The sequence below is a fragment of the Chanos chanos genome, chromosome 6 (assembly GCF_902362185.1).
Source record: "Chanos chanos chromosome 6, fChaCha1.1, whole genome shotgun sequence".
NCBI classification, from domain to species: Eukaryota; Metazoa; Chordata; class Actinopteri; order Gonorynchiformes; family Chanidae; genus Chanos; species Chanos chanos.
The window spans coordinates 47,518,507-47,579,454 of record NC_044500.1 but is presented as its reverse complement, the minus strand read 5'-3'; the positions used below and the strand labels follow the sequence as shown (position 1 = coordinate 47,579,454).

Sequence of the window (60,948 nt, the reverse complement as noted above, 5' to 3'; positions counted from 1 at the left end):
ACTTCCAGTGAAAATGGAAAGAAGAGACAGGAAGCCCATGGAATGCAAATGCTACTACTGAGAGTTTGTTCAAAATGATGGTCAAAAAGAGTATGCCATCTCAAGTCCAGCAGAAACTGGAGGATGTGTTAGGGTTGATGAAGATGAGATGGCCAGTGTTTTCAGAACACATAATTCATCATGTGGAACAATACAGGAAGGAGCAGAGGAAACAAGAAGAAGAAGCCAGGCAGCTGACTAACAAACTGACACAGCTGCAGGTAGGAGAGCTTGTAAAGAATGTAAAAAATAAAAAGAAAGAAGAAAAGATTCAAGCTCCAGTGGTGACACAGGTGACATCTGCTCCGCAACCGCCAGTGCCGCCACCACAAATACAACCACCACCACAAATACAACAGCCGTCACTGCCACAAGTCCATCAACCGACGGTCCCATTGACAACCATACCTGCTGCTCCGGTGCAGGTATTTGTGTCAGGTTATGGACAAAGGCCTAATGGAGGTCGGGGAAGACGACGAATGCCTCCACAGAGGACGGCAGCGGCAGGAGGCAGACCCTCACAGGCGCCAGGCGGTGTTGCCTCACAAAATAATGGATATTATCAGCAAAATCCACAACAAGGGCCACAACAAGCTCAGACCTGGCAGACACAACAAGGGCCACCACAAGTAGCTCAATGGCAACCAACAGGAACAGGCCAGCAAGCTAGTGAAGTCTGCTGGGGATGTAATCAAGTAGGACACAGACGTAGGGAATGTCCAACCAACCCATGGACAGGCCCTGCTGCAGAGTGGTCATATTAGGGGGGCCCAGAGAAGCCTGGGGGGGAGTCGATACTACCAGCCATTTCAAAGCATCCTACGGAACAACCCACCATACCAGTAAACACTGGTCAACAGGAGCACGTATTTATGGTGGATACAGGTGCAACACATTCATGTATTGGAAAAGAAGGCTCATATCTCCCCCTCTCTAAGACATCTGTAAAAACAGTCGGCTTCTCTGGGAAACCACAAGTTATACCATTAACTGAGCCCGTTCCAATGATGATTAACGGAAAAGTAATCATTGCACCATTACTTTATTCAGCCAGCACACCCGCCAACCTTTTGGGAAGGGACATCTTGTGCTCATTGAAGGCTAAAATATTGTGCAAACAAGATGGAGTTCATGTAGATTTTCCAGAGGAAATCGTAAGCTCCATGATGTCCATGTCTAATATAGGAGAACAACGGATGGATCACCCAGTAGCATATTGGTTACGAATAATACCTCAAGATTCAGCATTACGTCAACAATGGAAGCTGTGGAGACCTTGGGTGCAAGCCCAATTAGAAAAGGCAAATGATCCAAGAGTACCGCTTCATTGTATAATGAAGTTTGACGGGGAACAAACAGATAGAGAATATGAAGAGCGCTGGAATGAGGATGTCAATGGACTACGACCTTACATTACAGGTGAGGACATTCATGTAGGACCTCAAGGAGCAGCAGCAGCTGTGACACTGCCAGCACAGTTCCAGCAATGGTTTCAGGTTCAGGGTTCAGTACCCCACGTAACACTAATGATTGCTGAGGGACACGAGTCACATGAACTGGGACCAATGATTAAAAAAGCATTACAAGTGCAGGAGTGGGCTTCTGACTGATAATCCACTAATTCACATCTCACCAGACAAGCAGTACATTAGAATATCAAGTAAGACACATGACCAGAGTATAGCTGAAAGGCTGTTGCTAGAAAAGAGAATAATAACACAGATGTCACTCACAGCAGAGCAGGAGACATTGCTACAGCAGGTACCAGATGGCCTATGGACAAAGCACAAGACTGACGTAGGCCTGGTTAAGTCTGCAAAGCCAGTAGAAATAAAGCTAAAACCAGGGATAAACTTACCATATAAAAGGCAATATCCACTTACATCACAGGCTATAGAAGGCATTAGGCCTACCATTGAGGGCCTGGTACAGGCAGGAGTCCTGGTCAAAACTAACAGTATATGTAACACACCAATTTTTCCTATTAAGAAACCGCACTCGAATGATTATAGATTAGTACATGATCTAAGGGCAATTAATGCCATTGTGGACGCAGAGACCCCCATTGTACCAGACCCTCACACATTATTGTCAAACATTCCACCAGGTACTCAGTGGTACACAGCGATTGATTTATGTTCGGCATTTTTTAGCATACCACTGCATCCAGAGTCACAATATCTTTTTGCATTTACTTATCAGAGTCAGCAGTATACTTATACTAGGATGCCACAGGGTTTTTGTGATAGTCCAACTGTTTTTAACAGAGTGCTTTCTGAGGATTTGCAGCATGTAAGCATTGACAGTACTCTAATTCAATATGTGGATGACTTGTTAATTTGTAGTTTCACCAAAGAGCAATGTGAAAAAGACACAGTAGCAGTGTTGCAGGCATTAGCTAAGGGGGGTCACAAGGTAAGTAAGGATAAGCTGCAACTATGTAAACAAGAAGTGGAATATTTGGGGAGAAAGTTATGTGGGGATAAGAGGTGTATTGCACCCTCACAGATAGAGGCTATTACCAAAGCACCCCAACCGCAGACGGTGGGGCAAATGCTCTCCTTTCTGGGCATGGTTGGATACAGCAGGCAGTGGATTTGTGATTATGCCTTTAAGGTGGCTCCATTACGGGCCTTAATTAAAGCAGCGGGCCAAGTAAATAGCGCTGCCCCATTACAGTGGACAGCTGAGGCCGGAGCTGCCTTTCTACTCCTAACTGCAAACAGCTCCAGCCCTAGGTTCCCCTGATTATAGCAAACCATTTCATTTGTATGTGGCTGAGAAAGGGGATATGCCAGTCCTGTATTAATGCAGACCACACCCACAGGCATCACTTGTTTACACACTAATTCATGATGCGCATGGTCAAGACCATTGCGCAAGGGGGGAAGTTATTAGACGCATCCAAAAGGTTTGGTGGTCGCCTTACTTAACAGAAATGGTGGATCGTGTTTTACATGATTGCGAAGTGTGTGCACAGTATAATAACAGAAAAGCATTTTCAGCCCCGAAAGGGCACATTCCGCCACCAGATGGCCCATTTAGACATCTCATGATTGATTATATAGACATGATAGAGAGGATTCAGGGCAAAAGGTATGTGTTAGTTGTGATAGACAGGTTTAGTAGATGGACTGAAGCAACACCCACTAAAGGTCCAGATGCTAGTTCAGTAGCAAAATTTTTGTGTAAAGAGGTGTTTCCAAGGTTTGGGATTCCAGATAAGATTAGTTCAGATAATGGGCCGCATTTGGTGGCTGAAATGATGACAAAGGTTACTAAGGCTTTGGGGATACGGCAGAAATTTGGGTGTGTTTACCACCCCCGATCGCAGGGCATGGTGGAAAAAGCAAATGGCAGTTTGAAAGCGAAAATAGCTAAAATATGTGCAGATGGTAAAATGAATTGGGTAGAAGCACTACCTTTGGCATTAATGAGCAACGAGAATGCAAACTAACCAAACGCATCTAACACCGCATGAAATGCTTACAGGTCGACCCATGCTTGTGCTTTACCTCAGAGGGCCCTATCAAGGTCTGCCGCTTGAGCAACTGGAAAGAGAATTGACCAGCTATACGAGACATTTAACTGTCATACACAAAGTTATGTTTTGATAGGTAAAAGGTGCCACAGGAGGAAGGTGGAGAGATATTCCAGAAGATCTGCAGAGAATTCAGCCTGGTGAATGGGCGTACATAAAGGTGTTCAAAAAGAAAGCAGAATGAACCCAGATGTGGAGGACCAGATATGGTGGTATTGGCAATACCCACAGCCGTCAAGGAAGAAGACATGGAGTAATGGTCATGCCATATCTTGGCTGAAGTGATCTCATTCGGTCAAGTCCCAGACAGAATGAGATTCCCCTATCCCATTCAGAAAACAATAACAACGAGGAAAATGAGTCATCGAGGGAGAAGATCCACATCACTGTGCGTCGTAAGTGCTAGTAACCTCTCCACAGTGATGACCCTCTACGATACGCAAAGTATCTGGGTTGAAGAGAACCAAAACATCACATATGATGTCTGTTTGTTAACTGTTTAATTGACATTTGAGCCGGGTCCCTGTAATCGTTGTTAAACATTTTAATTGACTAATCATAGTTTGTATACGCTCAGAGAGCCAGAATTGTCACCGAGAATCTGGCCGTTGCCGAAAAGGGTCTCTGTTTACAATGTAAATAGTTAACTCATATGCTAGGGATAGAAACACAGAGTGGCTTTTACCCACTCCCAGATAAAAGGGAGGGGATGTTTTCCACTTCGTGTTATTTCTGCTGATTGTAATCCTCCAAGTGATAGTCACCGCTTAGGTGATCACTTAAGTTCCCTGGACAGCGTCTTGCTGCCGGAGCGGGACGATTATGGTCAACAGAAAGAAGGGACAGAGCTGCATTATATAACAATTCATTTTACTTTTTGTGTAACGAACTATAATGGACTATGTATGCGTTGTATGACAAATATCACAGGTAAGATGTGACTTAAAAGTCACAAAGGGGGGAATGTTGGAAAAATGAGAAGGCCTCTAAGATGAGAGAAGGCCTCTAAGATGGGAGAAGGCCTCTGTAAGTTGAAAGTTAACAGAAGAAGGCCTCGGCGTACAAAAAAGGGAAAATGCAAGGGTAGCAAAACATGAAGGCAAAGTAAAAAGGGTAAAATCTAAGATAGTGATAAGAAAACATAAGCAATGGTTGGGATGCAGCTGCTTCAGCATCCGGTTCGCATGAGCTAGCCCAACGCCTGATAATTAACACCTGCATTAAGGGTAAAGTGTCTGGGGTGAAATTGGGGAAACGGATGGGTACTCGAGGTAAACTGAGGACACGGTTGAATATTATTTTTTATTTAACCAAATAAGGACACTCCGGAAATAATGGCGTATGGAATAACGAATTTTGGGAAAATCTGGGGAAATTTCTGGAAGCAAATGGGTTGGACAATGCAAAATACCGATGATGTAAGGGGTGTTACCATACAACCGTATTATGCGTTTATTGGTTACTTAGATTTAGCATGCAGGTAAAAATTCCAGATATAAGTGCATGAGTTTCTGTATTATATTTAGTCACTCCCTGGGACCTGACTCAGTTTGTTGTATTTTGATTCACTGTTGAATGCAATAAACTTACACTGCATCAGACTCCTGAAGACTTTGACTGCTTTTTGAAACTTAGACTTTATTTTTTAAAAGAGAAGAACTTAGTATAGGGAGTAGAGCACTGAGTGTGGAGAAGGGACTCGGTCTTATCTGGCCCAGACCTGGGAGTCTCTCCCACAATTCCCCCAACACAGTCCACATAGCCACCAGGCCCCTTGCACCTCAAGGCATGCTTATTCACTTCCACACTTAGCCAACTTTTAGCTTCTTGGTTCCAATACTGATTATTGATAAACATCATTATCTTAAAACGTAGGTGGTCAAAGCCATGCAATTTACCATTTAGTTTTTTTTTTTTTCTGAGCTGGGAATTTCTCCAGTTCTTCATTACCTCCCATACCTTTCAATTTACATGTTTTTCTAGATCCTTACACAGCCACTCTTAGTACTAATTATAAATTTCGGTTCTTCTTGTTCCTAACCTAATATTAAACGTGCTGTGAAAATGCTTACAGTCACTGACCCAGTAGAGTTCCCACCATACTCATCTGTCTCTTACACTTTGTCACTGACCAGCCTCTGGTGGTTAGTATTTCTGCCTGTGTGTGAAAAATTAAGCATGGATCTCGTTTGTACATTCATCTGTGTGTGTGTGTGTGTGTGTGTGTGTGTGTGTGTTTTAGAGAGCGAGAGAGAGAGAAAGAGAGAGTCTGTGTATCTGCTATGATTCTACAAATGTGTTTGTTTATGAAAGAGAGTGAGAGACAGGGGTGCGGAGGTTACAGTTGTTTGTGTGTGTGTGTGTGTGTGTGTGAAAGAGAGAGACAGAGAGAGAGAGAGCAAATCTAGTTTTGATAACATACACACACTGTCATATTGGTAGTTGTGATGTTTTATTGAATTTTCTTTCAATAAGAAAATGTTCTCCAGCAGAACTAAACCACAAATAAAGTATGATGATTTTACTGGTCAGTACAAAACCCCCTGTCTCTGATTCAAATGTAAACTCTCATTAATGGGTTCACATTAAGATTCACAAAGTGATTTACTCAGGACAAAATCAACACAGTCTGTAAGAGAAACCTCCCAGCCAGCACTTCAGAGATCTCACCAGAAAACATGTAGAGAAGAATCAGAGGATGATCATTAGACTAATCTCAGCTACAATAACAGCACTCCTTCACTACCACCTCCATCCATAATGAACTACATCATGTTTGTCATCTGAAAATACTAAACAGTTATTTGATATTATGATCATATCTGTATTCTAGTTTCTGTTTTTATTCATTTTGGATGGTGACATAACCTGACATTTGATCCTCCCCAGACGCTAAACCCAGGATAGAGGTGCTGAGTGAATGTGGTGTGGACTCTGTGGAGGAGGGTCATTGTGTCAGACACCTCGTAGAAGGACAGAATTCCTGCCCTGTGGTCCACATACACTCCTATTCTGGAGGAACTGGGAAGTGTAGGAAGTTTAGTCACTTTACTATTGTGTATGAATGAGTAGCTTGAGACAGAGCGGACCAAGGTCCAGGACTGATCATTATATCCAAACCTACATTCATTACTCCCTCCCTTCCTACCCAAGCCTTTATATGATACTGCCACATATAACCCATCCTCTTCATCCTTCCAGTTTCGACTCCACTCAACCTCCCAGTAAGAGCGTGTAGACACACTCTCTCTACACAGCACCGCCACATAATAATCAAATCTGTCCGGGTGATGATCGTATGACCGGGCTTTTTTACTGTGTGTCACCATTCTGTTCCCCTCAGACAGACAAAGGTACTTATTTACTGTGTTGGGATCCAGTGTGAGATCACAGGAATCTGGTGGAGTTGAGGAATAAAAAAAAAAAAAAAGAGCTGAATGTATTAAAGTCAGTTACTTTTAATTTAAATATAGATTCTCATTCATTTTTCATTCATCACATACAAAACCTTATTTTCACACAAAGATTTAGTCTAGTGATGGATTACCATTGGATTACTGCCTAACCTCCCTTCCTTACATAAAAAAAACAAACAAACAAAAAAAAAACCTTGTCTTGTATCTATGTTTGTCAAAGTATTCCAGCAGAGCAATTCGAAGGGGTAAACTGACGCTCAGTCTTATTGTGATCTCTGCTTATGAGGTATTAGGAATCCGACTGATGCACTGATTGTAAGTCGCTTTGGCTAAAAGCGCCTGCCAAATACCAAATTGTTAACTGTAAATTGTAAATAATCAGGACGTTAAAATGTTAATTAAAGTCTGAAATCAAGCATTACAGTGACATTAATAGAACAGCACCAATGAAATGCAATATTCAGCTTACTTTAAAACTCTCTCTGTCTCTCTTTCTCTTTCTTTCTGCGTCTTTGAAAGCTAATCGCCGGTCATATATCCTTAAAAGACGTCATTCAGTACTAAACGTGATGTCACTGATGTTGACTTTCATACTCACTTCTTTCTTTCTTTCTTTCTTTCTTTCTTTCTTTCTTTCTTTCTTTCTTTCTTTCTTTCTTTCTTTCTTTCTTTCTTTCTTTCCAGCCCTGATTTTGTTTCTGAGTCCCTCTGAGCTCTGTCTTACTCTATCTGCCTGTCTCTCTACTTCTTTCTGAGTCTGTATGTGTGTGTGAGACACATGATAGAACTCACATTGTAAAAAGTCTTCCCTTGTCTTGGATTCAGGCGGAGGAATGACCTTGATGCTTGTTACTGTGAAAACAAAAGGACTTATAAGTAATCCATTCACAATGGAATGATATGAAATAAAATGTTCTTTACAATGTTTCAGTAACACTTTCAGAAATTCCCCAACCTTTGGTGGAAAGTCTTCCAAACTCCTCCTTACAGAAACTTTCCAGCCGCTCTTTCAGCTGAGAGATAGATCTTCCGACATCCTCGAATGAGAGGTGTGGACTAACAGTGATGCAGGGAAAGTCCTCAGATCCAGGAGAGGCACAGACAGAAGAAAATGTCTGCACACACACACACACACACACACACACACCAACACAAACACACATCCAGGTGGATATTCATGTATAAATATGGATAGATGTTGAGTTAAGAGCTGTAGTGTCATATGATAAATATGTTTTGTCCTGATACAGAGAGATAAAGCTTTACACAGCTACCACTCATTTTACTGAGCTGAAACCAAACAGTGTTGTTTTGGAGAACACTTTGTCCTCCACTGTTACCTTGAGGAAATGGATGTGATCCTCTGTGTGTGAAAGCTGCTCCAGCTCAGTGTCTCTCCTCCTCAGATCAACAATCTCTTGCTCCAGTCGCTCCAGGACTCCTTCAGCCCGACTCAATTCACTCTTCTCCTGATCTCTGATCAGCTCTGTCATCTCACGACGCCTTTTCTCAATGGAGCGGATCAGCTCGGTGAAGATCCTCTCACTGTCCTCCACTGCTGCCTGTGCAGAGCGCTGTTAGATCACACACACACACACACACACACACACATACAGAGGGGAGGGGTCGATTACAATCATACATTTCACTCAGCTCTCACTTAGGCCTCTCCTTTGCTCCACACTCACCCTGACGGAGGCCACCGCCTGTCTCAGCTCCTGTAGCTTTTTCTCTCTCTCTTTGATTCTCTGTTGGGATTTCCTCCGAGTTTCCCCCACATGTCTCTGTGTGTGAATGTAATGCAATATGAAATTATTTAACTCTGTTGTCTAATTTTAAGACTGGGTGAACACAGACAGTGAACATGCTGATGTGAGGAGAAATGTCTGATCAGATGTTGTAGCACAGGGTTGGCCACAGTGTGGCACCCTAGAGTCATTTTTTGGGTAAAGTGGCCTGTTAGCATGGATCTGAATGAGTTAGAGTCACCTCTCTTCACTAAAAGACTCAACCAATAATCTAATTAAGCATCAACCAATAATCTAATTAAGCATCACAGTATTAAACCACTACAGAGAGCGAGAGACTCACGTACATCAGTCAGGTAAACTAATTTCTACAGAAAACTGTCCTGAGATCCCTTGGTTCCACCTCAGTGTGACAAGTTCAGCCCTTTTCACCAAAAGAAAAAAGTCATCAGCTGTTGAAATGATTCAGCCACTTTTTGCACATACCTGTCTCTCGGCCCTCTCTGCTGCGACTGATACTATTTTATGGCCATTGTGTTCGTCCACCATACATATATAACACAAGAATTTCTGGTCAGTTTGACACCAAAGCTCTATCGCTTTGTTGTGAGTGGAGCAAATCTGGTCCTTCAGTGGTGTAGTGGCTTTGACGAGCGTATGTTTCTGGAAGGCCAGGGATTCAAAGTGAGGCTGGACATGAGTCTCACAGTACGATGCCAGGCATGTCAGACAGGTCTTGAGAGCTTTCTCTTTCTTTCCGATACAGGAATCACAAACCACATCCTCGGGTTCTACTGAACGCACAACAGGAGTAGCTTGCCCTCCTGTCCTGTTCAGTTTTGCCACTAATTCAGCCAGCATAGTGTTTTTACGTAGAGCAGGTCTTGGTCTGAAGATCTCTCTGCACTGGGGGCAGCTGTAGACTCCCTTCTGATCATCCTGATCCCAGCAGCCCTTAATACAGTCCATACAGTAACTGTGTCCACAGGGGATAGCCACGGGATCCTTAAGGAGATCCAGACAGACTGGACACATGAACTGGTCCTCACACACAGGAATACTGGTCTCTGCCATTTTGTTAAAAACAAGCACACAGATACATACTCCTACAGTGAACACACGACTCCAAATGCACAAAGGAGAGGCTCTGATCAATCTCTCTACTTTATTCCCGACAGTAGGAGGGGATTTCTCTGTAATCAGAGTGTGTAAAACAAGTTTGTCGCAAAAACATTGGTCAGAAATACTTTCACATCTGATGTAATAATGGAAGAGAATCAGATAAGAAGAGTGAGTATGAGAGAGAGAGAGAGCGAAAATGAAAGAGTTTTAAACCCATGCATGGGACCATAAAAGGTGAGAGTGTGGCAAAAATGCTTATTGAACATTTTGAAAGTATTGGAGTTGATGTTCAGGAAAATGTTTCCTATCACCTTTGATGTTGCCCCTTGCGATGGTAAGAAAGCAGAAAGGATTTGTCAAAGTATTTGAAGACCAAACTGGCCACCCCCTTCTAAAATTTCACTGCATCATACATCAGGCAGGGATTTTAATCCTGGATCCGTATTCTCTAATGTAAGCAGTGGTGAAAATTGTTAAATTTCTATGAGCTTGCCCTGCCTTGACACATGGGCACGTCCAAACACTGCTTGAGAAGATGGAAAGTGCAAACAAAGACATCCCAATTCCCAGCAATGTTAGATGGCTGAGTTCTGAGAAAGTGTTTGAGAGTGAACTGCCATCGATGGAGTCAGAACCTGCCGTGTCGTGATGGACCAGCATCAACACATCCCGAAGGTGGAGGCCATGGGGTGGCTTGAGAAATTGATGTTTTTGAAAAGATATCGTAGCACACCTGAATGAGCTCAAGGTCTGCATGCCTGGAGCTGGACAAACCCGTCAATCAGTCAGCATGTTTATCACTGCTATGTATGTTAGGGTGTTAGAGGCTTCTGGGAGGACTAGTGTTTTCTTTTCTCATATATCCAGACAGATTTAAAGTGAAGGACATGGACTTGTCAGGTTTAGAATGGATAGGCATTCCTGGGGACTTTCAGAGCTGTTCACTGTGGATGTCCAAAGCTTTGAGAGCTGTGAACATTACCTACAGATACGATACTTGCATGTTTCACAGTGTTCCCAGAGAAATTTGACTGAAGAAACTTGCATTGGCAATGCTATCAGCCTCTCCATATCTACCTCCATATTGATATGTATGAGCAGGTCTTCCCACACATGAAATCTTTGTTACTGAAGAATCAGACTAGATAGATACTGTCTACACGGAGGCTTGTGTTCAGCTCAAAGCCACCCCGTAAGTTCCTTAGATCACATCAGCAGCTCAGGAGACATGAATTTATTTACCTACGCTGTGTAGTCTACTGTGTCTAGCAATTTCCATGCTATGTGGCATAAGGCTATTATTTGCAAATATGGCATGGCACTAGACCTAGTCATGTTTGGTAAAAAACTCGAAGCTGGCATGCAGCACAAAAAAGGTTGTCAACACCTGCTGTAACATAACACGGACAGCTGAGATCAGCTCAGTTCACCTGGAATAACTAAGTCACTGTATCATCATAAGAATGTGGTTGAACCTCTTTATTTCCCGTAGTTCCAGTTTTGTACAGCTGTAACTCTAAACCTCTCTGTCACATGAAAATCTGTGAGGCTGTTCAGAGCAGTATGAAATTGACATCATAGACATTATGCTCTCTGATCACTACACCATCTTGAGTTGGTTGTTGTTCTTCTGGATGTTGGAGTTCCTACTGGTCCTCTTGGAGATCCAGGATCTAGTGTAGGATGTGCCCACATCCAAGTAGTGTTGCTTTGACAAGGGCTCATGAAACCAAGGTCTGCGTTCTGTGAGCTTTCCTTTCAGGTGATGTTTCCACACACTTTTGCAACATACACATGCATGATGCGCTGCTCATTGTGCCTCACAATCAATATGAATATCACTGAAGGAAGCATTTGTAGATAATAAGCCTGTTAAGGGCTTGTTAGTCTGTCATGAAAAGTTTCCATTACTGCCTTATGGCAAGCAGATAACGCTGAGGCTTACACTCTTGATATATTCAACAAAGTAAGCCTGAAAACAAACTAAGATGCCACAGTACTTATTTATTTAACCTTCTTAGGTGTGTACATTTACAGAAAAGCTGTTTTCGTCCTTCCTTCCCTGAGGATGGCGCTCCCATCCTGCTGCTTGGGGACTTCAGATTTCCGCTGAATTCTATTCAGTCTGCAGGCCTCCTCCCCCTCCTCTAGTCCCTTGGCTTCACCCTAGCGGAGTCTCCTGCAACACACAAGGCTAGCAACCAGCTGGACCTCGTCTTCACAGGAGGTTGTCCTGCTCCTGATCTCACAGTCACACCTCTCCACACTTCTGAGTACTTCTTCCTATCCTTCTGCCTCCTGTTCCTGTCCTACCTTAAATCCTCTGCTCCTACCCTGTCAGTGTTGGCTCGATGTAACCTTTGCTCCCTCTCCTCTAGTGCCTTCTCTTCTGCTGTCTGTTCTTCTGCTGAATCCTTCTCACTTATCTATGTTGAGGAGAAATCCTCAAGGTCCTTTCTGCGCTGTCCTCCTCCCTGGACACCCTATGCCCCCCCGTTACCAAATCAGCTTGTCTGTCTTCTCCCAGCCCCTGCCTTCTTCCACTCCAGGATCCACTCTGCCTCCTCTAACCCTCACAAATTGTTCTCTACATTCTCTCGCCTCCTCTCCACTCCTCTTCCCTCATCCCTTTCTGGTGATGACTTTGTCTCCTTCTTTGAGAAGAAGGGTAAAGACATCTGTGACTCCTTCTCCTCCCATTTTGGACCCCATACCTGCTGTCCCTCCCACTACCTTCTCCTCCTTCTCCCCCCTAACTAACTCTGAAGTCCTACCACTGTTAAAATCCCACCGTCCCACTACCTGTCCTCTTGATCCCATCCCTTCTCTTTCAGTCCATCTCTGAGGATATTCTTCCTTTCATTTTTTCCTTAATCAACAGCTCCCTGTCTCCTGGTATAGTCCCCTTTGCTCTGAAGAAGGCACAGGTCATGCCATTCCTTACTTGGCCCACTCCTTTTCTATCCTTACACTAGATCACTTGGACAAATTATCTGTGCCAATGCTACGCTGATGACACACAGCTGTTCTCCTCTTTCTCCCCCTCCGACTCTCAGGTCCAGTTGTGCATTGCAGCCTGCTTAGCTGACATTGCCTCCTGGATGTCCCCTAAGCATCTCAAGCTCAATCTGGAGAAGACCGAGCTTCTCTTTTTCCCATCAAAGGGCTCCCCAATGATTGACACTCACCATTGATCACCATTGAGGGTTCTGTGGTATCAGCTAAAAACCTTGCTGTGACCCTGGACGACCAGCTGAACTTCTCAAGCCACATCACAGCGGTCACCTGATCTTGCAGATTCTTCCTGTACAACATCAGAAGGATCTGCCCTTCTCTTACGCAACAAGCAACCCAGCTCTTAGTTCAAGCACTCGTCATCTCTCGCCTCGACTCCTGCAATGCCTTACTGGCTGGCTTATCGGCCTACCCTATCAGGCCACTTCAGCTAGTCCAGAATGCCACTGCACACCTGGTATTCAACTTCCCAAAACACTCTCATGTCACTCCACTATTCACTACACTTCACTGGCTTCCGGTAGTAGCCCGCATTCAGTTCAAGACTCTGGTGATGGCTTATCAGGCCACAAGAGGCTCTGCCCCGTCCTACCTTCAGTCTCTGGTCACTCCCTACACCCCAGCCATATCTCTCTGCTCAACCTCCTCTGATCAACTGGTGGCTCCCTCTCTTCAGCAGCCTGGCAGCCGTTCCTCTCAGCCACGTCTTCCCTTGTTCCGTGGTGGTGGAACAACCTTCCTCAGTCAATAAGAACTGCAGAATCTCTTCCACAGGAGATTGAAAACCCACCTTTCTTTGTACTAACCTTGTCTCTATGTTGCAGGTCTTTCTATTGTTTCTCTGTTCTGTCGTCGCAGAATATACAGGAGTGTGGTACTGAGAGTAGGTTAATTTGCATTCATACCATGATCTTTTGCTCATGAGGTAGTTAAACCTGATTGACGCACTTGTTGTAACCTAAGTCGCTTTGGTTTAAAAGCGTCTGCAAAATTGTTAATTGTAATTATAACACTAAGTAGGCTAATCTTCAGAAGGCTACAGAGTTTACGGTGCTATGGACACAGTTCCAACTGCAGAATCTAACAGACTTTTTTTTTTTTTGCGGAAGCAATAAAATCATTTTTAAATCAATGTTTCATGTTAAATCATTGATTTCTTCAGTAAGTAGCCGTGTAATAACCAGAATAATGTACAGTGAGCCAGTCATTATTGTGAAATAAACCCCTTCAGGTTGATTCAAGACCCCTCCGCTTCATGTCAGGGTTCTGCATCACCCTGTCAGGGTTTATTTCGCAATAATGACCGTCTGGTTGTACATTGTTCCCTACATATCTGCATTTTCCTGGGAGAAACAATTTAATTAACTTGATATTGTGATCAATTTTTCAGCTTCACATTGCGTATCGTCATATTTTTGAATTGCGAAATATCGTGTCCACGGTGCATTGTTACAACCCTAATCATGAGTGTTTCTCAAATCATTCCCTGTCTCATAAACCTATAAATTTGTTATTTTTTGCAAACAACATTAAAATTAATCTCACTGATTAATTCGTTCACTAGTTTGTAACTATTTACAGCTGGTCTGCTTGTTTATAACAAGGTAATTAATTTATAAACGACTTCTACTATTTTTCTGAATGACTGATGAAAGTGATGTAAGGACACATACATGCATTGCTATTTCACCAAAAGTTTTAATATTTGAATGTACTCAGCTACATGTTATGGAAGTTCATTACAAATAGTGTACTTTTTATCTCAAAGATCACAGGTCAAATTCCAAGAATTTTCCAATGGAATTTTAAAAATCAGCACAAAATCTTCTCTGATTCAAACATAACCTTAGATTGAAAGAATTTACCAAGTAATTTAATCAGAACAAAATCATCACAGTCATTAAGAGAAACCTCCCAGCCAGCACTTCAGAGATCTCACCAGAAAACATGTAGAGAAGAATCAGAGGATGATCATTAGAGTAATCTCAGCTACAATCACAGCACTCCTTCACTACAACCTCCATCCGTAATTAACAAAATCATATTTGCCATCTGATATTACATTTTTTATTCATTTTGTATGATGACATAATCTGACACTTGACCCTCCCCAGACACTAAACCCAGGATAGAGGGGCTGAGTGAATGTGGTTTGGACTCTGTGGAGGAGGGTCATTGTGTCAGAGACGCTGTAGAAGGACAGAGTTCCTGCCCTGTGGTCCACATACACTCCTATTCTGGTGGAACTAGGGACTGTTGGAAGTGTAGTTTCTTTACTATTGTGTATGAATGAGTAGCTTGTGACAGAGCGGACCAAGGTCCAGGACTGATCATTATATCCAAACCTACATTCATTACTCCCTCCCTTCCTACCCAAGCCTTTATATGATGCTGCCACATATAACCCATCCTCTCCACCCCTCCAGTTTCGACTCCACTCAACCTCCCAGTAAGAGCGTGTAGACACACTCTCTCTACACAGCACTGCCACATAATAATCAAATCTGTCTGGGTGATGAGGATATGACAGGGCTCTGTTACTGTGTGTCACCATTCTGTTCCCCTCAGACAGACAAAGGTATTTGTTTACTGTGTTGGGATCCAGTGTGAGATCACAGGAATCTGGTGGAGTTGAGGGAAAAAAAAGAATTAATTCAAGTCAGTTACTTTTAATTCAGTATAGATTCTCATTCATTGTTCATTCCTCACACACAAATTTGATTTTCACACAAAGATTTAGTCTAGTACTGGATTACCATTCAATAATCAGGACATTAAAATGTTTAATTAAAGACTGAAATCAAGCATCACAGTGACATTAATGGAACAACACCAATAAAATGCAGTATTCAGCTTACTTTAAAACTCTCTCTTTCGCTCTCTCTCTCTTTCTCTTTCTCGCTGTCTGCTCCTTTTTATGAATTCACCTGTCATATCCTTAAAAGATTTCACTTAGTACCAAATGTGATGTCACTGCTGTTGACCTTTATACCCACTTCTTTCTTTCTTTCTTTCTTTCTTTCTTTCTTTCTTTCTTTCTTTCTTTCTTTCTTTCTTTCTTTCTTTCTTTCCATCCCTGATTTTGTTTCTGAGTCCCTCTGAGCTCTGTCTTACTCTATCTGCCTGTCTCTCTACTTCTTTCTGAGTCTGTATGTGTGTGTGTGAGACACATGATAGAACTCACATTGTAAAAAGTCTTCCCTTGTCTTGGGTTCAGGAGGAGGAATGACCTTGACGCTTGTTACTGTGAAAACAAAAGGACTTATAGATAATCCATTCACAATGGAACCGATATGAAATAAAATATACTTTACAGTGTTTCCATAACACTTTCAGAAATTCCCCAACCTTTGGTGGAAAGTCTTCCAAACTCCTCCTTACAGAAACTTTCCAGCCGCTCTTTCAGCTGAGAGACAGATCTTCCGACATCCTCGAATGAGAGGTGTGGACTAACAGTGATGCAGGGAAAGTCCTCAGATCCAGGAGAGGCACAGACAGAAGAAAATGTCTGCACACACACACACACACACACACACACACATCACACATCACATATCCAGGTGAATATTCATGTATAAATATGGATAGATGTTGAGTTAAGAGCTGATACAGAGAGATAAAGCTTTACACAGCTACCACTCATTTTACTGAGCTGAAACCAAACAGTGTTGTTTTGGAGAACACTTTGTCCTCCACTGTTACCTTGAGGAAACGGATGTGATCCTCTGTGTGTGAAAGCTGCTCCAGCTCAGTGTCTCTCCTCCTCAGATCAGCAATCTCCTGCTCCAGTTGCTCCAGGACTCCTTCAATTCGGCTCAATTCACTCTTCTCCTGATCTCTGATCAGCTCTGTCACCTGATGGCGTCTTCTCTCAATGGAACGGATCAGTTCAGTAAAGATCCTCTCACTGTCCTCCACTGCTGCCTGTGCAGAGCGCTGTTAGGAGACACACACACACATTACAATCACACATTCACTCAGCTGTTCCTCAGCCAGTCTGTCTCCTACACTGTGACTCAGTGGGATTGGACAGTAGCCCAACACTGGACTCCTCACTGGCTGACTGGAGGAGAACCCTGACTGAGCCCTCAAATGACTCCTCCAGCAGCCAGCTCTTGTCCTCTCCTCTGCTCAACACTCACGCTCAGAGACTCCACAGCCTGTCTCAGCTTCTGCACCTCCTTCTCTCTCTCCTGGATTCTCTGCTGGCTTCTCCTCCGAGTTTCCCTCAGCTGTTTCTGTGTGTGAATTTAAGAAGATACACCATCATTCTCAGAGGCTGGTTCTACATAACCACTGAACATGCTGATGTGAGATGAAATGTCTGATCAGAGTTCGCCACAGTGTTGCTCTGGAGTCATTTTTGGGGTTAAATGCTGTTCTGAGATGTTTAACCCATCGCCTGTTGGCGTCGACAGTTCCATTAGCACTGATCTGAGAGAGTTAGATTCACCTCCTTTCACCAAAAGACAAAACCAGCAGTCACTCAAATGATGTAGCTCTCTAATCAGGCTCTCTAATTAGTCATCTCAGAACCAAGCTGTTTCACAGAGAGACTCATGTAATCCTGTTTTGCTTTTGATTGATTTCTGCAGAAAAGCAGCCCCAAACCCTTCAGTTTCGTCTCAGTGTGAGAGCCGTAGAGACTCTCTGTCATTTGGTATCTTTACATCATATGTCTTTATGGTCAGTTTTGGCTCTTTAATTTTTCAAAGGATGTCAAAACATTAAAATATCTAAGGTTTGATTAATCTAAAAGAAAAGAAAACTAAAACTTTCATTTTTGCCAAATACATATGAAGGGTTTTCTTTTTCAGCGATCAGCTCATTCTTACACATTTTCACCAAAGGAGTCATTGTACGCACCTGTCTATCAGTCCTCTCATCTGCAACAGATATTATTTTATGACCTTTGTGTTCATTCACCGTACATAAGTAACACATCGATCGCTGGTCGGTTTGACACCAAAGCTCTGTCACTTTGTTGTGACGAGGACACAGATTGTCTTTTAGTTTTGTGGAGGCTTTGACCAGCGTGTGTTCCTGGAGTGCCAGGGATTCAAAGTGAGGCTGGACATGAGTCTCACAGTATGAAGCCAGACATGTCAGACAGGTTTTGATGGCTTTTTCTTTCTTTCCGATACAGGAATCACAAACCACATCCTCAGATACAGTGGAACAAGAAGCAGGACTCTGTGTAGCTTGCTGTTCTGTTGTCTTCAGTTTTTCCACAACCTCAGCCAGCATAGTGTTTTTGTGAAGAGCTGGTCTTGGAGTGAAGGTCTCTCTGCACTGGGGGCAGCTGTAGACTCCATTCTGATCATCCTGATCCCAGTAGCCCTTAATACAACCTATACAGTAACTGTGTCCACAGGGAATAGTCACAGGATCCTTAAGGAGATCCAGACAGACTGGACACATGAACTGGTCCTCACACACAGAAATGCTGGTCTCTGCCATTCTGTTAAAAACAAGCACACAGATACATACTCCTACAGTGAACACACGACTCCAAATGTACAAAGGAGAGGCTCTGATCAATCTCTCTACTTTATTCCCGACAGTAGGAGGGGATTTGGGTTAGTTACGACAGTGTGTAAAACAGGTCTGTCTTGAAAAGACGAGTCATGCATATTTAATGGAAAATGTTTTTGTTCCAGTATGAAAATGAAAGAGATGTAGTAGAGCGGTAGAAATAAATAGTAAAAAGGTAGATGGGCAGATAGGGGGTGGGTGTGATCTGTCTGCTTTAGGTTGTTAAATATCTTTTATTTTACATTTTTTTTTATCTATCTTCATTCAGAGTTCAGAGACACAGATGATAAAACTTTACCACAACTGACATCATAAAAAAAATGACCTGAACTCAGTTCATTAAGAAAAAAGCAAAAATGTGAGCATTTGTAGTTTGGGGCTACATCATGAAACTCTGTCATCTGTACTTTCAGCAGACAAGAGTGAATAGCCAGTTTAGCCAGGCGGCTCTAACAGAAGGAATCTAAAGAACTAGAACATTCCACTTGTCTTCCTGTGGTTTGTAACGCTATGAATTATGGGGGTGACATTGCTTTAGAAGCAGGAGAAATGACACATCAGTTGAAAGGTGGCTGATTTGATTAAAAAAAGATAAAAAAAAATAAAGAAGCATTTCCTTTATTGAATGTTTGTTTAGATAGTTATTCATTTCAAACAATCTTAGTCGTAACAATCTTATTTTCACCTTCATTTTAAACAGCTGTGCAGATGGGTCTCTGAATATGTATCCACAAAAGACATTTGATAGGAATGTGTTCACGGTGTGTTCATTGTGGATGATGACAATTTTTAATATTGTGCTGTGATTATATGAATCGCCTGGCCAGATGGTTTTCCACAGTGACCATTCTCAAGTATAAATTTCCAACATAATACCCATGTAGCAGATACATGTTTTATTGCCTGACTGAAACATGTTTTTCATACGCACAGGTCTTTTGTATGTGATAGTCTGGCTGATTGCGAAAACAATATTGATGGTTTTCATGATAAAATAGACCAGTGCATTACCATAGATAATGTGATCTGTGATGAAAGTTTCACAAAGTAATATTTTGTTTCTGTCTGCTGAAGGGTTTTGTGACACAAAGAACCAGTCAAGCAACAGAGACAGACCTTCCCACACACACACATGCACACACACAAACACACGCACACATACACACACACACACACGTGCACACACACACACACACACTCTTTTCAACATTTTTTGGTTTTTGAAAATCATTTTGTCTCTCTGAACGGACAGACATGCAGGTGCCTGCAGGTGCCAGGTATTGTCAGCAGGGTGTTGTGATGCATCTAGTGCAGTCCGCTAAGTGAGCCATGGCATGTAGGGATGCCTGCTTTCTCCCCCCTGGCTGCCCCAGCTGGGGACCAGGAAGCAATGTGTAAATCTTCTGTGGTCAGCCTCACCAAGACTCCTACTACGCCTCCTCGTGGGAGCCCACGGTAACTGGGGTTTCGTAACTCCAGGCTGAATGAATGGGGGATCTCGGAGCTGCGGTGGTCGCTAGAGGTGTTCCATCCACTGCTGTCACATGGTAAACCTTTGGGAGGTACGATGGCTGGGGGAGTAAATCCTGAGCTCAACTCTGCAGCTGGGGATAGGCACAGGTGGAGTCCAGCAGACTGGACCACCAGCAGTACCCTGATGCTCCAGCTCCAGATGAAGGTCGTCTTGAGCTTCTCATGCCACTGGAGGTCTGTCTGGCGGAGTGAAGATGGTAGGATTGGTAAGATTGCGCACCCACATCCTCACCTTAAACCTTTCCCTGCGCAAAACCCCTAGCTCCACCCCTCACCCCAAAAGCCCTGTGGTGATGTGGAGGGGCAGCAGGTAAGGTCAAGGATGTGGCTGGGAGTGCCTAGCCAAACCATGCACACAGGCGGCAATGGAGCGACGGTCGTTGAGATTGCAGGATAAAGCAGTGTGTCTCCTTGGCAGTGTCAACTGTGTCTGAGCAGCCCCACGCTGCTCGCCCCTGGTGGGGAAGGACCTGGAAAAGGTAGTTGCATCAATAAACGGCCTCAAAACAAAGCCTCGTCAGCCTTTGGGCAACTCCGCAGAAGGGTTTTTGAAAACAAAAACTTGAAGGTCAGGTTGCTGTATACAATGCGGTATGTGTCTCCACTCTGCTCTGTGGGGCAGAAATGTGGACCCCATACAGACAGCATATCACAAACTTGGAGGCCTTCCACATCCGATGCCTTCAAAAAACCCTCAGCCTGTCTGGCAAGGTCGAATCCCCAATACTGAGATCCTTTCCATGACCATCTCCATCTGCATGGAAGCAGCAGTGGCTAAAAAAACAGCTTTGCTGCATAGGGCATACTACCTGCATGCCTGACCACCGCCTACGCCACCAAGCCCTCTACGGGCAACTGTGATGCAAACAGGTTGCTGGCAGACAAAAGAGGTGATATAAGGACTGTACCAAAGACCTCTTGAAGTGCTGCAACGTAAACCTGACCCATCTTGAACCTCTGGCACCTCTGGATAGATCGGTCTGGCAGGTCCCAGGTGCCAGGGTGACTGAACAAATACATCACACCTTTCGACAGAGGAGGACCAAAGGACATGCCCAACGACACCAGAGGGCAGCTGGCATTACCCCAAAATCCGTGCCCCCCCCCATCCCCCGGAGCAGGTGTCATCATCAGACATGATGGACAGCTAAGAAATGTGTGTGCGCGTGCGTGTGTGTGCCTAAGAGAGAGCATTTTAAATGTGTGTGTGAGCGTTTGTGAGTGAATGAAGTGTTAAACAATTTGTATAAATTACCCGTCACCTAAATTACCATACACATGACCAAGCTGTACCCTTGTCTATACAGAATACACACAGTCACACATATTCAGCCAACAATGCATCCACACACTGTAAAAATACAGGTATAATAATGGTGTCAGCATCAACATGGCAAAGTGAGGTTTCAATCTTGGTGTTTTTACTTTGAGTATTTTAGCTGTACTCATGACAGGATCAGATCTTCAGCTCAGGGCTGTACTCAGTGTGAGTGTGTGTATCACCTGGAATCATTCAGTGGTCCTCATGCCATGTTTTAATCACACACATATTTCCACACATAATGAGTCACTGCATAAACAACTACAGATCAAATATATCACACATGTCTTGTGGTGGAGACAGGAGCAGACAAACAGCATACCTCATATAAATATGTCTTTTATTTTCATATATATTCCTCTAAAATCATCAAAACAGTCAACAAGTTGGCTTTATATTTTCAGGATAACTAATGCCTAAAAAAGTCATGAAGGTAAAAGAAAAGTAAAGGAAAAAAATCAGTCAGTAGTTGGCGACCCAGTTTGTTGAGCATGATCTGTGAGGTGACAAATGAAAGACAGTCTTCTGTGGGTGTGTCTGACTGGGGTGAGATGATCAGGAGACCACAGCTTTGTCTCCATCTGCTGGTCACATCACATCACATCACATCACATCCAGTACCAACATTCCACACATCTAATTATTACTTATGACTGTGAGAACCACAGACACTAACACAGTTATGAACATAAAAACCTGTCATAACAGAGTTATAATAACTGTGTCATATTAGACCAACTGAATGTTACTGACAGGTTTCATTTTACATCTCCTTCACCTTTTCCTCAGAAATTTTCAGTCTGCTCTAGGGCTGAACGATTAATCGATTTCAAATCGAAATAGCGATTTGAACAAATGGAATTAGTAAATCGCAAAGGCTGCCATTTAGAATATACGTTATGGAGCACATCTGACCTACGGTTCCTCAGAATGCTGCAGAAAATCCCATAGAATTGAAAGGGTCATCCCAGTGCTTGGAGGCCCTGATAATGACAGCTGAAAAAAATTGATAACTGCTGCCATTGGCAACGGGTTCTGTGTTTCTGATTCACATTATATTATTCCGCAAGTAGTCCGTTCACTCATCGTAACAGAAATAAACTGCCTATCTGCAACAAGTTTATGAGTCTACAGGTAGCCTAACACGTTGCTATGCAACACTTGCAACATAAGAATTCTGTGTGCTAGAGGGACTATTTTTCTCAGCGGAAGCCACGAAATGGCAATAAAATCATTACGATGAAACACTGTGTGAAGTTTCTTTTATCATTTTGGAAAGTAACCCAATAATAAGTGGGGTCCTGTTTGTCATATCGGAATTTATTTTTTGATAATGACTGGCAGATTGTACACTATCCCTTGCCTGTTCAATTGTTCTATGTTCTGTGGCAATGTAAAAATTTAATAAATACATGTTGGAAGCAATTCCATATCTTTAAGTTATCATCTTTACATTAGAATATAGGGAAGCTAATATTTTGATGGTATCTCATGTGGTAATGCTCCATCACATGTTTTAAATCCATTACACAGTGAATATTGAACTGAAGCTTGACTTTAAAAAATTAGATCACAAATCAAATCGAAATTGCAAAATCTGTCTGGAAAAATCGCAATTAGATATTGTCCCAAAATCGTTCAGCCCTAGACTCTGGTCTTTAGGTTAAGAACTACAGCACAGATCTCTCAGGACAAGATTAAAATATTACAACACACTCAAGAGTCTCCTCTCACTTCAACAGTGTTTGTAATCATTCCCTATTTTGCTTTAAACAAACAAATGAACCAAAAAACAACAACAAAACAAACAAACAAATAAAACTAAACAACATAAAAATTATCCTAATTTTAATCAGTTTCTTACCTTAAAAGCAGAAGTTACCACAGTCATAAAGATTCGTGACATTAAGAAACATATACTGTACACTGATGATATTTTACAAGTCTGCAGTCTGACATATGCATGACTTATATATGTATATGACATAAGTATGAATAAAAAAAACTACTCAGTAAACATAAATTGATCCACATTTGATAAACATTCAGGACATCAGGACAGTAAAATGCTGGACAATTTTATTCTCTAAATACAGTAAAGATTGAGCTTCACAAAGTGATTTATTCAGGACAAAATCATCGCAGTCATTAAGAGAAACCTCCCAGCCAGCACTTCAGAGATCTCACCAGAAAACATGTAGAGAAGAATCAGAGGATGATCATTAGAGTAATCTCAGCTACAATCACAGCACTCCTTCACTACAACCTCCATCCATAATTAACTACATCATGTTTGTCATCTGATAATACAAATGTATCATTTAACATCATGATCAGAACTGGACCATTCTGATTTTACTTAGTTTGGATATTGACATAACCTCACTGTTGATCTCCTATAGACCCCAAACCCAGGACAGAGGGGCTGAGTGAATGTGGTGTGGACTCTGTGGAGGAGGGTCATTGTGTCAGAGACGCTGTAGAAGGACAGAGTTCCTGCTCTGTGGTCCACATACACTCCTATTCTGGAGGAACTGGGAACTGTGGGGAGTTTAGTCTCCTCATTATTGTGTTTGAATGAGTAAATGGAGGGAGAACAGAACAAACTCCAGGACTGATCATTATTTCCAAACCTACACTCAGAACCACCTCCTTTCCTCCTGATGTCTTTATATGACACTGATATATCAACCCCATGACGCCCACTCCACTCAGTCTCCCAGTAACAGCGTGCAGACACACTCTCTCTACACAACACCTGACAACACCCATCAAATCTTTCTGGATGATCAGGATATGACTGGACTCTGTCACTCTGTGTCACCACTCTGTTCCCCTCAGACAGACAGAGGTGTTTACTGACTGTGTTGAGATCCAGTGTGAGATCACAGGAATCTGGTGAAGTTGAGGAATAAAAATGACAGATGAACATGAAGGTATGGTAAAAATGAAAACCGAAATGACTTGAATCAATGAAAAACATTAACAGAGACATTAATGAAGTGTAACATTCACTATATGATATCCTGGCATTTCATTATATTAGATGCAAATGCAAATTTTGAAATCACATACTGTTTTTCTAATCACCTCACCTTTTTGTCACTTACAGATCTCATAGTCCTTCTCATTATCTCTGTTTAATGTACATTTAATTCCCTCTCTTTACAGGATCATGATAAACACCAAACAGTTTTTCCTCTCCTCTCTTTTTCTCTCTTTATTCACTAGTGTTTACATGTAATAAAATAACAGGCGAATGCATGTATTTGTGTGTCCATATTTTTGTGTGTGTGTGTGTGTCTGTGTGTATCAGTGTCTCTTGCTCTCTCTCCCTCACAAAAACACACACACATAGACACACACATATGTAATTTCCATTTCAAACAAACAAGGTTTTTTTCTGTGTGTGTATGAGTGCGGTGCATGACTGTGTTACTCACAGAGGAAGAACTCTCCTCTCATCATGGGTTGAAGAAGAATGGTTTTGGCCACTATAGGAGACGGGGACTGATTATTCACCTCATCACCATTAAACTGATTTTGAAAATAAAGAATTGTTATAAGATTTCAGTAACAATATCTAAATTCCCAAACCTTGTTTAGAAAGTCTTCCAATCTCCTCCTTACAGAAATCTTCCAGTTGCTCTCCCAGCTGAGAGACAGATTTTCCAACATCCTCAAAAGAGAGGTGTGGACTGATAGTGATGCTGGGTAAGTCTGTAGATCCAGGTGGAACACAGAGAGACAGGATACTCTACACACACACACACACACACAAACACAAACACACACACACACACACACACATGCAGAAATACACAAGTACAACATTTTGTACTTAGTACAGAAACTTTACACAGTTTATAAACATTTATAATTGAGAAGTAAAGCAGTTCTACATGCAGGGGGAGAGAGCAAACACAGAGATTTCTACACACACACACACACAAGTGAATTCAAGCACTGTAATTTAATAGAACACTTTGTCCTCCACTGTTACCTGGAGGAAATGCTCCAGTTGCTCCAGTTGCTCCAGGACTCCTTCAGCCCAACTCAATTCACTCTTCTCCTGATCTCTGATCAGCTCTGTCACCCCACAACACCTTCTCTCAATGGAGCGGATCAGCTCAAGAAAGATACTCTCACTGTCCTTCACTACTGCCTGTGCAGAGCGCTGTTCGGAAACACACACACACACACACACACAGAGGAGGGGGGTCCATTACAATCACACACTTCACTCAGCCAGTCTGTTCCCTACATTGTGACTCAGTGGGATTGGTCAGTAGCCCAACACTGGACTCCTCACTGGCTGACTGGAGGAGAGCCCTGACTGAGCCCTCAAATGACTCCTCCAGCAGCCAGCTCTTGTCTTCTCCTCTGCTCAACACTCACCCTCAGAGACTCCACAGCCTGTCTCAGCTCCTGCACCTCCTTCTCTCTCTCCTGGATTCTCTGCTGGGTTTTCCTCTGAGTTTCTCCCAACTGTTTCTGTGTGTGAATATAAGATGATACAACGTCATTGTCAGAGACTGTATCAACACATGGTTGTAACTTGTAGTTTACCACAGTATGGCCCCCTGAAGTCATTCTTTGGGTTAAGAGCTGTATTCAGCGATGTAAGAGTATCAATCTGACTGTGACGTTTCACCAGTCACCTGTTGGTGTTCAATTAATTGTTTAATTAATAAGAAATAATAAATGATACATTGTTTCCCCATGATAACGAATTAATAGGTTAGTGAGGTGGCCTTTCAAGTGCAGGATGGCATTCAGAGTAACAGTGTTTGAGGAGTAGAAGTAGGCTACATTGATCAGTCACATTTCTCTTCAATCAAGGCTTGACGGCTGCTGAAATAGCTTTATGCCTGGCTGGGGAAGATATGTAATTGGCTACATGTTGTTATCTCGACAAAACAAAGTTTAGTAATTTGGTAATAATGGCATAAATAAATCGAGATCTCGAGTAAAGAAAGAAAAATAACATGTTATTGCGAGAAAACAGAATCTAAATGCGATGTAAATTCATGACATCTTGGGGTTTCTATAGGAGGCTAAAGACTTTTTAGATCTCTGTCCCCGACAAAAAAAATCTTTCTCAAAGGCTCTGCTTTGGGCAGATAGACCACTATGGTCCAGAGCAAAATGAGATGAGGCGAAATTTGGCCAAATTTTATATTTGGTTCAAGCTAATGCCCTTTTGAAAAGGAGGATTGTAATCTATTCAAATGTTACTAGGCATATATCCCTATTTTTCTAAAGAAGAACTGTTTATTTTATCAGTCATTATATGTTTGTTTTACAAGTTATATCCTTTTAAGAAAAGGAGCATTGTAATTCATTTTGACATGTTGAAATGTTATTAGGCAGACATCCTACACTGTATTCAGACTCAGAGATAATAAAACAGCTGTATTGATGCTGAAAATCTGTATAGGCCTACTTTATTTTCCACAAAAAAAATTATTCAGGAATTGATAAGGGAATCAATAAAGAATCGGACCGATAAACAGAATCGATAATGGCACTGGTTTTGATAAAATCTTGTCATTTCCAATCCCTTATTTTTCACCAAAAGACAAAATGTATAATCACTAAAATGATTCTCATTGTTAAAGAGGCACAATACCAACCTGCTACAAACAGGATTTATTGGGCCCTCAATGTATCCAATTAAATTGTACATTACCACTGTGGTCTGTTTCACACTTGACCATATTCTCCAATAAGAATCTTTGTGATAAATTATTGGTATATTGTGAGGTAACAATTTATTGACTCATAACGTGGCCAGTGAACATCCCAGATTCTGATCAACAAGAATGACGCAGAGAAACCCCGGAAGATCCCATTATGGGGGCAGCATGGGGCCAAACCAGTAAGGCTGATTCTGAACAAAAACATGCCCTCATTTACAGGCTCCACCTCAGTGTGACAGCACACTGTGACAGTGTGACAGAAGAGGACAGTCTGACAGAAGAGGACAGCGTGACAGTAGAGGGCAGTGTAACAGTAGACGACAGTGTAACAGTAGAGGAAAACTGGGTCATTCTGTGTTTTTATGTCTTTATGGTCAGTGTTGACCAGGTCTCTACCGTCTCTGACAACCTGAAAGCTTTCGTTTTTTATCCGTTGTATGGTGATTTTTCCAAAATATGTATTGACCATATGATAGCCATTGATAGCCTGGCATAACCCACCAGAATAATAAGTAGTTTAGAACTTGTCACCGATTGTCTGAGTCGTTGTTTTCGCAGAATGACATTATCGAGATGTGACGATAGTAAAAGTGGCCAGTAGGTGTCACCATGGAGATGGGTGTCTGATTATTTGGAAACTTCCGGCACAATTGCTTCAAACGTTTCAGTGTTTCACAAAGCCTCGCTTTGCCCACCACTATGATTCATTCATTCATTCACTGCAGCACCATAAGGTTGGGTGACATTAGATCATAAACAGGACATTGGGGGAATAGGCTGCATTTGTCTGCTCCAGTCTTCAGTTGTCCATTAATATTTTCACTCAAGACAAAGAAACGAGTATCAAGCCCATTCAGATTTCAGTAATTGTAATTGCGCTATTTAATTTGAAAAGGTACTTAGTTGCACTACTCGTTACTGCCAAAAGAAGTGGAATTACAGCAATGTGTTACTTTGTAACATGTTACTTCCAGCACTGGTGTTGACTGATTAAAGTTAAAATCTACGCCCATGCATGCCATCAGAGAACAATAATCATTAAATTGGTCATTCAGAAATTAATGAAAAGATAAACAGCTTCTGATTTGACCAAAATCCAGATGATAATTAGACTCTAACTAACATTCTCACTGAGCTGTAAGAGAAGTCCCTGTACATACCTGTCTTTCTGTCCTCTTTGCTGCCACTGATACTGTTTTATGGTCTCTGTGTTCATCCACCATACAGACATAACACAGGAACTGATGGTCAGTTTGACACCAAAGCTCTATCGGTTTGTTGTGATGATGACAAATCTTGTCCTGTAGTGTAGAGGCTTTGACCAGCGTGTGTTTCTGGAAGGCAGGAGATTCATAGTGAGGCTGGAGGTGAGTCTCACAGTATGAAGCCAGACATGTCAGACAGGACTTGATGGCTTTTTTTCTCTTTCCAATGCAAACACCACACTCCACATCTCCAGGTCCTGCATAACAGTGAGCAGGAGGAGCAGCAGCTTGGAGTCTTGTCTTCTTCAGTTTCTCCACCACTGCAGCCAGGATAGTGTTTTTATGTAGAACTGGTCTTGGTCTGAAGATCTGTCTGCACTGGGGGCAGCTGTAGACTCCCTTCTGATCACCTTGATCCCAGCAGCCCTTAATACAGCCCATACAGTAACTGTGTCCACAAGGAACAGTCACAGGATACTTAAGGAGATCCAGACAGACTGGACACATGAACTGGTCCTGAAACTCTGAAATACTGGCATTTGCCATTTTTCCAAATTCTCTCTGCCTAAGATTATACATCTGATCTCCGACAGGCTTTGAAAGGAAACCTGTCTCCTCTCACAGACAGACGAACTGTACTACAAACTGAGAGGGTTTCCTTATGGAGAGTGAGCAAAGTCAGAATTGTTTTATCATCTGAATGTAGTAAACAATGGGAGTTATTTCCTCATTTGATGCTTCTGTATAAGTCTGATCTGGCGCTCAAACTGGCAAGTCGTCAAGTCGCTGTCACGTGCAGTCTAGCCTTCGCCTGCAGCCAGCATGCAGTTATCACCTTTTACTTTATTTTTTTAGGATTTTTATGGACTTTCAGGTTGTGTTTTATTATTTATTTAATCATTTATTTTTTACGTAGTGTTTTTTTTTATATACATAGTGTATTTTTTATTGTCATCTGATGTAGAGTGGATACTACTGTTTGCACAACAAATTGCCCCTCAGGGACAATAAAGATATCCTTGATCCTCGATACAGTTCTAGGGAATCGCCTTACTTCCTGTTGATCAACTTTGCCCTCGTGTACAACTGCAGAACAGGAAATGGCAACAAATACGGACCTCGTCTGGAATAGGAAATGTAGTAAATAATGAGAGTTATTACCTTGTTTGTTGCTTCTGTATTAGTCTGGCCCTGCGCTCAAACCGGCAAGTTGCTGTGTCGCTGTGTCGCTGACACGTGTAGCCAGCTTGTGGGAGTTGCTAACATAGTTTTGAGGAAATGGTCTACAAATGTATTGACAAGAGATGCATCAATTTTCCTAAAAAAAAATTATATGCTAATACATATTATAAATATTTACTATATGTTATTTTTATTTATATGCTGTATGTATATCATCTTCCTTTATTCATCGTGGAGTTGTATGGCCTATTAATATATCGTCCAATATATGCGTGAACAAATCAGGTGCATTCCCGCACAAAAATATGTTTTGGAGGGAATGTATTTTCTCAGAAATAGTGTGATCTTGCTTCGAGCACTACCGTTTCACCATGGAATGCAAAGTAGCCTTCGCAATCACCGCTTTCCATGGACGGAGATAACATGGGGAACCAAAATGCTAATATAGGAACTAAGGTTTAAGAAAATGTCTCACAGCTAAAGAATATAAGAGGAACAAATCTGCCCTCTGATTGGCTGTCGCTCAACGCTGTTGCTGCTCATTTACATAAAGTTGAACGTTGTTTAATTTTCTGTACTCCCTTTAGGTGGGGTCTTGAGTCAGTCTTCTAAGTTTGGTGGAGATACATCAAAGCGTTGCTGAGATATGGGCTCACTTCTTGTTTGGCGGCTTTGCTGCCAATTTCGATTGGCTGCTCTGGTCCAATGTTTGGAAAATCAAAAATCCATCTGATAACTTTTATCTAAAGTCTAAAGATTATCTGTGACAATGGAGTAGAGAAAAAACCCCACTTTTTTATAAAATCCAAAATGGCAGAAAATCCAATGTGGCAGAAACTGACGTCATTCAGTGTGATGAACTCATCTTGATGCAAAGAATCCAGCATCGCCTCATTTTTGAATTTTCCTCATATGGTTCAAAAGAGTCTTGTGTGAATGTGCCTCCAACTTTGGCCTGTTGGTGGTGCTAGAGAGCTTGATAGGCAGATATGAAACTTATTGGATAGAATCAGGTTAGAAGTCCCAATCAACTTGCCAAATTTCACAACTTTTACCAAATTTCACAACTTTTTCATTCGTACCAGTCACCATAGGCTTTTTAAATAACTCAATGTGATTTCTAGGCTTTGGTTATTGCCTTTTACTTCATTTTTTAGGATTTTTATGGACTTTTATGTTGTTTTTATAAATAATTTAATCATTTATTTTTTATATTTTCAAAAATACTTGAAAAATTGTAGCTGCTCAGTTGATAGCCCATATGTCCTCTAACAGTCTGTTTGAAATGTTTCAGTCAGGCTTCAGGAGTTTTCACTCTACTGAAACTGCGCTTACTAGAGTAACTAATGATTTTTTATTAGCCATGGATGCTGGTGCTACTTCTGTTCTTATTCTGCTTGATCTGAGTGCAGCATTTGACACGGTCGATCACACTATATTGTTCAAGTGCCTGGAAAATCAAATTGGCATCTGTGGCCTGGCACTCTCTTGGTTTAAAACTTATCTCCCTGACAGAAAGCAGTGTGTCTACTATAATGATGTGACCTCTGAATACCGTGAGCTTAACCATAGTGTTCCTCTGGGATCAGTCCTTGGACCTCTTCTATTCCTATTTACATGCTGCCTTTGGGTGACATTATTTGTCGTTACAACATTAACTTCCATTGTTATGCTGACAATACTCAGATTTTCTAACCTATCCAGCATAATAACTGCTCTGAATTGGCTAACCTTGAGCTGTGTCTTTGTGCTATTGAGGGTTGGATGTCTTCAAATTTCCTGATGCTTAACGCAGGCAAAACTGAAATGCTGTTCATTGGATCCCTACGCAGAGGCATCTTTTTAGTGATCTTACCCTAAATTTTGACAATTGCATCATCTCTCAAAACTCCTCAGCTAAAAATCTTGATGTGATTTTTGAGTCTAGTCTCTCGCTAGTCACTCATATCAAAAACATAACCAAAACCGCCTTTTATCATTTCTGTAATATTGCTAAAATTAGGCCCTTTCTCAATATGGCTGATGCAGACACCATTGTTCACGCATTCGTCACATCTCGACTTGATTACTGCTATGTCCTGTACTCTGGCCTGCCTGTTTCTAGTACCAAAAGTCTTCAGCTGGTCCAGAATGTTCTTGCCAGACTTCTGTCCAGAACAAGGAAGTTTGATCATATTACACATGTCCTGGCTTCCCTTCATTGGCTCCCAATTCATGCAAGGGCAAATATTAGGGTCCTCTTATTAACATGTAAAATTTTACATGGGCTTGGGCCTTCCTACCTGTCTGACTTAATTACACCCTATAACCCACCTCGCACCCTGTGTTCTCAAGATTCAGGACTATTAGTCATTCCAAGAGTTAAAAAGAAGTCCGCTGGCAACTTGTACCTACCGCTCTCCCTTCCTCTGGAATGGTTTATCTACAGAAGTTAAGGAGGCAAACTCTCTCCATACCTTTAAAATCAAACTAAAGAGTTATCTATTTTCTCTAACTTATGGATAATATCATTTTGATTGGACCTTGTTATAGACATGTAAAGCCCTTTGAGACTGGAAATAGTGATATTGGACTCTGAATAAACTTGTATTATTGTTATTATTATTGTTATTATTATTATTATTATTATTATTATTATTGTTGTTATTATTACTATTATTTATATCGTGTATTTTTTTCATATATAGTGTATTTTTTGTTGTTGTCTGATGTTGAGTGGATACTGCTGTTTGCACAACAAATTGCCCCTCCGGGACAATAAAGATATCCTTGATCCTCGATACAGTTCTACGGAATCGCATAATTTCCTGTTGATCAACTTTGCCCTCGTGTACAATTGCAGAACAGGAAATGGCAACAAGTACAGACCTCAGGATCAAAAAAAGCATGACTTCAAATGACAATCCTGTTTTTTTTACCAAAGATATGAAGAGGAATGAACGAAAACATTTGTTTTCTTATTATAGTGCCTACGAGTGCTAAAATAGGGCAATTTTTTTGGGCATTGACACATCAAAGTGTTGCCAAAATATGAGCTCACTTCCTGTTTGGTAACTTTTTTGCTGATTTGATTGGCTGTGACAGACGAACGCTTTTGAAAATCAAAAGTCCATCTGATTACTTTTGTGAGGCTTGGTCTGAACATCATCTGAGCCAAGTTTGGTGAAGATTGGGCAATCTTTGTGACCTGTGAAAATTTTTAAAATCCAATATGGCAGCCGCCTCCATTAGGTTGACATGACAAGTTGTCATGTCTCAGCCTTGGGACCTCCCATGATATCACCCGACACATGAACCAGTTATTTAAGGTGAACACATCAACAGTTATTAGCCAAAACACATCTATTGTCAGCGTCCCCAGTGGTCCAAAGACGCAGGGGTTTTTTGTGCTCCCTCAAATTGAGGTCCCGAGTCCATGTGCCCAGTCTGGTTATGACTTCACTTCCTGTTTGATGACTTTACCGTCATATACGATTACAGAATAGGAAGTAGCAACAAGTACAGACCTCAGGATCAAAAAAGGCATGACTTCAAATGACAATTTTAGACCAAAGATATGAAGAGTAATGAGCAAGAACATGTTTTCTCTTATTATAGTACCCCTGAAGTAAAATGGGGCAATATTTTCTGGACTCCCTTTGAGCTGAGTCTTGTGTCAGTCCACCAAGTTCGGTGTCAGTACATCAAAGCCTTGATTAAATATGAGTTCACTTCGGTTTTGGTGACTTTGGTGACAATTTCGATTTGCTATGAGTAATGAACACTTTCAAAAATCAAAAATCCATCTGATAACTTTTGTGAGGCTTGGTTTGAACATCATCTTTGCCAAATTTGGTGAAGATTGGACAAAGTGTTTTTTAGGTGCAGTAAAGAATCCCCTTTTAACAAAATCCAATATGGCAGAAATTCAGTATGTTTGATTTGAACTCGTTGTGATCCAAGGAATCCAATGGTACCTCATTTTGGGCATACGGTTCAAAAGTTATGTGCATAAATGTTCTTCAACTTTGACCCACTGGAGCGCTCGAGGTGCCTGGGTTCAAATTACGGGGGAATTAGGGGGGGCCTGAACACCCCCCCCCCCCCATTAAGACTTTGAACCCCCTCAAAAGAGGTAAAAACAACAGTTCAAGGGGGTCGGAACATTTATATATCCTGTGCTATATAGCCCTGGAGAAAAAGTTGACCCCCCCCCCCCCCCCCCCCCCCCCATTGTCATTGTATAATTCGCACTCTGTGAGGTGCAGACATGAAGCTTGGTGAAAAGAATCAGGGAACTGTCCCCAATCAGTGTGCCAGATTTCACAACTTTTTACCATACTGTTCAAGGGGTTGCCATAGACACCCTCGCCAGAAGAAGAAGATGAGGGAGGGAAGGTAGAAACACAATGGGTGCCTATCCAGCTGTGTTTTCAGTAACTTGCACAAAACTGGAAATGAATGACTTCCTGTTGCTTTGTTGCTTGTTGAGAGAGACAAACACACAGAGAGAGAATACTGTGATATCATAGTGTCGTGAATATATTGGGATTCTCAGAAGTGTAAACTAATGTTAAGCAGCTACATTTTTTCTTCAATTGTACTGCATAAAAGTATCACTGGACAAGGTCAGACAGGAAACATCTTGACCTTGGTATATTGAAATATCAATTTTTATTGTTTTATGATTGTTTGATTGGGTCTCTGTGGAGCTCAGGAGGAGGAAGTTAAGCGCACGCATACACGCACTCTCTCTCTCTCTCTCTCTGTTTCTCAAACAAACATACACAGTCACAGAACGTTAATGCTATCAAAATAGCAATCATTTGTCATTTTAGTCAGAACTCCTAAAACAGAAATCATTAACAGAGTCCACTGGATTCAGTGGAGGTGTAAATGTGGCAATAATACTGATGACTCGTGACACTGAAGAGAAATCAAAAGGTTTTGTAGGTCAAATATTTGATATTTTATAAACTTATATATATATATATATATATAGAGAGAGAGAGAGAGAGAGAGAGAGAGAGAGAGAGAGACACACACACACACACACACACTTATATATATATATATATATATATATATGTATGAAAGATGTGAAGAAGAAAAATGGAAAATGATGCCAAGACGTCAGAGGTCTGAATGGAAGAGCGCAGTTGAAGTTTGGTCAACTTTATGGTAATGAGCTATGACATGGTTCGGCAGCAACCAGTCTGAACTGAGAAGTGCTCCCTAGAGAACCCCTACGGAAGTCACACCATACAAATGGCTTTTAATTAGTTTATTTCAATAGTTTATTTTGTTACCAAACATGTCATTATAATTGTTGATTTCTTTCCTTGATCGATCAGTTTCTCAGCTTCACATTTAAAAGATTTCATGAGTTAACTTATACCCTTGTGGTCAGTCAGCACAAAGGTACTGGTTGACACATTTGTTTGCCTTTCAGCCCTTTTCAACCCCAAAAAAGTTTGTAAGATCAAGCATTCAGAACAAACTTGTATCCGCCTATTTCATCAATGTCAGAACGTCCGCAGTGTTCGACAGCGCTGTTGGCAGGGCAGGTAGAGCGAATCCTGACGCTTTCATCGCTCTCAGTGTGAACATACAGCTACGACTCAGTGTGAGATCATAGGAATCTGGTGAAGTTGAGGGATAAAAATGACGGATAAACATCAAATAATTGTAAAAATGTAAACTTAAATGACTGCAGTCCATAAAAAACATTAACAGAGAGTACTGAAGTGTAATATTCACTATAGGATAAACTTGTATACGAATTCAAATTTTAAAATCACATTCGAATCGAACCTGACCTTCTTTTCACTTGTAGATAATCTTTCTCTCTACATCTTTTACTGTAAATTTAATTTTCTCTAAAACGTTTGATAAAAATGGTGATTTAGAAATGGGTCTAAAATGGTTTGAATCGGTAGGGTCGAGGTTAGGTTTCTTGAGCAGTGGGTGGATTACTGCATGCTTAAGGCAGGAGGGAACACATCCAGTGGACAGAGAGCTATTTACAATCGATAAAATAGTGGGACCAAAACTGTTAAAAACCTCAGTTAGAAACCTGGCAGGCATCAGATGTGAAGGACTTGATGAAGGCTTTAATGTAGCCACTGTGTCTTTCAAAGTGCATAGAGAAAGGGCCTCAAAGTTATGGTTGATCTAAAACTGTTTGCTGTATATTGTTTCCTTATAAACCCAGACTGTCATTTATCTATAACTGTCTATAACTGTCTATAACTGTCATTTATCTATAATCATCACTTAAAAGCATCATGGGACGCCAGTTTTCTAGACCGTCCCTGTCTTTATTGGGTTCCAGAGTCAAAGTGATGACACCTTGGGTTTTACTTGTAGGGAGAGCTTCTTTCTTAATGATTTTTAATGATTTCTGAGAAGACTCTAATCAAAAAAGGAGGCAGTTGTTCATCATACATTTTATAAAAGTCGGAGGTTATGCCATCCCACTCTGGACTCTTGTTATTTTTTAGCTCTCCAGTTGCTCTCATAAGCCCACAGACTGAGTGTGTCTTTGTGCTTCACTAGAGTTCGCTACTAAACTTTACAGAACTTACCCAATCACAAAGGCCATTCAGTCTAACACAACTCTCCTCACAATTGCTGTCCCCAGGGTCTTTGAAATGTTTTAAAACCCAAACACTGAGAAGAGACACTGTGTGTGTGTGTGTGTGTGTGTGTGTGTGTGTGTCTGTGTGTGTGTGTGTATGTGTGTGTGTGTGTGTGTGTGTGTGTATCTGTCTGTCTGTCTGTCTGTCTGTCTGTGAGAGCATTTTAAATGTGTGTGTGAGCATTTGAAAACGTATGAAGTGTTAAACATTTTCTATAAATTACTCGTTACTTAAACTACCATACACATGACCCCAGTTGTACTCTTGTCTATACAGAATACACACAGTCACACCTATTCAGCCAACAATGCATCCACACACTGTAAAAATACAGGTATAATAATGGTGTCAACTTCAACATGGCAAAGTGAGGTTTCAATCTTGGTGTTTTTGCTGTGAGTATTTTAGCTGTACTCAGGACAGGATCAGATCTTCATCTCAGGGCTGTTCTCAGTGTGAGTGTGTGTATCACCTGGAATCATTCAGTGGTCCTCATGCCATGTTTTAATCACACACATATTTCCACACATAATGAGTCACTGCATAAACAACTACAGATCAAATATATCACACATGTCTTGTGGTGGAGACAGGAGCAGACAAACAGCATACCTCATATAAATATGTCTTTTATTTTCATATATATTCCTCTAAAATCATCAAAACAGTCAACAAGTTGGCTTTATATTTTCAGGATAACTAATGCCTAAAAAAGTCATGAAGGTAAAAGAAAAGTAAAGGAAAAAAATCAGTCAGTAGTTTGTGATCCAGTTTGTTGAACGTGATCTGTGAAGTGACAAATGAAAGACAGTCTTCTGTGGGCGTGTCTGACTGGGGTGAGATGATCAGGAGATCACAGCTTTGTCTCCATCTGCTGGTCACATCACATCACATCACATCCAGCACCAACACTCCACACATCTGATTATTACTTATGACTGTGAGAACCACAGACACTAACACAGTTATGAACATAAAAACCTGTCATAACAAAGTTATAATAACTGTGTCATATTAGACCAACTGAATGTCACTGACAGGTTTCATTTTACATCTCCTTCACCTTGTCCCCAGAAACATCCAGTCTGCTCTAGGGCTGAACGATTAATGGATTTCAAATCGAAATAGCGATTTGAACAAATGGAATTAGTAAATCGCAAAGGCTGCCATTTAGAATATACGTTATGGAGCACATCTGACCTACGGTTCCTCAGAATGCTGCAGAAAATCCCATAGAATTGAAAGGGTCATCCCAGCGCTTGGAGGCCCGATATTTCCTGATAATGACAGCTGAAAAAATTGATGACCGCTGCCATTGGCTCTGCAGGTAGCCTAACACGTTGCCATGCAACACTTGCAACTTAGAAGTTCTGCGTGCTAGAGGGACTATTTTTCTCAGCGGAAGCCACGAAACGGCAATAAAATCATTACGATGAAACATTGTGTGAAGTTTCTTTTATCATTTTGGAAAGTAACCCAATAATAAGCGGGGTCCTGTTTGTCCTATCGGGATTTATTTTTCGATAATGACCTCAATTGTTCTATGCTCTATGGCAATTAAAAATGTAATAAATACATGTTGGAAGCAATTCCATATCCTTAAGTTATCATCTTTGCATTAGAATATAGTGAAGCTAATATTTTGATGGTATCTCATGTGGTAATGCTCCATCACATGTTTTAAATCTATTACACAGTGAATATTGAACTGGAGCTTGACTTTAAAACATTAGATCACAAATCAAATCGAACTTGAAAAATCAATTAGATATTGTCCCAAAATCATTCAGCCCTAGACTCTGGTCTTTAGGTTAAGAACTACAGCACAGATCTCTCAGGACAAGATTAAAATATTACAACACACTCAAGAGTCTCCTCTCACTTCACTTTACTTCTGTTTCTCTTTGGGGGAGGGGGGGCATCCTTTGTTCATAGACATTCGCAGTTTTATTTACCAAAAAGAAAAAAGAAAAGAAAAAACAAACCCAATCATTCTAATTTAAATCCTGTTGTCTTACCTTAAAAGCAGAAGTAACATCAGTGATAAAGATTCATGACATTATATAAGAAACATATACACTTATAATATTTACAGATCTGCACTGTGACATATATATGACTCATATGTTTACATAATTATTTAATAAGTATTAAAAAATCTACTCAGTAAGCAATTATTGATCCAGATTTGATAAAAATTTAACTCCAAGACACTAAAATACCGGGGTGAAATATCATTCTCTAAACGTAGTAAAAAAAAGACCGAGCTCCACAAAGTGATTTACTCAGGACAAAATCATCACAGTCATTAAGAGAAACCTCCCAGCCAGCACTTCAGAGATCTCACCAGAAAACATGTAGAGAAGAATCAGAGGATGATCATTAGAGTAATCTCAGCTATAATCACAGCACTCCTTCACTACAACCTCCATCCATAATGAACTACATCGTGCTTGTCATCTGATAATACAAATGTGTCATTTAACATCATGATCAGAACTGGACCATTCTGATTTTACTTATTTTGGATGGTGGCATAACCTCACTGTTGACAAAAAACCGACACTAAACCCAGGACAGAGGGGCTGAGTGAATGTGGTCTGGACTCTGTGGAGGAGGGTCATTGTGTCAGAGACGCTGTAGAAGGACAGAGTTCCTGCCCTGTGGTCCACATACACTCCTATTCTGGAGGAACTGGGAACTATGGGGAGTTTAGTCTCCTCATTATTGTGTCTGAATGAGTAACTGGAGGGAGAACAGAACAAACTCCAGGACTGATGATTATGTCCAAACCTACAGTCAAAACCACCTCCTTTCCTCCTGATGTCTTTGTATGACACTGATATGTAAACCCCATAATCCCCACTCCACTCAGTCTCCCAGTAACAGCGTGCAGACACACTCTCTCCACACAACACCTGACAACACCCATCAAATCTCTTTGGATGATCAGGATATGACTGGACTCTGTCACTCTGTGTCACCATTCTGTTCCCCTCAGACAGACAGAGGTGTTTATTTACTGTGTTGAGATCCAGTGTGAGATCGCAGGAATCTGGTGAAGTTGAGGAATAAAAATGACAGATGAACATGAAGTATGGTAAAAATGAAAACTGAAATGACTGGAATCAATGAAAAACATTAAAAAAGACATTAATGAAGTGTAACATTCACTATATGATAACCTGGCATTTCATTATATTAAATGCAAATTTTGAAATCACATACTGTTTTTCTAATCACCTCACCTTTTTGTCACTTATAGATCTTATAGATAGTCCTTCTCATTATCTCTGTTTAATGTACATTTAATTCCCTCTCTTTACAGGATCATGATAAACACCAAACAGTTTTTTCTCTCTCTTTTTCTCTTTTTCTCTCTTTTTTCACCAGTGTTTAAATGTAATAAATAACAGGTGCATGTGTGTATTTGTGTGTCCATGTTTTTTTGTGTGTGTGTGTGTGTGTATCAGTGTCTCTTGCTCTCTCTCCCTCACTCTGTCTGACAAACACACACACGTATGTAATTTCAGTTTCAAGCAAGGTTTTTTTCTGTGTGTGTATGAGTGCAGTGCATGACTGTGTTACTCACAGAGTAAGAACTCTTCCCTTGTCCTGGGTTGAAGAAGAATAGTTTTGGCCACTATAGGAGACAGGGACTGATTATTCACCTCATCACCATTAAACTGATTTTGAAAATAAAGAATTGTTATAAGATTTCAGTAACAATATCTAAATTCCCAAACCTTGTTTAGAAAGTCTTCCAATCTCCTCCTTACAGAAATCCTCTAGTTGGTCTCCCAGCTGACAGACAGATTTTCCTACATCAGCAAAGGAGAGGTGTGGACTGACAGTGATGCTGGGTAAATCTTCTGATCCAGGACCACAGAGAGACAGGATACTCTACACACACACACATACACACACACACACACACACACATAGAAAAACACAAGTTCAAAATTTTGTACTTAGTACAGAAACAACATTATACAGTTTAAAAACATTTTTGACTGAGAAGTGAAGCAGTTCTAGATGCAAGGGGAGAGAGCAGACATGGAAAACTGTATACACACACATGCGCGCGCGCGCACACACACACACACAAACAAGTGAATTCAAGCACTGTAATTTAAAGGAACACTTTGTCCTCCACTGTTACCTGGAGGAAATGAATGTGATCCTCTGTGTATGAAAGCTGCTCCAGTTCAGCATCGATCCTCCTCAGATCAGAAATCTCCTGCTCCAGTCGCTCCAGGACTCCTTCAGCCCAACTCAATTCACTCCTCTCCTGATCTCTGATCAGTTCTGTCACCTCACAACACCTTCTCTCAATGGAGCGGATCAGCTCAGTAAAGATACTCTCACTGTCTTCCACTGCTGCCTGTGCAGAGCGCTGTTAGGAGACACACACACACACACACACACACACACACACAGAGGAGAGGGGTTCATTACAATCACACACTTCACTCAGCTCTTACTCAGCCAGTCTGTTCCCTACACTGTGACTCAGTGGGATTGGACAGTAGCCCAACACTGGACTCCTCACTGACTGACTGGAGGAGAGCCCTGACTGAGCCCTCAAATGACTCCTCCAGCAGCCAGCTCTTGTCTTCTCCTCTGTTCAACACTCACCCTCAGAGACTCCACAGCCTTTCTCAGCTCCTGCACCTCCTTCTCTCTCTCCTGGATTCTCTGCTGGGCTTTCCTCTGAGTTTCTCCCAACTGTTTCTGTGTGTGAACATAAGATGATACAACGTCATGGTCAGAGACTGTATCTATTTATGGTTATAACTCATAGTTTACCACAGTGTGGCCCCCAGAAGTCATTCTTTGGGTTAAGAGCTATACTCAGTGATGTAAGAGTATCTCTCTCAAAGGCTCTGCTTGGGGCAAATAGGCCACTATAGTCCTTCATTTAAGTACTCGAACTTTCGAGCTAGGTGACAAGCGGGATAGCCAAACAAACTTGCTTGCTGTTTTCGCAACCATGCCCCCAGTGCAAAATGAGGTAGGGCAAAACTTTACATTTGGTTCAAGCTTATACCCTTTTGAAAAGGTAGGCTTGTAATTTATTCATATGTTACTGGGCATATATCCCTATTTTGTAAAGCAAACACATCCCAATTTATGACAGCCCTAAGATGCCATGAATTTACATTTTATTTAGATTCTGTTTTCCCAAGATCTTGACTTATTTATAACATTATTCTGAAATAACGAAATTTTCTTTCCTAAGATAATGACATAAATAATTCGAGATCTTGAGAAAACAACCGTTTTCCCATGATAGCAAAATAATTGTCAACGCAGCCGGCACGTGACCGACCTTCAACGTTGAAATGTGGTTGTAAAAACGTTGAAACAACATTTGATGCTAATGTCTGTAGAAATGTTAGCAAAATACTCATAAATCAGCATTGAAATTTCAACGGTCAAAGATCTGTACGTTGAACCAATTGAAGCAAAAGACAATTTTAACAGCTGCTTCCACTCATATTTACTCAGGAAAGTGCTATGATATCTTTTTCCAGGGAGTCTCATTTGATCACATTCAAGCTTTACTACTGACTTATTTAGGGGATGTTTACTGGTGTTTGGGGGATATCTGTTTCTATGTCTTAAGCTTTAATGTTACAGGTAGTAATTTGGGACGTCACCATTTTGGTGAAGTGTAGCCAGAGGTATCAGGATGGTTGTTGTAATAGCCTTACAGATGTTAATAAACACAACAGAAAAAAGTAAATATTTATTGAAGCACACTGTTCATTACAGTCCCAATTTGGTGTCTCTGACAACCTTAAAGCTTTTGTTTCTTTATTCGTTGTATGGTGATTTCTCCAAAATATATATTGATCAAATGTATTAATAGCCTGGCATAACCCACCAGAATAATAAGTAGTTTAGAACTTGTCACCGCTTGTCTGAGTCGTTGTTTTACAGAACAGCATTATCAAGATGTGAAGATAGTAAAAGTGGCCAGTAGGTGTCACCGTGGAGATGGGTGTCTGATTATTTGGAAACTTCCGGCACAATTGCTTCGAACGTTTCAGTGTTTCACAAAGCCTCGCTTTGCCCACCACTATGATTCATTCATTCATTCACTGCAGCGCCATAAGGTTGGGTGACATTAGATCATAAACAGGACATTAGGGGAATAGGCTTCATTTGTCTGTTCAAGTCTTCCATTAATATTTTCACGCAAGACAAAGTAAGCCCTTTCAAATATCAGTAATTGTGATTGTGTAATTTAATTTGAAAAAGTAATTAGTTACATTACTCATTACTGCCAAAAGCTGAGGAATTACATCAATGCGTTACTTCCAACACTAGTGTTGTCTGATTAAAGTTAAAAATGTATGCCCCTCATACCATCAGAGAACAATAACAATTAAATTGGTCATTCAGAAATTTATGTGAAGATAAACAGCCTCTGATTTGACCAAATCCAGATGGTAATTAGACTCTAACTAACATTCTCATTGAGCTGTAAGGGAAGTCCCTGCACATACCTGTCTTTCAGTCCTCTCTGCTGCCACTGATGCTCTTTTATGATCTCTGTGTTCATCCACCATACACAGATAACACAGGAACTGATGGTCGGTTTGACACCAAAGTTCTATCAGTTTGTTGTGACGGTTACAGATCTTGTCCTGTAGTTGTGTGGAGGCTTTGACCAGCGTGTGTTTCTGGAAGGCAGGAGATTCATAGTGAGGCTGGAGGTGAGTCTGACAGTATGAAGCCAGACATGTCAGACAGGACTTGATGGCTTTTTTTTTCTTCCCAATGCAAAAATCACACTCCACATCTCCAGGTCCTGCATAACAGTGAGCAGGAGGAGCAGAAACTCGGAGTCCTGTCTTCTTCAGTTTCTCCACCACTTTAGCCAGTATGGTGTTTTTACCCAGAACTGGTCTTGGAGTGAAGGTCTCTCTGCACTGGGGGCAGCTGTAGACTCCCTTCTGATCATCCTGATCCCAGCAGCCCTTAATACAGCCCATACAGTAACTGTGTCCACAAGGAATAGTCACAGGATCCTTAAGGAGATCCAGACAGACTGGACACACGAACTGGTCCTGAAACTCTGAAATACTGGCATCTGACATTTTCCCAAACTCTTGTTGCCTAAGATTATACATCTGAACTCCGACAGGCACTGAAAGGAAACCTGTCTCCTCTCACCATTTAACGAAGTGTACTACAACCTGAGAGGGTTTCCTTATGGAGGGTGAGCAAAGTCAGAATTGTTTTATTATCTGGAAGAGGGAATGTAGTAAATAATGAGAGTTATTTCCTTGTTTGTTGCTTCTGTATGAGTCTGGCCCTGCGCTCAAAGCGGCAAATCGCCAAGTCGCTGTGTCGCTGACACGTGTAGCAAGCTTGTGGGAGTTGCTAACATAGTTTTGAGGAAATGGTCTACAAATGTATTGACAAGAGATGCATCAATTTTCCTAAAAAAAAAATTAAATGGTGATACATATTATAATTATATATATTATATGTTATATTTATTTAAGTGCTATATGTATATCATCTTTCTTTATTCATTGTGGAGTTGTATGGCCTATTAATATATCGCCAAATGTACGAGAACAAATCAGGTGCAATCCCGCACAAAATATGTTTATTTTCCTAGAAATAGTGTGATCTTGCTTCAAACACTACCCTTTCACCATGGAATGCAAAGTAGCCTTCACAATCGCCGCTTTCCATGCATGGACATAACATTGGGAACCAAAATGCTAATAAAGGAACTAAGGTTTAAGAAAAGTCCCACAGCGAAAGAACATAAGAGGAACACATCTGCCCTCTGACAGGCTGTCGCTCGACTCTGTTGCTGCTCATTCACATAAAGTTGAACGTTGCTTAACTTTTTTTTTTGTCGTAGGGATTTTGTCGCCAGGAGCGTAGTTGTGCTGTGTCACTCAGTGTCACCTAGTGACCATTGGAAATGAACGGCGTTGGGAGTAATGTGTCACTGTAATTCCACCACTTTTGGCGGTATTGAGTAATGTAACTAATTACCTTCTCAAATTAAATAATGCAATTACAATTACTGAACTGTAAATGGGCTCATTACTCGTTACTTTTGTCTTGCATGAAAATATCAATGGACAACTGAAGACTATAGCAGACAACTGCAGCCTATTCCCCCAATTTCCTGTTTATGATTTAATGTCACAAGACCTGACGGTGGTGCAATCAATGAGTGAATCAATCAGTCACCGTTTGGCAACATGAGTGAGCTTACTGTCTTGGAAATATGGACATTATCTCCCCCCCCCCCCCCTCCTCAAGATCAAGGACAAAATATACTGGTAAGTCGTAGTCTATGTGCAGGTGGGAGAACTTTATCCACATCAAAGAATAACAATTCTAATCTTCTGAACCACCTGGTAAAACAACACGCTCCTACAAAGCTAATTGCGAAAGACCCCACCACTAGCACCGCTGACTGTCAAGGTTGCAAAGGGTAAATCTTTTTCTTCTTCTTTTTTATTTTGTTTTTTGTTTTTGTAATTCAGTGGTAACGTTTATGTTACGTGTGGCCTCTGTCCCCTGTTGTGTTTATGTATGATCGAATAGTAGCCATACAACCTGACTTGGTAAGGTTGAGTAATGTATTTTAGTAAATATTGCTGCAAGCAGCAATGAGGGGGCCAAGCATGCTGAAGCAATTGCTCCTCTAATTAAGGAGCATAAACATGTGTTTCCTTTTTATAGTGCTCCCAAGGGGAAAAATTGGGCATTTTTTTCTATACTCCCTTTAGGTGGGGTCTTGAGTCAGTCTACTAAGTTTGGTCAAAGTGTTGCTGAGATATGGGCTCACTCCCTGTTTGGCGCCTTCACTGCCGATTTTGATTAGCTGTTATGGTCGAATGCTTTGGAAAATTAAAAATACACCTATAACTTTTGTGAGGTTTAGTCTAAGGATCGTCGTTGACAAACTTAGTGAAGATTGGACGAAGTTTGTCCATGGAGTAAAGAAAAAAACCCCACTTTTCTAATAAAATCCAAAATGGCAGAAAATCCAGTGTGGCAGAAACTGACGTCATTCGGTGTGATGAACTCATCTTGATGCAAAGAATCCAGCATCGCCTCATTTTTGAATTTTCCTCGTATGGTTCAAAAGAGTCTTGTGTGAATGTGCCTCCAACTTTGGCCTGGATAGAATCAGGTTAGAAGTCCCAATCAATGTGCCAAATTTCACAACTTTTACCAAATTTCACAACTTTTTCATTCGTCCCAGTCACCATAGGCTTTTTAAATAACTCAATGTGATTTCTAGGCTTTGGTTATTGCCTTTTGCTTTATTTTTTAGGATTTTTATGGACTTTTATGTTGTTTTTATCATTTATTTAATCATTTATTTTTTATATCGTGTATTTTTTTCATATATAGTGTGTTTTTTATTGTCATCTGATGTTGAGTGGATACTGCTGTTTGCACAACAAATTGCCCCTCCGGGACAATAAAGATATCTTTGATCCTTGAAACAGTTCTAGGGAATCACATAATTTCCTGTTGATCAACTTTGCCCTCGTGTACAATTGCAGAACAGGAAATGGCAACAAGTACAGACCTCAGGATCAAAAAAAGCATGACTTCAAATGACAATCGTGTCTTTTTTTTACCAAAGATATGAAGAGGAATGAACGAAAACACGTGTTTTCTTATTATAGTGCCCACGGGTGCTAAAATGGGGCAATATTTTCTGGACTCCCTTTGAGCGGAGTCTTGAGTCAGTCCACCAAGTTCGGTGGCAAAACATCAATGCGTTGATGAAATATGAGTTCACTTCGGTTTCGGTGACTTCGCTGGCGATTTCGACTGGCTGTGACATATGAACACTTTCAAAAATCAAAAATCAAAAGAGTATCGAGCAAAAACATCAAAGCATATGCACTATACATCAAAATGTTGATGAAATATGAGTTCACCTCTGTTTTCGTGACTTCGCTGGTGATTTCGATTGGCTGTGACAGACGAACGCTTTTGAAAATACACAATCCATCTGATAACTTCTGTGAGGCTTGGTCTGAACATTGTTTGTGCCAAATCTGGTGAAGATTGGACAAAGTGTGTCTGAGGAGTACTGAAACATTCCTCTTTATAAAATCCAAAATGGCAGAAATTCAATATGTGTGTGTTGAACTCGTCTTGATCCAAGGAACCTCAAGGAACGGTACCTCATTTTTGAAAATCGGGCAAAAAGTTCAAAAGTTATGTGCATAAATGTTCAACTTTGACCCTTAAGTGGCGCTGGAGCGCTCGAGGTGCAGACATGAAACTTGGTGAAAAGAGTCAGGGAACTGTCCCCAATCAGTGTGCCAAATTTCACAACTTTTTACCGTAACCGTTCAAGGGGCTGCCATAGACACCCTCGCCAGAAGAAGAAGAAAAAGAAGATGATGGAGGGAAGGTAGAAACACAATGGGTGACTGTGCAGCTGTGCTGCTTTGGCCCCAATAAATGGTGAACATTGTGGAAGTCCCAACACCAGTGTGGCTGTGAGTTTTTAACTACCATCTTCTTCGAGCTACCTCAGCCCAACAAAGAAACACAAACCCAAACTGTTACGTGTTGTCCCATGCCATGTCACAGCAACACTAAAATAGTATAGCTACATATGCACTGATAAGAGAACTGAGGCAAACATTCAGAAGTAACACAAAAGTTACTTTCCCTAGTAACTAATTACTTTTATATGCAGTAATTGTAGTAAATCAATTACTTTTGAAAGAAGTAACTAGTAGCTGTAATTACAAATTTTCAGTAACTTGCACAGAACTGGAAATGAATGACTTCCGGTTGCTTTGTTGCTTGTTGAGAGAGACAAACACACAGAGAGAGAATACTGTGATATCATAGTGTCGTGAATATATTGGGATTCTCAGAAGTGTAAACTAATGTTAAGCAGCTACATTTTTTCTTCAGTTGTACTGCATAAAAGTATCACTGGACAAGGTCAGAGGCACCGTAAAGTGCATGGTTAAACAATGATCAAACATTTTTTGTACTGACATGTTTTTTTTTTTTATTTGTTTGTTTGTTGTTCATTGAAGTATTAGCTCGGTTATGATTGCATGATTTCATTGCCTGTGTTTTTTCCATCCTCAAGTTTTGGGCCATATTTAAAAGTTTAAGCAACACTGCATAATGGAAAAGTGTGAACTGCTATGGTGTAAAACAGTGGTGAATAGCAAAGTTTAGAAGGTTCTAGGACAGGAAACATCTTGACCTTGGTATACTGACACATCAGTTCTTATTGTTTTATGAATGTTTTGTTTGGGTTTTTGTGGAGCTCAGGAGGAGGAAGTTCAAACGCGCGCACACACGCACACACTCCCTCTCTCTGCTGGTCAAATAAACTCACACAGTCACAGAATGTTAGTGCTATCACAGTAGCAGTCATTTGTCATTTTAGTCAGAACTCCTAAAACAGAAATCATTAACAGAGTTCACTGGATTCACTGGAGGTGTAAATGTAGCAATAATACTGATGACACATGACACTGAAGAGAAACCAAGAGGTTTTATAGGTCTCAAACATTTTACACTTTTAAAATCTGTTTTATATATATATATAACCTGTATTCACCCCTGGAACTGTGTGACTGTGACGCTCTCAGGGGTCAAATGTGACACCGATCTCTGAGGGCCACTGACTCAGACATTTTAGTCTTTACAGATTCCTGTGAATTTAGTCATTGATATCAATATACAAAATGTTCTCTGGCTTTATATGTGACAGAATGTGTTCTGCTGTGCAAGACAATGACAAAAATACATAATGGGAACAAGTCAATATTCCAACCATTTTAATGTGAGGAGAATCACTCATATACAGTAATATTCACTGTTACATTTTACATTAATTATCCCTCAGCAAAGATGAAATAAAGCCCCATCTAACGAGAACAAGTCATTTGCTAATGTATAAACAAACCACAAATTGCCTTTATTCCTTTTATGTAATCAATTGGCAATAGCATTTATACCTTTTTCATTCTGTCTTTTCCACAGTGGAATGAGAGAGGGTAAATTATGATGTACTTTTGTTAACATAACCGTAAAAAGTATCCACAAATTCACATTCATGTTTAAAGTTATCATATGGTGCCAATATTTCCTGCTAATTAGGCAAAGAGCAAAAAAAGTAAAGTCATTTTATGAGTGAGTTCCTAGCTAAAGATGCTACTGTATCTGATATTATCATATGTATAATTATGTCACAATAGATTTCTTCTTCCCCGTGTTCTTTTTTTTCAGTGAAAGTTTAAAACACCAGTTGGTTGCCCAAACACAAACATTTCTGTGCATTTCTCTTATGTGCATTTCTCTCTATTTGGGCAGCAGATTTGAGTGTCTCTGAGGAGTGTATGATTTTCTGAACCAATCAGTGTTGTGCTAAAGCTTCTGAACCAGTCAGTATTATACCAAAGTCTTGTTTCTGCTGTCATTACTCAGAATTTGGTTGGAACAGGAATGTCCCAGACTACAGACATGACCCAGAGAATCTCTCAGTTTGTTTGTAGTGAGGTTCTCTTGTCTGTGTGTCTTCCCTTGTCATCCACAGACTGTATATGATTGGTTCAGCCCTTAGTAAAGCCTGAGCAAGAAATATTGAGGAACAGCCAGGGCAGAAATAGCGAGAGATGCCTCTATCTAGTGGTGACCTTGTCACATTGCACCATGAGTCTTGTCCACATGTTACAGAAGATGGAACATAAAAGGTCTTGATGTGTTACGACTGTGAATGGCGTAAATGGTTTTTCTGCACAAAGTCACAAGGAAATGGTTATATTATTCTTTCTACCTCACAAAAACAGGGAAAAGACAAATGTACCCATTAATAACCATTTTTGGTCATCTTCTGAGATTCACACATATAAAGCTGGTTATTATTTAAACTTTGAATCATGAGGAGAAAGGGGGTTGTCAAATTCTCATTTTAGTATATTAGTTACGGACCAAAATTAATTAGCATGAATGTCTCCCTCTCATTAAACAGCCAATACAAGCCTGCTTTATTTCAAGGCATTTTTGATTAGAAATATCTTGTCCAGACAGTGTCTAACTTGGGGCCAGAATCAGTGTGTTTTCATATTATTAAATGTGTTAAAGTAACATGCATCAGGCGAGTATGTTACACATAATAAAACATAATAAAGTTGGTTTTATTGCCTCAAATCTCAAACACAGAGTTTTACTGTCCTGTCTCACTACATGTCTGTGTGAGAGAAACAAACTCAGCACTAGGATTAGGTATCTGTAACGAGCTCGTCTCCTCCCCTGCCGACTTCAGCCATTCAGCCATCAGCGTCGCCGGTTTTCTAATCACCGGTCTATTCACTCATCACCTGCACCTGTCGTCACTTTCATGCACTCAGTCACTCTCCTACTTAAACCCCTCTGTTCCAATTCATCACTGCGAAGTCTACACTTGCTAATGAGTCTTCTGAGCGTTTGTACTTACCTGATCGTCTGTTTGTTCTAGTTCTGTATAACCTTTGCTTATCGCAGTACCCCATTTGTTTGTTACTTTGTTGTGCTTTACCATTCTCTCATTTGTATATTAAATCCTGCTACTCTGCACTTGCGTCCTGCCCATTGGTGATTCGTGACAGTATCATTTGGGTTGGTAAAATAATACTTTTAAAACAGTGCCGGTGCCTGAATGGTGCCTGAACCAATACTTGGGAGGGTGAGGGGGAGCACAAAATGAAGGTAAACAACATTAAAGAATGGCTGTTTTAAATTTCTGAGGCAAATTTGAACTTCAAATTGTACAATATATGAACTTAACGCTTAACTTAACAATATATAAACAATACAAAACACTTAACCAATTTACATTAAAAAATTCACATGATAAATAAAACCTAACCCAACTACAATAATTTAACCCTAGATAACAGTTACAGCAATAATAACAGCAAAATAAATTTTGTGTTGGAATTCATATTCTTCAAACTCCAGCTTCAAACTTCAGCAGACTTGCAGAAATATTGTGCTATTTGATATTATTTGATAATTTGATACTGTAAATTCTCAAATAGTGTCCGAGGCCTTTATTTACCTCAACTGAAGAAAGAACCGGGTCTTTATTTGACACCGGCTATTATTAGAGACAGGCCATTATGTATGATTTGTCCTTTTTTAGTAGTGTATTTAGTATTGTAAAATTTGCTCTGCTCTTTCCAGCTCATCAGCTGAGATGTCGCTACCATACCCATGCCATCTAAAATCAGACATTTTTTCCCATCCCTGGCTTTTTCCAAGTACCATTAAGACATGCTGTTGTACGAAATTACTTACAGAAATGATGTCCCTCAATACTACTAATGGAAAGCAAGCATTCAAGAGACAAAGACAAACAGAAATACAGACCTGTGAACAATATATTAACTTAACACTTAACTTAACAGTACTGATTAAATTTCTGATGTAAATAATGCTGTGGAAATATGATTAATTTACCGCCTGAGTCTTTTTGTAATTTGTTTTTGGGTTTTCTTTCTGCTCGGTTTGTATTTGGAACCAGCCTTTATTTGTCCAAACAGGCTGCACCCCAGGCTATAATTTGAAACCCAGATGTTATTTCAGACCCGGTTTTTATTTGAGAATTTATGGAATATCCCTCTGCTTTCAAGTGTATCCCGTGCATTGCCAGATGCTTCATTAAATTTGACTTGTTTCTCCTGTGATGACTTCAATGAAGAGGCCATCCAGGATGCAAATTAACAGTTTAATCAATAAATTAACAATCAAAAATCTCATAACATCAGCTGTCTCTTTCGCAGGTTTTCAGCTCAGCTTGGATATAACAGGTAAGTAGTGCCTGTAACTTCATGTCATACCACCACGTGTGGCATGGAGTGGTACTGCAGGTAAGTATATGATAAGTATTTTAACAGGATATCACACCTCCCTTATACACAATTGTTTTTAAACATTTGTTGCACATTCTGATGTTGGAATCCTTTCGAATGACATACAGCCACAATTTAGTCCATTCAGCTTTAGGCATTTTAACCGTGTTTAAGGTATTTACTAGCTGACGGTAGGCATCTGCTGCCATCAGAGCAAGTGCAAAGTTCAGTAGCAATGGCATGTGACATGCAGTGATGCTTCTGTTGGTTGTAATGCCTGTTTTGGAGAGCCAGAGGACAAAGATTTCAATTGACAGCTCATGCATTTAGGTGGCACTGAAATCAGGCACCGAAATCTGCGTTGCAATACAGTCTGGTAGATACCGATCGTATAGGAACCGGTGCCAGTATGGCCAATATGGTTTTGGTACCCAACCCTATTCAGCACTCTCACTAATTCAGCTCTAATCCAGACTTACACATATAGTAATGCTTTTCTCCCATGGTTAAATGAACAGGTCTGGAGTCAGTGGAGGAATGAAAAGACATTGGCTTTATTCATGTGTGTAAAACACAGAAGATCTGACCCATATTCACATAAAACAAACTGTGTTGTCAGATCTCTTCTTTATGTTCTTTCATTAGAAACTTTGGATAAAACTGTCTGACAAAGTATGTACAATGTAAATGTGAAGCAGGAAGTAACTGAGGTAATTAAGGCATTAGAGAGAGAGGAAGAGTCTGTTTATGATCCTTGTTTAAATACATGTCTACACACATAGACAAACATTCAAGAGACAAAGACAAACAACAATACAGACCTGTGTATGTGTGTGTCTGTGTGTGTATGAAAGAGAGAGAAAGAGAGAGAGAGAGAGAGAGAGAGAGAGAGAGAGAGGTTGATTCAGACAGTACACACTACTGACTGTCTTGCCTGGAGTTGTAGTATGTTAATGTATTCAGCTCCATGTCAAGAAAATAAAGTAAGAATAGTAAGGATAATAAAAACAATATGTAATAATAAAGGACCTTCTTTCTCAGGCTACAGAGGTCTAACCACATGGTAATAAAAAACACAATGTGATTTAATCAGAACAAAATCATCACAGTCATTAAGAGAAACCTCCCAGCCAGCACTTCAGAGATCTCACCAGAAAACATGCAGAGAAGAATCAGAAGATGATCATTAGAGGAATCTCAGCTACAATCACAGCACTCCTTCACTACAACCTCCATTAACTACATCATGTTTGTCATCTGGAAATACAGCACAATCTTCTGATATAATAATCATAACTAGACCACTCTAATTTCATTTAAATTCTAAATTGCATTTGAATGGTGACTTTTGATCCACTATAGACCCTAAACCCAGGACAGAGGGGCTGAGTGAATGTGGTGTGGACTCTGTGGAGGAGGGTCATTGTGTCAGAGACGCTGTAGAAGGACAGAGTTCCTGCCCTGTGGTCCACATACACTCCTATTCTGGAGAAACTGGGAACTGTGGGGAGTTGAGTCTCTTCATTATTGTGTCTGAATGAGTAATTAGAGGGAGAACAGATCAAAGTCCAGGACTGATCATTAAATCCAAACCTACACTCATTACTGCGTCCTTTCCTCCTGATGCCTTTATATGACACTGATATATGAACCCCACTATTCCTACTCCACTCAGTCTCCCAGTAACAGCGTTCAGACACACTCTCTCTACACAACACCTGACACCACATATCAAATCTCTCTGGATGATCAGGATATGACTGGACTCTGTCACTGCATGTCACCACTCTGTTCTCCTCAGACAGACAGAGGTGTTTATTGACCGTGTTGAGATCCAGTGTGAGATCACAGGAATCTGGTGGAGTTGAGGAATAAAAATGGAAAAATGACAAATGAACATTAAGAAATTGTAAAGTTAAGACTTAAATTCAAATTTTGAAATCACACGCTTTTTTCCAGTCTCATCTCTTTGTCACTTATAGATAATCCTACTCATTGTCTTTTTTAAATGTATATTGAATTCCTTCACTTTTCAGGATCATCTCTCTCTCTCTCAGTCTCTCTCACTCGGTCTCTCTCTCACTCGCTCTCTGTCTCTCTCTCTACATATCCACCCCTTGTAGTTACTTTAATGTCATAAGTTATGAAAATATCACTGAGGTAAATGTGAAACACTTGAACACATACAACACATCAGAGTGAATCTCTGTCCAATAGAGGAGGAAGGATCAAAGGGGGCGGAGCTTATCTGCTTTTGTTTTATTGTGACTGTGTAATGTTTGAAAACTGTCAGCAGTCTAACAGTCATAACTGTCAACTTCACTGACCAGCTGTCACACTGTGAGTGTCAAATGTTAATTCACTTTCTATAGTAGGTAAATTATGTGCCCTCTTGTCTCTGTGTTTTTCGTCATCTCAGTTTTTTAATGACTCTCTTCTACTTATATAAACCTGGACTCTCTGTCTCTCTCTCTCTCTCTCTTCCCCCTCTCTCTCTCTCTCTCTCTCTCTCTCTCAATTCCTTTCAACAAATGTTAGTTAGTGCCATTACTGTTAGGGTTTGTGTGTGTTTGTGTGTGTGTGTGTGTGTGAGAGAGAGAGAGAGAGAGAGAGAGAGAGAGAGAGTGTTTGAGTAACTTACATTTTAAGAACTCCTCCCTGGTTTTGGGTTCAGGAGGAGGAAAGATCTTGATATTTTTCACTATAGAAACAAAAGGACTGATTATTAATCTGTTCAAATTGGAACTGATTGGAAGTTAACTGTTCAACAAGATTTCAGTAATAATATCTAATCCCCAAACCTTGCATGGAAAGTCTTTCAACCTCCTCCTTACAGAAATCCTCCAGTTTCTCTTTCAGTTGAGAGACAGATTTTCCTACATCCTCAAAAGAGAGGTGTGGACTGACAGTGATACTGAGTAAGTCTGTAGATCCAGGAGGGGCACAGAGAGATGGGAAACTCTACACACACACACACACACACACATACAGAAATACACTAGTGCAAAATTTTGTATTTTGTACAGAAACAAAACTTTATATAGCTTACAAACATTTGTTTTCCGAGGAGATTTCAAGCAATGCTAGATTCAAGGGGAGAGATCAGAGACAGAATTTTAAACACACACAGACATACACACACACACACGCACACACACACACACACACACACACACACACACACGCACGCACACAGTTGAACTCAAGAATTTATTGTAATAGAGCATTTCCTCCTCCACTGTTACCTGGAGGAAATGGATGTGATCCTCTGTGTGTGAAAGCTGCTCCAGCTCAGTGTCTCTCCTCCTCAGATCAGAAATCTCCTGCTCCAGTCGCTCCAGGACTCCTTCAGCCCGACTCAATTCACTCTTCTCCTGATCTCTGATCAGCTCTGTCACCTCACGGCGCCTTCTCTCAATGGAGCGGATCAGCTCAGTAAAGATCCTCTCACTGTCCTCCACTGCTGCCTGTGCAGAGTGCTGTTAGGAGACACACACACACACACACACATACACACACGTACACACACACGCACATACTCACACACACACACACGCACACACACACACACACAGAGGAGAGGGGTCCATTAAAATCACACACTTCACTCAGCTCTTACTCAGCCAGTCTGTTCCCTATACTGTGAGTCAGTGGGATTGGACAGTAGCCCAACACTGGACTCCTCACTGACTGACTGGAGGAGAACCCTGACTGAGCCCTCAAATGACTCCTCCAGCAGCCAGCTCTTGTCTTCTCCTCTGTTCAACACTCACCCTCAGAGACTCCACAGTCTGTCTCAGCTCCTGCACCTCCTTCTCTCTCTCCTGGATTCCCTGCTGGGTTTTCTTCAGAGTTTCTCCCAAACGCTTCTGTTACACAAATACAACACATCGTATTGGAAACATTTACACCGTAGATTTCTGTATCTAATGAATCTCTGTGTATGAACTCAATACGTAAGGGATAAGGTACAGCGAGCCGGTCATTATCGCGAAATAAACCCCAATGCAGGATCTTACATTACCCTGAAGGGCTTTATTTCGCTATAATGACTGGCTCGCTGCACATTATCCCACCTATTGCCCAGCTACTCATTAAAGAAATCATTAATTTGACACAAAATATTTATTTAAAAATGATTTCATTGATTTAAAAATGATTTTATTGCTTCCGCAAAAAAAAAAATAGTTCCATAGCAACGGTTTGTTATACGTAGCAGTAGTCTGCTATGCAGAAATAACAGACCACAGAATGCCGTAATTGACCAATCAGAATCGAGTATTCAACAAAGACGTTTAATAAAATATGATAACAAAGAACTGTCTTGATTGACAAGTTTTCACCCTTTTCTGCACTCATAAATGTAACTGTTTTTGCACTTTGGTTGTGGTTTTGAGCCCAGATTTTCTCTCTGATTATAAATTGATAACTGTAATTATAAAATTAAAATGCTGTCTATTTGATGAGTAGCCTAGAGTTATAAATAATAACTGTCATTATCATTATAACAGTATCAGTGGAGACAATCATCATGTGACTGAATTAAAAGGAAATGTGTAATTAAATACAAAGGAATGGGTATTTAACCCCACTAATGCTCTGCCTTTTTATTTTCATTTTCAATACAATCAAATGTATATAATTCTGTAGAGAGGTGAAAATTAATCAGTGTTCTCTATTCTGTTTACATAGTATAATGTAACATCAGTCACAACAATGAGAATTACTGTTTATTCAGCATTAACCAACACTCTCCACACCTTACTATTAGTTAATTACTGTGAGGAGAAGTGGCAGTAATGGGATATATTGATGTACTGCAGTGTAATGAGATGAATCTCCAGACTCAGACAAACTGGAAGTCTCTGGAGGGTCTGTGGACAGAGACACAGACAGACAGAGTCAGAGACAGACAGAGAAAGAGACAGAGAGAGAAAGAGGGGGACAGAACAGACATAAATAGATTTTGAGATTTGTTTGGTGACACTGACAAGGAAACACACACTCACACACACATTACAGTATAACCAGTGGTTTTAATGTTTTCAGCTACATATGAAGGAAGTGTATTAAAGTATTTTCTGTCTGAATGGTCAATGTCCAAATTACAGGAGAAAAAAACCTAGACAATATAAGAATGATGATTTTACTGGTCTGCACAAAACTCTCCTTCTCTGATTCAAACACAAACTCTCATTAATGGGGAGAGACTGAGATTCACAATGTGATTAAATCAGGACAAAACCATCACAGTCATTAAGAGAAACCTCCCAGACAGCACTTCAGAGATCTCACCAGAAAACCTGTAGAGAAGAATCAAACAAACAAAAACACATGGTTCATAGTCCCAATTTTGTTTACACAACACAAAAAAAAACCCCAAAAAACATTGTAATTTTAATCCTGTTTTCTTACCTTAAAAGCCTAAGTAACCACAGACATAAAGATTCATGACATAAGAAACAGACACTGCCCGACCAAAGAAAAAGTCGCCATTTGGATTTGGAGCCTGTGGAGGCAGTGTTATGATCTGGGGCTGCTTCAATGGGTCAGGTCTAGAGTCAGTAACATTACATGGCAATAAAATGAAGTCAGCTCAGTACCTTAATGTACTGAATGACCAGGTCATACCATCAATGGATTTTTTCCTCCCTGATGGCACGGGCATATTCCACGACGACAATGACAAGATTTATTGGGCTCAAATTGTGAAATAGTGGTTCAGGGAGCATGAGGAATCATTTTCACGTATGATTTGGCCAGCACAGAGTCCTGACCTTAACCCCATTGAAAGTCTTTGGGATATGCTGGAGAAGACTTTATGGAGTGGTTAGACTCTCCTGTTGTCAACAAGATCTTGGCCAAAAATTAGTGCAGCTCTGGACAGAAATAAATATTGTGGCGAATGCGCACTGTAATCAAATCTGAAAGCGGTCTAAAGAAATATTAGAGTGTGGGACTTTTTTTTTTAGCCAGGCAGTGTATACACTAATGATATTTTATAAATCTGCACTCTGACAAACATGACTCATACGTGTGTATAGTTATTTAATAAGCATAAACAAAGACTATTCAGTAAACATGTATTGATCACACTGAGCATTCAACTTCAGGACAGTAAAATATACACACCAAGAGACGTATACACTAGGCATATTTTAGAAATCTCCACTCCTGTTTATATATATGACTATATATGTGTATATTGTTCTTTATCAATTAAAAAAACACTATTAAGCAAATATACATTGATCCTCATTTGATAAACACTCAACTTCAGGACAGTAGAGTACTGGACAAAATCATCACAGTCATTAAGAGAAACCTCCCAGCCAGCACTTCAGAGATCTCACCAGAAAACATGTAAAGAAGAATCAGAGGATGATCATTAGTGTAATCTCAGCTACAATCACAGCACTCCTTCACTACAACCTCCATCCATAATGAACTACATCATGTTTGTCATATGAAAAAAGTGCAGGTTTCCAATGAATGAAGCCTTAGCTTGATGCTCTAACATCTCCTTTCATCCAAGTGCACATTCAGAAAACTATCCACAGGACCACTCAGTGAAGTTTAACTGTTTACTTTGACACACAAAATATTTTATACAAAACATTCTTCATACCAAAGTTATCACAGTACTGGACAAAACTCAAGAGAGAATCATTAATGAGAAAAAGAGACCAAGAAAAACAGGTCAAAAAACTCCACTCTACTCTTGCCTGACTCCTCTGTCACTAGAGTAACAAGAGGTAATTAAAGATGCATGTGATTATCAGAACAAACGATCAATCACCTATTCCCAAATATTACAAATGTTCTACAAATGAAATCTTGTGCATTTTAAATCATTCACATACCCTTTAAGTGCAAAGAATCAAACAATTAACTTATTCCATTACTGCAAATATGAATTGTAAATAAATCAGCTTGTAAATACTAAATCAATATACCAAATAAATTACTATTGTCTCACATTTTAACTTAAATTATTGCATGCTAATTAATTAATTAGCAATCACAACACTCCTTCACTACAACCTCCATCCATAATGAACTTCATCATGTTTGTCATCTGCTAATACAACACTGTTATTATAACTATAACCAGACATTTTATTAATTTTTATAAGCAACATAACCTCACTGTTGACTGATAACCAACCCAAAACCCAGGATAGAGGGGCTGAGTGAATGTGGTCTGGACTCTGTGGAGGAGGGTCATTGTGTCAGAGACGCTGTAGAAGGACAGAGTTCCTGCCCTGTGGTCCACATACACTCCTATTCTGGAGGAACTGGGAACTGTGGGGAGTTTAGTCTTTTTATTATTGTGTCTCAATGAACAATTAGAGGGAGAACAGATCAAAGTCCAGGACTGATTATTATTTCCAAACCCACACTCATAACCATCCCCTTTCCTCCTGATGTCTTTATATGACATTGATATATAAAACCCATAATGCCCACTCCACTCAGTCTCCCAGTAACAGCGTTCAGACACACTCTCTCTACACAACACCTGACACCACTCATCAAATCTCTCTGGATGATCAGGATATGACTGGACTGTGTTACTGTGTGTCACCACTCTGTTCCCCTCAGACAGACAGAGGCGTTTATGTGCTGTGTTGGGATCCAGTGTGAGATCACAGGAATCTGGTGGAGTTGAGGAATAAAAATGACAAATGAACATCAAGACATTTTAAAAATGAAAACTTAAATCACTGAAAACAATAAAAAACATTGAAATGAATGAAATATAATATTCACTTTATGTTAAGCCTGTGTTTCATTCTATTAAATTCAAATTTTGAAACCATACACTTTTTTATTTTATCTCAACTTTGTCACATAGATAATCTGTCTCATATTCATTTTTAAATGTAAATTTGATTCCTTCTCAGGATCATGATGACTACCAAACAGTTCCCTCTCTCTCTCTTTCTCTCTCTCTCTCTTTTTCTGTTTCTTACTGTCTTTCTTTCTTGCTTTTTCTATGTAAATCTACTCCTGCTAGTTAATTCAGTTAAGCTAATTTTAGGGCTTTATTGTCATAAGTTATGAAAATATCACTAAAGTAAAATCACTAAAGGGGGAGGGATCAAAGGGGGCGGAGCTTATCTGCTGTTGTTTTATTGTGACTGTGGAATGTTTGAAAACTGTCAGCAGTCTAACAGTCATAACTGTCAACTTCACTACTCAACTGTCACACTGTGAGTGTCAAATGTTAATTCACTTTCTATAAAAGTTTCTGTTGTCTTTTTATCTTTTTAAATTCTTAATGTCTTTCCTGTACTTAGTTAAGTAACGGTTCTTCTCTCTCTCTCTCTCTCTCTCTCTCTCTTGTCAGTTCAACAAGATTTAGTGTCAGATATGTTACCAAAGTAGATCAATTTATGACAATAAATGTAACACTGTAATGTGAGAGAACCAATAATAATAATGACAACAATAATGACAACAATAATGGCAACAACAACAAAAACAATAATAATAATAATAATAATAATAATAATAATAATAATAATAATAATTGTAGTTGTTAAGGTTTGTTGTAATCATGTAATGACTGAGCTATGAGAGTTTGCGTTTGAGCATGTGTGTGTGTGTGCGTGTGTATGTGTGTGTGTGTGTGTGTGTATATGTGTGTGTGTGTGTGTGTGTGTGTGTGTGTGTGTGTGTGTGCTACTCACATTGTAAGAACTGCTCTCTGGTTTTGGGTTCAGGGAGAGGAATGATGTCAGAGTTTGTCACTAGAAAAACAAAAGGATTCATTAGACTCATTATTAAAGTGTTCACAATAGAAAGAGAAACGGAGAAATAGAACAGAAAATACTTGAAATTAAATATTCTTTACAACACTTAAGTAACAGTATCTAAATCCTAAACTTTTACTGTAAAGTCTTCCAAACTCCTCCTTACAGAAATCCTCCAGTCGCTCTTTCAGCTGAGAGACAGAATTTCCTACATCCTCAAAAGAGAGGTGTGGACTGACAGTGATGCTGGATAAGACTTCAGATCCAGGAGGGGAACAGAGAGATGAGAAACTCTAAACACACACACACACACACACGCACGCAAACACACGCACACAGATACATAAGTACAGTCTTGATGGACAGAAACAAAAGTTTATACAAATTTTACTGAGGAGAAGTCAGTTCCTGTTATATTGGAGATCACTTTGTCCTCCACTCTTACCTGGAGGAAATGGATGTGATCCTCTGTGTGTAAAAGCTGCTCCAGTTCAGTGTCTCTCCTCCTCAGATCAGCAATCTCCTGCTCCAGTCGCTCCAGGACTCCTTCAGCCTGACTCAATTCACTCTTCTCCTGATCTCTGATCAGCTCTGTCACCTCACGGCGCCTTCTCTCAATGGAGCGGATCAGCTCAGTAAAGATACTCTCACTGTCCTCCACTGCTGCCTGTGCCGAGCGCTGTTAGGAGACACACACACACACACACACACACAGAGGAGGGGGGTCCATTACAATCACACACACACTCAGCTCTTACTCAGCCAGTCTGTTCCCTACACTGTGACTCAGTGGGATTGGACAGTAGCCCAACACTGGACTCCTCACTGACTGACTGGAGGAGAACCCTGACTGAGCCCTCAAATGACTCCTCCAGCAGCCAGCTCTTGTCTTCTCCTCTGTCCAACACTCACCCTCAGAGACTCCACAGCCTGTCTCAGCTCCTGCACCTCCTTCTCTCTCTCCTGGATTCTCTTCTGGGTTTTTCTCTGACTTTCTCCCAACTGTTTCTGTTACACAAATAAAACACATCACACTTGGCCCATTAACATGCAACTGGTTCTTGAATCATGATCATTACAACAGTATCAGTGGGGACAATCATCAAGTAACTGAAATGTAAAAGAATGTGCTACTGAAAACAAAAGAACAGGTATTTATCCCCACAAATGCTCTGCATTCTCACTTTTCTTTTTGAATATAATGAGTAGAAGGGAGTAGAAAAGAGACTCGTTCATCAGTTTAAGCTCACGTTTGTCCAGGTTAGAAAGCAGCCTAAGTATCTCTGTGCTGATCTGTTATAGTCTGGTAAGAGTTGTTTTACTCCTGTAAG

At 40.5% G+C, this 60,948-nt stretch overlaps 4 protein-coding genes and 1 pseudogene across 9 annotated transcripts in view; all 5 read right to left on the bottom strand.

The window, feature by feature from the left end:
- Positions 1 to 6,426: 6,426 nt before the first annotated feature.
- LOC115813597 (tripartite motif-containing protein 16-like) lies at positions 6,427 to 9,818 on the bottom strand. 4 transcript variants are annotated; one of them, XM_030776096.1, is made up of 6 exons: positions 9,231 to 9,818; positions 8,685 to 8,780; positions 8,337 to 8,570; positions 7,934 to 8,111; positions 7,789 to 7,848; positions 6,427 to 6,977 (listed from the first exon to the last, which is right to left on the bottom strand). In XM_030776096.1, exons 1-6 carry the CDS (start codon positions 9,816 to 9,818, stop codon positions 6,427 to 6,429), a joined length of 1,707 nt encoding a protein of 568 aa, XP_030631956.1. The 4 variants fall into 4 exon arrangements, with proteins under 4 accessions (XP_030631956.1, XP_030631955.1, XP_030631957.1 ...); XM_030776095.1 differs by having other exon boundaries at positions 7,789 to 7,911; positions 7,952 to 8,111; XM_030776097.1 differs by having other exon boundaries at positions 7,952 to 8,111.
- Positions 9,819 to 14,952: 5,134 nt separating this feature from the next.
- Positions 14,953 to 18,341, bottom strand: LOC115813598 (tripartite motif-containing protein 16-like). The gene is made up of 6 exons (XM_030776100.1): positions 17,748 to 18,341; positions 17,024 to 17,119; positions 16,584 to 16,817; positions 16,230 to 16,389; positions 16,066 to 16,125; positions 14,953 to 15,503 (listed from the first exon to the last, which is right to left on the bottom strand). Exons 1-6 carry the CDS (start codon positions 18,339 to 18,341, stop codon positions 14,953 to 14,955), a joined length of 1,695 nt encoding a protein of 564 aa, XP_030631960.1.
- A 7,074-nt stretch (positions 18,342 to 25,415) lies between these two features.
- Positions 25,416 to 28,723, bottom strand: LOC115813601 (E3 ubiquitin/ISG15 ligase TRIM25-like; annotated as a pseudogene).
- Positions 28,724 to 38,498: 9,775 nt separating this feature from the next.
- LOC115813599 (tripartite motif-containing protein 16-like) lies at positions 38,499 to 43,088 on the bottom strand. Of its 3 annotated transcripts, none has more exons than XM_030776102.1 (6): positions 42,495 to 43,088; positions 40,618 to 40,713; positions 40,142 to 40,375; positions 39,722 to 39,882; positions 39,572 to 39,615; positions 38,499 to 39,034 (listed from the first exon to the last, which is right to left on the bottom strand). In XM_030776102.1, the coding sequence occupies exons 1-6, from the start codon at positions 43,086 to 43,088 to the stop codon at positions 38,499 to 38,501; spliced, it is 1,665 nt and encodes a 554-aa protein (XP_030631962.1). The 3 variants fall into 3 exon arrangements, with proteins under 3 accessions (XP_030631962.1, XP_030631961.1, XP_030631963.1); XM_030776101.1 differs by having other exon boundaries at positions 39,572 to 39,622; positions 39,726 to 39,882; XM_030776103.1 differs by having other exon boundaries at positions 39,572 to 39,622; positions 39,759 to 39,882.
- Positions 43,089 to 52,174: 9,086 nt separating this feature from the next.
- LOC115815496 (E3 ubiquitin-protein ligase TRIM16-like) overlaps positions 52,175 to 60,948 on the bottom strand; it is a 9,791-nt gene continuing 1,017 nt past the window's right edge. Inside the window, exons 2-6 of the mRNA XM_030778449.1 lie at positions 60,530 to 60,625; positions 60,063 to 60,296; positions 53,660 to 53,819; positions 53,500 to 53,559; positions 52,175 to 52,713 (exon numbers count right to left, since the gene is read on the bottom strand). Of these exons, the coding sequence (XP_030634309.1) occupies positions 52,175 to 52,713; positions 53,500 to 53,559; positions 53,660 to 53,819; positions 60,063 to 60,296; positions 60,530 to 60,625 (1,089 nt within the window). The remainder of the gene's footprint in view (positions 52,714 to 53,499; positions 53,560 to 53,659; positions 53,820 to 60,062; positions 60,297 to 60,529; positions 60,626 to 60,948) is intronic.

Excerpts from the sequence above, each read along its gene's own strand:
- LOC115813597 (XM_030776095.1), bottom strand. The coding sequence starts at position 9,818 with ATGGCAGAGACCAGTATTCCTGTGTGTGAGGACCAGTTCATGTGTCCA. Across the intron at positions 8,781-9,230 it reads CAGAGAGGGCCGAGAGACAG|AGACATGTGGGGGAAACTCG; the intron begins GTATGTGCAAAA and ends ATTCACACACAG. Across the intron at positions 8,112-8,336 it reads ATCACATCCATTTCCTCAAG|ACATTTTCTTCTGTCTGTGC; the intron begins GTAACAGTGGAG and ends GTGTGTGTGCAG.
- LOC115813598 (XM_030776100.1), bottom strand. The coding sequence starts at position 18,341 with ATGGCAGAGACCAGCATTTCTGTGTGTGAGGACCAGTTCATGTGTCCA. Across the intron at positions 17,120-17,747 it reads ATGAGAGGACTGATAGACAG|AAACAGCTGAGGGAAACTCG; the intron begins GTGCGTACAATG and ends ATTCACACACAG. Across the intron at positions 16,818-17,023 it reads AGGCTGTGGAGTCTCTGAGC|CGCTCTGCACAGGCAGCAGT; the intron begins GTGAGTGTTGAG and ends GTCTCCTAACAG.
- LOC115813599 (XM_030776101.1), bottom strand. The coding sequence starts at position 43,088 with ATGTCAGATGCCAGTATTTCAGAGTTTCAGGACCAGTTCGTGTGTCCA. Across the intron at positions 40,376-40,617 it reads AGGCTGTGGAGTCTCTGAGG|CGCTCTGCACAGGCAGCAGT; the intron begins GTGAGTGTTGAA and ends GTCTCCTAACAG. Across the intron at positions 39,623-39,725 it reads TGGAAGACTTTCTAAACAAG|TGGCCAAAACTATTCTTCTT; the intron begins GTTTGGGAATTT and ends TGTCTCCTATAG.